At 45.3% G+C, this 69,745-nt stretch overlaps 4 protein-coding genes and 1 long non-coding RNA gene across 7 annotated transcripts; 3 read left to right on the top strand and 2 right to left on the bottom strand.

Moving 5' to 3' along the window:
- Positions 1 to 3,025: 3,025 nt before the first annotated feature.
- NUDT9 (nudix hydrolase 9) lies at positions 3,026 to 11,950 on the bottom strand. The gene is made up of 8 exons (XM_069855365.1): positions 11,810 to 11,950; positions 9,976 to 10,215; positions 8,434 to 8,529; positions 7,537 to 7,623; positions 6,116 to 6,227; positions 5,561 to 5,707; positions 5,217 to 5,301; positions 3,026 to 3,661 (listed from the first exon to the last, which is right to left on the bottom strand). Exons 1-8 carry the CDS (start codon positions 11,923 to 11,925, stop codon positions 3,486 to 3,488), a joined length of 1,059 nt encoding a protein of 352 aa, XP_069711466.1. The 5' UTR covers positions 11,926 to 11,950; the 3' UTR covers positions 3,026 to 3,485.
- Positions 11,951 to 12,182: 232 nt separating this feature from the next.
- On the top strand, positions 12,183 to 21,885 carry LOC138719853 (estradiol 17-beta-dehydrogenase 11-like). Its single transcript, XM_069855364.1, has 7 exons — positions 12,183 to 12,440; positions 15,849 to 15,956; positions 16,563 to 16,694; positions 17,794 to 17,900; positions 18,770 to 18,907; positions 19,165 to 19,281; positions 21,487 to 21,885. Exons 1-7 carry the CDS (start codon positions 12,231 to 12,233, stop codon positions 21,572 to 21,574), a joined length of 900 nt encoding a protein of 299 aa, XP_069711465.1. The 5' UTR covers positions 12,183 to 12,230; the 3' UTR covers positions 21,575 to 21,885.
- A 4,995-nt stretch (positions 21,886 to 26,880) lies between these two features.
- LOC138719852 (estradiol 17-beta-dehydrogenase 11-like) lies at positions 26,881 to 34,369 on the top strand. Its single transcript, XM_069855363.1, has 7 exons — positions 26,881 to 27,151; positions 28,348 to 28,455; positions 29,955 to 30,086; positions 31,167 to 31,273; positions 32,138 to 32,275; positions 32,533 to 32,649; positions 33,720 to 34,369. Exons 1-7 carry the CDS (start codon positions 26,942 to 26,944, stop codon positions 33,805 to 33,807), a joined length of 900 nt encoding a protein of 299 aa, XP_069711464.1. The 5' UTR covers positions 26,881 to 26,941; the 3' UTR covers positions 33,808 to 34,369.
- A 9,001-nt stretch (positions 34,370 to 43,370) lies between these two features.
- KLHL8 (kelch like family member 8) lies at positions 43,371 to 64,127 on the top strand. Of its 2 annotated transcripts, XM_069855388.1 has the most exons (11): positions 43,371 to 43,402; positions 46,458 to 46,490; positions 50,220 to 50,466; positions 53,104 to 53,652; positions 56,178 to 56,364; positions 57,034 to 57,177; positions 58,297 to 58,408; positions 60,426 to 60,594; positions 61,157 to 61,316; positions 62,257 to 62,458; positions 62,885 to 64,127. In XM_069855388.1, exons 3-11 carry the CDS (start codon positions 50,260 to 50,262, stop codon positions 63,006 to 63,008), a joined length of 1,854 nt encoding a protein of 617 aa, XP_069711489.1. In that variant the 5' UTR covers positions 43,371 to 43,402; positions 46,458 to 46,490; positions 50,220 to 50,259; the 3' UTR covers positions 63,009 to 64,127. The 2 variants fall into 2 exon arrangements, with proteins under 2 accessions (XP_069711489.1, XP_069711491.1); XM_069855390.1 differs by lacking the exon at positions 46,458 to 46,490 and having other exon boundaries at positions 43,381 to 43,402.
- Positions 53,636 to 67,355, bottom strand: LOC138719870 (uncharacterized). Of its 2 annotated transcripts, none has more exons than XR_011337325.1 (3): positions 67,281 to 67,355; positions 64,085 to 64,419; positions 53,636 to 53,846 (listed from the first exon to the last, which is right to left on the bottom strand). It is a non-coding gene; the product is annotated as an uncharacterized lncRNA (long non-coding RNA). The 2 variants fall into 2 exon arrangements; XR_011337326.1 differs by lacking the exon at positions 67,281 to 67,355 and adding an exon at positions 64,834 to 64,872.
- Between the last annotated feature and the right edge of the window lie 2,390 nt (positions 67,356 to 69,745).

The raw sequence follows: 69,745 nt of genomic DNA, 5'->3' as shown, positions 1-69,745 counted from the left end.
TTTCCAAGTAGCCGATAAATAACTGCACAAACATGCCAACACAGAAAATCCTATTAAAAAAAAAGCATATTTTCTTCTTTCTGCTCTTTCTTCCCAGGGCTTTCTAACCAGTATCTACTCTATTGCCTCCACAGCAGGCAAATAGGATACTTTTTAACAAAGCTACAGTTAGCTTTTGCCAGAAAAGCAATCAGTCACTGAAAGTAATAAGGATTTATCTAGCACTCCAACAAACAAAAAAAGAGCACAAGTTCGGGTGTTATTCGGGAATACTACTACACAAATGCCTTAAGAATTCTAAGTTTTGTGAATGATCACACAATTATTAAACTATAAGGTGAGGGATCTCAGTCCAGGGGAATTTAGCTTGACCAAGGGGAGGGTCCCTACTGCACTGCAGGCCCACAGGTCTTGAGGAAGGGCCCGCTCAAATCAGACGTCCAGTGGTTCTCTGTTTTATACCTAGTTGAGTGGGATTCATGATCATTCAGAACTGCACCTTCAGGCACTCTGTGTCTGACAAGGGTTCTCTGCCTCCTTGCTCCCCGAGGCACAGGGGCACATATGGGACATGGAGGTTTCAGTCTGAAAGCCCCTGTCTGCATCTTTGACCAGCTTGGCACTTGTCAGGTCCTTAGTTGGCCGTAATTTTTATTGTGTCCTTGTCAGGGTGGTCATACTTGCTCCAGCCTCTCAACCTTATTAAGCTGCAATCCAGTAAGTATGTACTATGCATCATGCCCTCAGACCTGTGCCCAGAAAAGACCACAGAGAGATACTGGTGGTTTTGAACAGATCCACCATAAAGGCAACAACTTCAAAAATCACATCCTATTGGATTTTTTTCCCAGATACATCTATTACCTTAAACTTATTTAATGGTTCAGGATTTTCTATTAAAACAAACCGAACAGAAAGACCAATCAAGCACCATAATTGAAAAATTATTTAGAGGCTTGATCTTTCAATAGCTTTTTGCTTAACCTGAATGTGGTCAGATGTCAGAAAGCACAGCTCTCAAACTGCAAGTATGCTGCTGGTATACATCTGGGCTCAAAAGGCAGCAGGGACTTTGATTTGCAAGTTCACATTTCTTGAGGAAAATGGAGGTGATTTTTGAATTTGTAAAACTCCTGCTCAGTTAGCAGCTTCAGTACTCTAGGCATTGTCAAAGGAGTACCACCCAGCTTTGCTGAAGTACGGAACCCTACAGTCAGAATGTTGAATAAATAGAGAACAAATGTTTCTCCAATAACACACACAAGCTTCCATTACCAAACCCATCAAACCTTCAAGGATTAGTAGGGGTCATAAAAAAAAACTTGGCTGCTTTATCAGTGGAAAAGTAAACTAAACATCCCAAATGTCTTGGGAAGGTATGATTCATGATGTCTTGTGGTTTTCCAATGTAACTATGGATGTCTCCTACAGAACACTGGTCTTTCAACTTCTTACAGCTCTTTCCCATCTATTGTCTCACCAGTGCACTGGAAACTGAGGTTATAAAGCAACCAAGTCCTGCTTTACACACCCACCTCTGAAGCCAGCATGGGTGAATGTGCAGCTCTCTCAAACCTTGTTTTATTACTTACTAAGCTTGAATAAGTGCTGAGCATCAAACTTCTTAGTTGACTTCATCTTTTCTTAAGAAAAAATATACCAAATTCATTTCAGTGATCCTGTTTCCAAAGACCAGGATGAGAGAGGGAAATGAACTCCTGAAGCGGGCTATGCCTTTTGTTTCTCAGGCTCTTTCAGGTCGTGATTTGGCCCTACCAGATATTACCCAGTCTCCATTCTACACTGAGGAGAGATTAATCAAAAAAGTTTCTGCATATGCAACCACCACAGTTTACCTACAATTATGAAGATTTTTGCATAAATCAAGTCTGTGCAAGCTTCTACAACAAAACAAAGCATTTATGCTGTTTTAGTAAGACCACAGAAGATATTGAACATACAGGAAGAGGTGAGAAAGGATTGAAAGTATAATTAGTAACTCTTAGCATTACTTTTCCCTTTGAAAGGAATACACTAGTAACTCCACAAGATTTGCAAGGTTCCCCATGTAAATGGATGTGACTCCTGTAGATTTGATTAGCTAAATGAGAAAGAGGGTTTGTATTGAAAAGCCCTAAAACCACTCATTAGTTAAGCAGGATGTGGCCAAGAGTCTTAACAATGCACAAGCATGTCACAGTACTGTTAAACAAAGCAATTCCAGACCATGACATTTATCACCACCCTGCATCAATATACAACTCAAAATTCATTCAGATCCCCTTCCCAGGTCTCAAACACAACTTTTAGCTTTTCACTGTCATCAATCCAACACTAGCACACAGTTGACAACAACTACCCCTTAAAAATATAGGGAGAAATGTCAGGAACTTGTGCAGCTCTTGTTAATCAGCATAAACACCATAGAAGGCCCATGTTGGCCTCTTGACTGCAAGTTACTTACATTACCTAAACTGTAAAACACACCACATTTACAAGACCATGTAATTCTGTAAAGCTGCTCTTTCCAATGACCCTGTTTACGGCAGTCTCCCTAACAGCTGGACTGCCATAAGCAGTGGGAAAGAGGAACCTCAAAATCCAGCTCTTCCAAAATCACAGAATCATAGAATGATTCAGGTTGGAAGGGACTTTCACAATCATCCAGTTCCAATCCCCTTGCCATGGGCAGGGACACCTCCCACTGGATCAGGTTACTCAAATTCCCATCCAACCTGGCCTTGAACACCCCCAGGGATGGGGCAGCCACAACCTTCCTGGGCAACCTGTGTCAGTGCCTCACCACCCTCTTTGTGAAGAATTACTTCCTAATGTCTATCTTAATTCTTCCCTCCTCCAATTTAAAGCCATTGCTCCTCGTATTATCACTATCATATCACATGTCCCAAATCGGTCATCAAGTTCCATCAGACACTCAGATGTGAATACCATCCATACTATAAGAAATTTAATGTGAAACCTAATCTATCTACCAAAATAGAAAAAAAAAAAAATCACTGAAATGTTAGGTAAAACCACTCAGGAAGAAAACTTCACTTTATTATGTAGCATTTAAGTCACTATTCAGATTATCACTCTACAAGTCTTGTATCCCTTAAGGATTCACACTGCTGACAAGAAATCAGTGCATAAAAACTGAGCCAAAGTGAACAGCTTCTGAACTACAGGCAGTCAGAATCCCAATGTTGACATGTAAATCTGCAGATAGTATGAAATGGCTAAAAGAAATGATGACAAGAAAGCAAAACAACAGCTCCACATTCATGTCATTTCACATTAGCTAAGAAAGCAAAAGAAGCAATCTGAAGCCTCTGAAAAAGTCTCCATTTATCACTTCCAGGTGTTTTTGCCAGCTGAATTCCACACAATTTTCACTAAATTTCCACTGAAGAGGACAATGTCATCTCCATCTCAAAGCTGGAAAACTTATTTTCCCATTGGTGTGTGTCCATGTCTCGTTTACATCACTCATGGCACTCAAGACCGGGATCCTCACTCCAATGGGCTCCCCATTTCTCTGTCACAAGCTTAATGAAGTAGCTGTGACTTGCATACAGGTTGAGCTCCTTACTGATGTCCATCCACTTCACTACTCCAGCATCATCGCCTGCTTCCAGAGGGAGATTATCCATTGTCTCACCTGTTCACAAAACAAGAGTTAGGACATGCTATATCGCATCTTCTTTCCTGCTTTTTCTTCTCACATCTGATCAGTTTAACCCTTCCACGTGGCTCCTTCACAGGCAGCAACTATTAACTGCTTCTCAGAGAGAAACAAATAAAGTTGCTCTGTGATTCAGCATCAGAAACTATTTCACACTTGCACTATTTTAAGTCAAATCTGAGTGGCAGCGGTGTAACCCCTTGTCACCACTCCTAGGCTACCATGAGCAGCACGACAAGTTACTAGAAATCATTCTGACAACATGTAGTCACTGCCACAAATTTAGCCAATTCTTCTACTTCTATTTTTGTTTGGCTAACATTTGACTGCTTCCTTTCTCACACGTTATCTTACAGGATATTATCTGAATTCTGAAACATACAAGCTATGGAAAACCAGAATAATTGAAATTTTACTAAAGGCCCCAAAATCAAAAATAGTACTTGAGGGATGCAGAAAGGTTTCTGAATTGCTCTCTGAAGTTTCTTACTTTGTTTCCAAAAAGAGTCCCAGGACTTCATAGACAACAACCAAATAAATGCTTTCAAAAGTATTACAGAATATGTAATAGAAACACAGATCGAAGTACCTTTCCTGTTTCTGAGGCCTGATAAATCAAGGACTAGTGACATGTGAAACTTCACCACCAGTATCTAGTAACTACCCAAAACACTGGAAATGTCACTACATGAAGTCTCTGGAACGAGTCAGACATACTTGACTAGACTGAATTATCTCAAAAGGAGAGTGAAGAGAATCCAAGATAATAGATCAACCTAAGAACTAGCAATGTATGCCCATTCATAATGATTTATAGAAATAAATTAGGGTCCAACAATTACCCTGGCATAGTAATCAAGATAAAGGGTCTCTCAGAGCAATTACACCAAAGCAATAAATGCAGTGAAAGTCTGCCAATGGCCAGAGTGTGCTCCTGAAGCGCTACAGAAAGAAAAATAGCAGAAGAAACAGAGTAACCTTCCACACCAGACTCATTAAAAAAGAAAATTAAACCAACTTGAGATAAATACAGACACAAGAAGGAACCCTTGTCCAATGTTCAGTCTCCATAAGAAGGCACATGATCCATTGCTTAGAACTAGCTAACCAGTGCCCCAGCCCTGGAAACATTCGTCGTGCTGGAAAGAGCTCAGCAACCTGATCAGCAACCTGGACTAGTTAAAGATGTCTCTGCTCATTGCAGGGGTGTTGAACTAGCTGACTTTTAAAGGCCTCTTCCACTCAAACCACCCCTCCACAACCACCACCCCTTCACCACTAAACAATTTCAGGTGAAGTCCACATGTTCCTTATTTCAAGACTGACAGAAACCAAAGAAGAACAACTACTTGTCTCCTAAGATATTCAGCCATGACAGGAGACACACATGCCCATTTTTTTCAGTCCAATATTTTACACTTGACTTGCATGCTCCCCCAGTTTCATTGCAAATCTCAGCCCAGCATGCATTCCAATTTCAAACCAATATATACAGTAAAAGGCAACTAGAAGTCCACATGATGACACCCACCAGTTTCATCATGATAGTTCACAACCTCTGTCTCCATCCAAGCATTATCAGTGTTACGAGGGTCATCCACATATCCTCGGTACACCTACAGGCCCAAATGAACAAAAAAAAGCTCAGAATCACAACTGGAAACAAACAAGGTAGAATGAACACAAAGATTTTATTTTTCTTTCCCTGTAGTACATTGACCCTTATAGAGCTTTCAATAGTCCCTTCCATTTCATACATCGCAACAACCTGAGCATTACAGCTTTTCTTCATTTCAGCTACACTTCTTCAATTTCCATACAGCTGCAAGTTACACACACAGCTCAAGAGATTACCCCAAGAGAGACAGAGCTCACCACAAAGTGCTCCTGGCTGAACAACTTGTGTAGTTGCTTCTCCAACTCTGCTTTCTCCTCTGGTGTTTTCTGCAAGGAGTTCAAGGCCTCCTCCCCAAATTCTCGCTTCAGGGTGGCACTGATCTTCTCCCCTGGGTCCACCATTCCCTTAGAGGGGGGGAAAAAAAGCCATTATCCATCAGACTCCACTTATCAGTCCCTTTTGACTGGCCTTAAGTGTATTACATCCATCTGCATCACACTCAGGACATGGGAGGAGCTTAGTTATAAAGAGGAAACATAAACATCCTTCAAAACCTGCAACAGATTAAATAGTACCTGCATTAAGCAAAATGCATGGTCCGGATTAAATGCAAATGCCACCTTGCAAGGCAGAAACAGTAGAAGGCATGTCAGTTGATGCTTGTGAAAAGCCAGTTTACAGAGCATTTCTCCTCACCTCTGCAACACGATGCCATTCATTAAAAAGCACACTTTTATCACACATAGACCAGGTAGTGCCTGGGGACTTTACCAGCAGGGCAATGTCTACCATCTCCGGAGCTCTGCTCTTACCCCTGGAAGGGCCCATTCCCCACAGTCTCTCCTCTTGATAGCTACAAACTGCAAGATGCTTTTGCCGGTAGTTGGATGAGCAATTTTGTTGCCACTTCCATCTCTTTTCCACCTACAGCAAACAACAAACAAGAATATTCTTTGTTGAAAAGACGTGAAAGAGGAACAGCAAGGTGCAGGGTAAATGAAGTGGAAAAAGAACCATCACAGGGGAGGACCAACAGATACCATCCAGCAAGATCACAGCCAAAGGCGAAACACTGAGCTTTTCATACACCTACGCCTCCACCAACCACCTCTTCTTCAGCCAAAGGGCAGAAAACAAAAGCCATGTTTCTGCAGCCACACTGGCAGCAGCAGCTCCTTTGACAGATGTGCTCAGCACATCCTGTCAGCTGCAACACTCACGGAGCTGCACTTGTGCCTCTCTATAATGAGAGGGTCAGCGTGCCTTCTGCTAGATCAGAATGGACATGCACGCTACAACACCTCCAAACTGCTCACCCAGCTCCAGCATAAAGCCACAAATACCCACCATTGCCTTCAGTGAAGAACTGCAAAGAACTACCAGTAGTTAAAGCAAAAACCTAGCTAAACGAAGACAAAATAAAACCAGCATTTCTTTTACTTTAAAGGAAACAACAGCGGCATTGGTAGCCTCCTGAAAAGGGGAACGTGCATTAGGATGATTTTGACAATGGTTCTATCTTCAGCACGGCACTTACTAGCCTGCACTTCTGTTTACTATAAAATCTTCTCTGAATACTTCTTTTGTGTAAAAAAAAGGTTAACGTGTACCACAGATCCTCAGGCAAAAGCATCACTGAAACAGAGCACACATTGACAAAAAAAAGGAGCCAATCCCCATCTCCTCCTTTGATACAGCAGGCCAAGTTAGTATTTCCCACAGAGTGAAAGCAAGTATGCTGCTTCTTTTGTGGTTGAATCATTATGATGCAAAAACCTATCCCTGCAATTTAACATGCTGCATCCAAGGTCTTTTGGCATATCATGCATACAGTATCAAAATACCGTGTAATCCTTTCAGTTTTCACATCAGTTACTGAAGAGTATTTGTATCATGCTTTTCTATTGACTTAAATCATGCTTTTCTATTGACTTAAACTTTGTGGGTTTTTTTTAAAATATGCCTCCTCAGCATTTCAGAAGCAATTGCTTGACAAAGAGCAAGTCTCTACTCTTTTCCAGAGACAAAGACTGAAAAAAAATATGAAATTTTAGTTCTGCATGTCTACACATGTCTCCATTCAGATACCAAATACCTGAATGGGCTTCCTCATAGAGGAATACAAACAAAAGGCCCACAGGAAGCAACAGCCTGTCCAGAGATGCACAGAAAAAGAAAAATGTGGGTTTTTTTTTCTCTACTGCACAGCACTTTTCAGTCCTCTGTCCCTTACCTAGTTACAAGAGGATCAGCAGCATGGTTTGGTCCCCAGCGCCCCAACAATCCTCTGCCTGTGATGCCAGTCCTTCCCACCGGATTTCTGAAATGAGTGCCACAGTACATTAAACATATTTACTTGCCCATATACAAAATAGGCTCCAAGTATTCTAAAAAAGCAGCTTTAAAGAGGCTTTAAATAACGAGAGGTTGTTAAATAACAACAAAGGAAATATACATCCTTGTTGACCTGTTCAACAACCTCTGTTTCCATCCAAGCACTATCTGATGCCACTACATGCTTTAAAGAGCAAGAGAACAAAGCATGGTTTACTCCATCACCCTCTTTTTGTGTGTGATAGTACAGGGAAAGGAAATGTACAAAATGTCTTTGTCATCCTAGATCTCATGTCCTGAGATACTCCTGATCAAGCATTGTGGACACAACCTCATCCAAGAATGGAATCTATTCTCCAGAACTACAGACATGTACAAATGGCAGAAAACCGAGACATTTTTAGGTGAGGTTACCCATCTGTGCTATGCCAGGATTTGCCAGCAGGAGGAAATTCTGCTCTGCCAGGGCATGAGTGCTGCAAAAGCTTCCGAGCACATCACGAGGTCAAACTGCAGAAACAATTCATTTGACTATTAACAGTGTTAGTCTTTCTCCAACTTCAATGTCAACACAACCCTTTGCTATGGTAGTAAAGTCTAACCTTTTAGTGCCTCTCTGCCACAGCAGTCTTCCAGAAAGAACTCTGGTACTGAGGTATCATTTTTCTTGTCTCTAGGGGAGACTATCTTGATTTTGTTCTAGAAGGTTCTATGTATCAAAACTGACAGGCCTCCAAAGAGCTCTGAAACTACATCACTGAAATGAACGCGCAAATAAAACAAAACCCGCACTCACCGGGGCCTCCCGTTTTCAATCACATACAAGCCACTCAGACTCTTCCTCTCCACTTCTCCATCTCTCTCATTGAATTTGGGAGAAAAGCTTTCATCACTGTGTGGAAAAGAATAATTTAATAAAGAAAAGTTATGAAACACAAAGCATCACTCTGCCCCACAAAAGCATGAAGGCCAACCACCAGATCCACAATACTCGTTTGAACAATGAGCAGTTCTTACCATAATTGAAGTTGCAGGTCCTCCCTTTTCTATAGGGGACTACAAGGTCTCAACCTGTACCGCTGACAGTCTGTCTGTACACCATACTGTAGACATAAGTGTGCCCCTCTACAGTACTTAACATTGTATCTTTCTAGATTTTCATGTTTCAAAGGTGTTCTTGTTAAGGTTAGAGAAAGTAAAAGGACTTTATTCACTGATAAAACTAAAAAAGATTTTGCAATTTTTAAAAATTGAGTAGAATTTTTTATTAGGTATCATATATCAGAGTTGCAAGCAAAGAATCCATTCACTAATTTTAAAAACTAGCTTAATGCCAACCTCCTATATGCACCTCTGAAAACTGGTAGAGAAGCAGCTATCTGTCTACAGAACTGTATATCTCCCCCCAAGACCGATTCCTCTCAAATCATCAGAGGTTTCAAACTACTGATTACCCTCTTCCACACATAATTTGTTTGTGAAGTTACACTAATATCTTAAAAAAAGAGAGACTATTTTCAAGCATTACTTACACTTATTAACAGATTACCTGATACTTTCCTAACTCCACCTCAGCAGAACATTAGCAGTTCTACAGAGTCTGAAGACTTGCGCGCCTTGCAGTCAGCAGAATATTAAACCAATTAACAGCAAATAGAAGCACATGTTCACACAGCAATGGAAAAGGAGGAAGGTAAGGCTGAAACATCAAAAGCCATTATCTTCTGATCTTTCTACACAGCTGTGTATTCGCAGGAATTACCACTTCACATTACCAGAGGTTACCACTAGATGCATGCATCTAACTTTCTAGCCAAGAAGCGTACCGTATTCCTTGAACGGAGAATGTATTCACAGAATCAATACAAACGAATACACACATTTACAGAAAAGAACTACGGCCATGCATGAAAACTGTCACACTTCCTCAGAGTGCTCAATTAAAAAACTACAATTCTGCTTTAATTCTTTTCTCATCCTGTTTCAGTCTATGAACGAACAGGTACATTATTACAGTTTTCTCCCAAAACCTTACAGAGAATTAGAAGCTTTTTACTCAGTTCAAAACACAGAGAAGCACTACACGGGATAAACAGCTATCCATTATTCCAGTCAACACTATTTTTACCTTAATCACCAGCTCAGTGAAATCATGTGTCAAAGAGCTTCACAGCTAAACAAAACCACTCAGTTCTCTAACCACCATTTTCCTATGTCTTGACTTTCACACATCCCTGTACAATCACTTGTCACCTAAGCCGATGATCTTATTAACTCAGCCCAGTACTACTTCTTTCTTTCATGTTCACAGGAGAAAAGAGCAACAATTTCCACTCACTTGATTTGGGGATCTGCCCAATCGGGTCCAGCCAAAACAGACCTTGCAGTGTACTCCACAGGATTATAATCTTTCCACTCAATCAGCCAGCCCACTTTATCTTCAGGAACTTGGCTACGCTCAACGCATGATCCAGGATATGGGGATGTGAGAGCTTTGCTGTGGTAGAACTGCTTAACATTGTAACTATTGAACATGTTAATAGGATGAAGATGGGACCAACAGCTTACAGATGAGTTACTGAAATAAAAAAAAAGAAAAAAAGAAAAAAATCACCTAATTCATTAGGTTTTAATGCTGTTATTTAATTCTAGATCAGCACAGTACATTATAGCAAGCAGAACAGACTAGGCGTATATTATTGCTTCTTTTAGGCACTGTGCAAACGCATGCCTGGGACCAACAAATTCTGAATTTCACATTCAGCTTCTTGAAGCAGAATAGCTCTCTCCTAGACACACATGAAGATATCATTGCATGAGCGAGAAGCTGAGAACTAGAACTGCCATTCTGAGCTGTGGAACACTGAGCAGCTGCAGAACAGAATCATGGAATCATTTAGGTTGTAAAAGATCCTTAAGATCATCAAGACCAACCATAAGACTTGATCATATACAAGGAACAGTTCAAAGATATTTACCATAAATGCAGCAAAGAGACCTGCGTTTCAACAGTTCCTTCTTTTATTGAGGACGTTGGCAAATAAAAACTAGCAAATAAACTCTGTAAGACTCATTCTGAAGTTTTAGAAAGCAAATATGTGTAGTCAACATCACATCAACAAACAAAAGCAGCGTAACAAGAGTCCTGCTCTCACATCCAGTGATGCACCAGGTAAGAGGAAGAATCAAATAGCCAAAAGCCTGAGCAACACAGCTCTACAAGTTGCTGCAACAGCCAAAATATCATTTTGTGCAATAGCAACCAGGATATATACCTTGGGTTGTTTTGGTTTCTTGGGTTTTTTATGTTGGGTTGTTTTTTTTTTTCAAATTCCAAGAAAGCTAGAACTATCATAGAATCACAGAATGATTTGGGTTGGAAGGGATCTTTACAGTTCATCTAGCCCAACCCGCCTGCAATGAGCAGGGACATCTATAATGAGATCAGGTTGCTCAGAGCCCCATCCAGCCTGACCCTGGATGTCTCCAGGGTTGGGGCCTCCACTACCTCCCTGGGCAACCTGTGCCAGGGTTTCACCACCCTCATTGTAAAAAACGTCTTCCTTATATCCAGTCTAAATCTACATTCCTTTAATTTAAAAACATTACTCCATGTCCTGTCACAACAGGCCTTGCTAAAAAGTCTGTTCCTACCCTGGCCTGCAGGACCAGGGTAGTGATTCTCCCTCTGTACTCCGCATCGGTGAGGCCACACCTTGAATCCTGTCATCAGTTTTGGGCCCCTCACTACGAGGAGAGTGAGGTCCTGGAGCGAGTACAGAGAAGGGAATAAAGCTGGTAAAGGGATTGGAGAACAAGGGTTATGAGGAGCGGCTGAGGGAAATTGGGGGTTGGGGGGGGGGTCGGCCTGGAGAGGAGGAGGCTGAAAGGAGACCTTATCGCTGCCTACAACTGCCTGAAGGGAGGGTGTAAGAGAGGTGGGGGCTGGTCTCTTCTCCCAAGCGACAGGATGAGAGGGAACGTGCCAGGGGAGGCTCAGACTGGACATTAGGAAAAACGCCTTCACCAAAAGGTTTCTCAGGCAGCGGCAGAGGCTGCCCGAGGCGTCCCCACCCCGGAGGCGTTTAACACATTCGACGACCTGGAAGCCGCTCCCCTCCCCGGCGGTTCCCGCGCAGGGCGGGGCGGGCCGGACAGCGGCCCCGCGGTACCTGGGCTCCCGGCGGCCCCGGGCGGGCCGGGCGCACAGCGCGGCCGTCACGGAGAGCACGGCGACCGCCCGAGCGACAGCGGGCGCCGCTCCCAGGGCGCCGCCGGGGGGCAGCATGGGCCGCGGGCACCGCCGGGGGCCTGGCGCCCGTCTCCGCGCCTCCTCGCGAGCGCGGCCTTCATTGGGCGGGGCCGGGCCGGGCCCTCCCCGCGCCCCACGGACCCCGGGGGCGGGACTGGGGAGCCTGAGGGCTGGGATCAGAGAGCCGGGGGCGGGGCTCGGGAGCCCGGGGGCGGGGCTCGGGGCCTGCAGCAACAGCGCAGCGGCGGCGGCGAGCGAGCGCGCCCCCTGGCGGCGGCCGAGGGAGACGCTCCCCGCGCAGCACCCGCGACGCCGCGCAGCCTGCCCGGCGCGGAGCAGCGATGCGGGCGCTGCTGGACCTGCTGCTGGTGCTGGCCACGCTCCTCTACTCGTACCTGGAGGCGCTGGCCAAGCTGTTCGTCCCCGCGCGGAGGAAGCCCGTGAGCGGGGAGCTCGTGCTCATCACGGGAGCCGCGCACGGCGTGGGGAGGGCGACCGCGCTCGAGTTCGCCCGGCGCCGCAGCCGCCTGGTGCTGTGGGACATCAACCAGGTACCGGCCCCGCCGAGGGGGTTGCAGCCCAGCCCAAACCCAAACCGCCAGATCCCAACCCCAACCCGTCCCGCCCCGCCTCAACCCCATCCCACCGCGTCCCACCCCATCCCACCACAACCCATCCTATCCCCACCCACAACAACCCCATCCCACCACAACCCATCCTATCCCCACCCACACCAACCCCATCCCACCGCAACCCATCCTATCCCCACCCACACCAACCCCATCCCACCGCAACCCATCCTATCCCCACCCACACCAACCCCATCCCACCGCAACCCTCCTATCCCCGCCCACACCAACCCCATCCCACCACAACCCATCTTATCCCATCCATTCCACCCCACCCCAACCTACACCAGCCCAAACTATTCCACCCCACCCTCTCCCACCCCACCTCATCCCACCCAACCCACCCCAGCCCACCCTATCCCATCCCAGCCCATCCCAAGCAGTTGCTGCAGGGCCCAAGACCACATGAACCTCGTGAGCTCCAGGTAAGGCATGTGCAAGGTGCTGTCCCTGCACCTGGGCGACCCACTGTGTCCATATGGGCTGAGGGTGATGCTGACGACGACAATAATGGAATCATAGAAGGGTTTGAGTTGGAAGGGACCTTAAAGATCATCCAGTTCCAACCCCTCTGCCATGGGCAGAGACACCTCCCACCAGACCGGGCTGCTCAGGTCCCCATCCAACCCAACCTTGAACACCTCCAGATCAAGCCCACGATCATCTTCAGGGGCTCCTCTGGACACGTTCCAATGGTTCCTTCTTTTATTGAGGATGCTGTGTTTAGCTTCATTCCAACGCGTGTTTAGCTCCATTCCAACACTAAGGAATGAGGAGCAAGAGGTCAAAAAGAAGTACTTGATCAATACCTGGCTCCAAGCCTGGTGTGAGGAGAGGGGCTTTGGGTTCTTTGGTCATGGGGTGGCCCATGCAACCCCAGGCTTTCATACTAGGGATGGGGCACACTTGTCTCCTAGGGGGACTAAAGTCCATACTAAAAATCTAGCTAGGCTCATAAATAGAGCTTTAAACTAGATGTCAAGGGGGAGGGGGACGAGACCAGGCTAGTCAGGAGTGAGCCTGGAAATGGAACTCCAGTGCCTGAGAGATGGTGAGCTGGCAAGGACCATCAGTATGACACCACAGAGCAAGTAGAGGCGAGCACATCTGGTGACGGTTAAGGATGAAACTGGCACTGAGGCATTAGTTATTCCAAGGACCAGTCAATTGAGAGTGAACTCTATTCCCTTTATGAGGGCTGAAGGTTCTCCAGCCCAGCTGAAGTGCATTTACACCAATGCACACAGCATGGGCAACAAGCAGGAGGAGCTTGAAGCTGTTGTAGGGCAAGGAGACTAGGATGTCATTGCCATCATGGAAACGTGATGGGATGACTCATATCACTGGAGTGCAGCTATGGTGGGGCATAAACTCTTCAGGCGGGACAGGATCACCTTCTATGACAAAGTGACTCACCTGCTGGATGAGGGAGAGGCTGTGGATGTGGTCTTCCTGGACTTCAGTAAAGCCTTTGACACAGTTTCTCACAGCGCACACTCTCCTGGGTGGAAAACTGGTTGGATGGCCGGGCCCAGAGAGTGGTGGTAAATGGTGTTAAATCCAGCTGGAAGCCAGTTACAAGTGGTGTTGCCCAGGGTTCAGTGCTGGGTCCAGCCCTGTTCAATGTCTTTATCAATGACCTCGATGAAGGCATTGAGTGCACCCTTAGCAAGTTTGCAGATGACACTAAGCTGGGTGAAAGTGTCGATCTGCTGGAGGGTAGGGAGGCTCTGCAAAGGGATCTGAACAGGCTGGATCGCTGGGCTGAGTCCAGTGGGATGAGGTTTAACAAAGCCAAGTGCCAGGTCCTGCACTTGGGGCACAACAACCCTATGCAGTGCTACAGACTAGGAGAAGTCTGGCTGGAGAGCTGCCTGGAGAAGAGGGACCTGGGGGTGTTGGTTGACAGCGACTGAACATGAGCCAGCAGTGTGCCCAGGTGGCCACGAAGGCCAATGGCATCTTGGCTTGTATCAGAAACGGTGTGGCAACTAAAAAGCTCCCAAGCCAAGCCTTCCGTAAGAGGATCTGTAAACATTGAGGATATTGTGTAATATTTTCGGTGTCTGTTCATGCTCCCTATGGCTAAGATCAGGCTTTGTGTGTGCTTGTGTTCAAGTACCAGTTCCGTGTTCTTCAAAAAGGTGTGACTTGGGGCAGGGACAAGGAGATGGCAGACCATGTCACAAGTCTCCCACGGCTGCCAATAGAGCATTGTCCATGTTGGATGGAGTGGAGGAAGAAGGCAGACACTGAACTTGGTAGCAAAATTATCTCTGCTGCTGCAAAATATATTCTAACAGTGGAGATAAGCAGACAGTGAAGTATGTTGCCGAGGGCGGTAGTGGATCCTGAAGGTTGTAAGAACAACTTAGATGACGACAGAAAGTCAGAAACAACATGACCCTCTTGGTCCTGCTTGGAGGCAGAAAGATGGGCTTATTCTTTCTTTCACTGTAATATAAAAGATGGACATCACCAGATGCTCTTCACACTTCTAATCACAGCCAAAACTACCTCCAAAATGTTTAGACAAATGAGAAAAATGCCTAGACCACACTAAAGGAGAAAAGTATGGATCGATGAAAATAGCATCTTCATATTTTGACAGTCTTCTGTCACTGGAACAGATCTTCAGACCCAAGATGTGAACAGTTCACACATGGTTGTTCCTGAGTGGGGGGAAAAAACCCCACAAACAAACAAACAAAAAAAAAAACCCTGACTTTTCTTCCAGGGAGCAATGTTTGGGGTCTGGCATTCATCTGGGAATCAGTTTCAGTCTTTCACAGAGACGGGCTGTGTCCACAAATGAACTTCACGGAGCATCTCTTCCATATGTGTCAAAGCTGTTCTTGTAAGAAATTTCTCTCTACACTATGTACTTCGGAGCACACCTCTCTTTTCACATGCAGTCTGTGAATACTGAAATGCACAGGGCCACTTTTCATACCTTGGGGTGTCAGCTGGGCCGGTGTTTTAAGAGCTCTGCTTACAATCACGGGCCTGCCTGCTGTGCTGTGGAAGTCACACAGTGCCCCCTTTCTGCTGCCTAGCTATGTGTGCTTTTCCAAGGCAAACTCACCCTTGTGTCATATTCCCTTTCTGGCAGTCACTCTACAAAGTTCTAAAATTTAAGGTGGAAATACTAGTCCTCCCACAGAACCCAGCTACAGCTCTTTCACTGGGTAGGCATGAGCTGCTCAGCAGTTTAGCAGCGGTTATGCAAGCAGAACAAATCTTCAGCCTGCAACAGGCAGTGCCCGAGCAGCAACACATGAGCAGTGAGTACTGTTGTTCATGCCTATCTCTCTTTTCTGCCTCTTACAGCATGGCGTTGAGGACACGGCAGCAGAATGCAAACAGCTGGGAGCCACCGTTCACACCTTTGTGGTGGATTGCAGCAAAAGGGAGGAAATCTACAGCACTGCAGACAAGGTAGGGGAGCAGGGGTTTGCCAAATGCTTGCCCAAATATGCTTGATTTTCAGAAAAGTCGGTGAACCAAGAGGTTGTTGTATCCAAATCATACAGGCTCTTGGAATCTCCCCACTTCTTGCAGCTTTCTGTGCAGAGAGTGAAGTAGCACTTCTGAGATCAAAGCCAGCTTCAGCCTCTTTTGTGTGGCTTTGGCATATCGCACCGCGTTGCCAAGTTTGCTGTGTAGGCTTCCAGGCCCCAAAAGAACTTCTGTCTTTTAGTTTCCTGAACAGCAACACAAACAATACTGGGGACATAAGAAACATTTTATTGTAAACGATATGGTCTGGCTTGCTCAAAACAGTCTGTACACAGAGTGTGTTGTGTCCGTTGACAATGTGTGGAAGACTAAAACCTGGCAGTAATTAGGAGAAAAGCATCAGATCTAAACTGCATTTCATGGTACTACTGCACAGTTCCTACCACATCTGGAAAAGTGGCACAATCTTCCTCTCCCTAAAAGAAACATTAAGAATTAAATTAATCATTGCTTATCTTACTCAGCCTTGTATTTTTTGTTTGTAATGAGTGACATGTACCTTTCTGGGGTTTTCCTGTCCAAAAGGTGAAAAAAGACGTTGGGGATGTCTCCATCCTGGTGAATAATGCTGGTGTGATTACAGCTGCTGATCTTCTCTCAACTCAAGACCACCAGATTGAAAAAATGTTTGAGGTCAACATTCTTGCTCACATGTGGGTAAGGGACACAGACATCTTTAAACCTATGTGTTTTGGGGAGTGTTGCTGAGGAGGCGTGTTGAGACTAATGATTATCTTCAGCTACCAGCAAATTACAAAAAAGCGTCTTTTGGATGTGTATAGCACAGGGGCACCCAGCTTGACTGACTGTGAGGAAACTTGATTACCATCTTCCTGACCTGAGCCTGGCCCATTTTTTTCACTCCCTCTTTTCGTTCTCTGTTTTCTCTGCATGAGCAGAGAAACAGCCTCATCTGTGCATGGGTTGCACAAAAGACATCCACCACATGGCCTGAGTGGCCAGGCAGGTCAGGCAGAGCAGGAGAGGGCCGGCCCTGCAGCTCCCAGCACAGAGCAGCCACAGGGCACAGCGAAGCCTGGCCACTCCATGACTGCACCCACCAGCCTGGCCAATCTCCCTGGGAGCTCTTCCCTTTGCAGCAGCATCTTGCTGTGTCACCACCTTCCCTCCTTGTTCCATGAGCTACTCCCGAGCCCGTCTCACATCAATCCAGAGTTCCCTTATGATTTGTACCACTCCCATCTCTCTGTGGACTCTCTCCTAGCTTTCTTCCAGCAGTCGGGGTCAATGTGACACAACCGGGCCCTGTCCAAGCTTATCCTTGAGTCTTTGGCACCCTGCACTGATGCCTGCGCCAGGGAAGCTGCCAACAGGTCTCATGGAGTGGGAGGGTTTCTGCTGTTGTGGACTTGTTGTTTGTGGGGGAAGAAAAGAGATGGTACAGATAGATGAGCGCTTTATCTTACGTGCTGGTCTGAGTCACTGGCAGCGCTGACACCAACACCTGAAACCAAAAAAGCAGCACAGGAAAGATGAGAGAATCAGCTCTTGTTTATAGCCGACTTCTTGAAATGTTCCTGTTTGGAAGAAAAGGTTGCCAATTGTGCCAGCTGAACAGAGAATGAGTATCTCTGTGGCTCTCAGAACCTGAGATGCTGTGGTGCACATCGCATTAGTGCCAGCGCTAGTCACTTGGTTAATGATAGTCAGGGTCAGTGCCGAATATGCCTAAGAAAACTGTACTTTTCCTCCTTCTCCCCTCCATTATTGCTTCTTGGCTTAAATGACTTTCAAGACCACAAGAGCTTTTCTGCCAACCATGATGAACAACAACCACGGTCACATTGTTACAGTGGCTTCAGCAGCAGGTCATTTGGTGACTTCTTACATGGTGGCTTATTGGTAAGTGTTTTTAAAATCGGCTTCCTTCATATCTCTGACTTATAATTGCATCTTCTCCATCAGCAAGTAGAGAGTAACCAAAATAATCCTCCCACTGAATATAGCATGTCCAGAGCACAGTGCTAAGGAGGAAAAAAGCACAACAGTCAGCACTTAAGTTTGCCTAGAGGTTCACAGCAATTTGCATATTAGCTCTGACTGAATCAGGAGCAGTGCTTGTATGAAGGAAGAGTCGTGTGACACATGAGCTATTGAAAGCTTCTTTTTTCTCTCCCTCACCAATTCAGATGTTTGCTTAGGAAAAAGAAGGTATCCTCCTCCCATTGACTTCTGAGAAAGTAGAGCTGCTGAGAGTTGTTGTAGTGTTGTCAAGTAAACCACAAATGAGTAGCCTTTGATCCTCCCACCCTTGTGGCAGCAACTGTAGTGTATAGAAATACTTCTGCCATCATGAAGTAAAAGTGCTTTTCAACAATTACCTTTCAGAAGGTAAAAACACGGTGATACTTACTGTGTGGTTAGCGACCTAGCTGATGCAACTGAGAGGTCAGTGTTCACTGACTGATGCACACTAGTTAGCATTTTCTAAGCATTATGGACATTCATCTCTCTGTTCACCTCTAAGACAACTTTCTTTTAAAAGACACCCATGCTGCATTCCACAATTGCTCTCCCAGGCAGTGACATCTAATCCAGCACTGCAGATTGGCTAAGGGAAAGTTAGCATTAGTCTCTGCCCTCTCTCTCAGTTGGATCGCAATTTATTTGCCTTCTATTTAGTGCTGCCTGATCTTTTAGGCCGCTTTGCTTTGTAGAAGGCTACAAGTAGTATTTCTGCCTTCTCATCTATGCTTTTTCCCCTCCTGCAGTTCAAGCAAGTTTGCTGCAGTTGGATTTCATAAAGCTCTGACAGAGGAGCTGTCTACCCTGGGAATGGATGGAATAAAAACTACGTGTCTGTGTCCAGTTTTTATAAACACTGGATTTGTCAAAAACCCCAGTACAAGGTAACTATCAAAACTCTGCTTTCCTGTCCTTCCTTGTTTGCATCAAGGCACTACTTATTAACCCCAGCTTTAGGTCTTCTGTTCCAACCGAGTGTAGAATACCAAAGAGTGATTAAAGAGATTCTGCAGTTATGTTTAATGCACGTAATGATTGTATTTGAATTACCTGAGTCTGTGCATATGTGGAGTGCCCTCCATCAGCCGATACCATCCCTGTTTTACCACTCTGCCTCTTACTTGTATGCTTTCCTATGTAGGCTTGGAAAGATTTTGGAGGTGGAAGAGGTTGTAGAGGCCTTGATGGAAGGCATACTGACCAACCGGAAAATGGTTTTTGTTCCACCACATCTAAGCATTGCTTTACTTTCTGAAATGTAAGTAAGAAAAGAAAGGTGAGGTGGGTGAGGAACGTATCATTACAAATTGTCGGTGTATGCAAGCATCAAACTTGTAACATATGATAGAAGATGAGGTTTTATTTCATGAAGAACTGCATTTTGCACCAATGGTAGTAAAAATAAGGCTTGGCAGCATAGAGAATCCCAGGAATGGCAACTGGACCGCAGAAGTTCACATTCGTGCCTATTCCATTCTGTATCATCCTCAGTGTTTGACATCGCTGTACTCAGTTATTTATCATTCGAGATGTGACATCAACATACCTATAGTAGCTATGTCACTATCTGCAGGAGAAAATATTATTTTTAAACTACCACCCATCTGAAATATTTTTGTATGAGAAGTACACAGAAAGTAATGAAATAGCAGTGGTTCTTTCTAGTGATAACAGTAGACTTCATACACAAAGATTTTTTTTGAGCCTTCTCATAGGTCATCATAATCCACTTTCTGCAGCTAAATGTTCTCAGAGGAGCACTCAAACACTTTACAGGCTGATAGGGAGGGAGGGAGGGGAGAACAAGAGAATCCTTTAATCATGGATCACCATTTCACTTGGGCTTGCAAACAACACTCACTGAAACAGTAGACTCAGAGAAGTTCCAGGCAGAGCTGAGGACCTGCTGCTTATTAGTATTCGTCTCTTCATGACAACACCAAAGACTGAGGTCATAGAGGCTGGGAAAATTGCTTCAAAAGGGCTGTGTTACTTCTGTCTGCTACATAAATGAGGAGCATTGGCTGCCGCTTTGGTTCAGAGTGCTACAGACTAGGAGAAGTCTGTCTAGAAAGCTGCCTGGAGGAGAAGGACCTGGGGGTGTTGGTTGACAGCGACTGAACATGAGCCAGCAGTGTGCCCAGGTGGCCAAGAAGGCCAATGGCATCTTGGCTTGTATCAGGAATGGTGTGACCAGCAGGTCCAGGGAGGTTATTCTCCCTCTGTACTCGGCACTGGTGAGACCACTCCTCGAATACTGTGTTCGCTTCTAGGTCTGTCACCACAAGAAGGATGTTGAGGCTCTGGAGTGAGTCCAGAGAAGAGCGACAAAGCTGGTGAAGGGTCTGGAGAACAGGCCTTATGAGGAACGGCTGAGAGAGCTGGGGTTGTTTAGCCTGGAGAAGAGGAGGCTGAGGGGAGACCTCATTGCTCTCTATAACTACCTGAAAGGAGGTTGTAGAGAGGAGGGTGCTGGCCTCTTCTCCCAAGTGACAGGGGACAGGACAAGAGGGAATGGCCTCAAGCTCCGCCAGGGGAGATTTAGGCTGGACATTAGGAAAAAATTTTTCACAGAAAGGGTCATTGGGCACTGGAACAGGCTGCCCAGTGAGGTGGTTGATTCACCTTCCCTGGAGGTGTTTAAGACATGGGTGGACGATGTGCTAAGGGGCATGGTTTAGTGGTTGATAGGAATGGTTGGACTCGATGATCTGGTGGGTCTTTTCCAACCTGGTGATTCTATGATTCTATAAACCAAGATATGTCCTCTCACAGGCCTTTAATATCCAGTGTAGGTGCTCTGCTGTGGAGGCATACTTACAGAGCTCAGGTTCCAAACCTAGAACATTCTTGAGGCACTTGATAATTCCTTGTTTGGAAAAGCAAGACATTAGACAGTGGGAAAAAGGTTTTAAGTCTTTTTGCATCTAGGAGCTGCATTCCAACAGTGCAAATCTGCAGAAGCATAGACAAGTCAACCTAATGCTGTTAAAACCCTTGGAATAACTTCGCTTTTTTGTCTTAATTTGGGGCAGGGGACACAAAAAGACATAATTGATGAAAGAATAGCTCCTAGGAATGGAAACTGCACCTCAACATTTATATCTCATCTTTCCATAGGCTTGCTGTTTTCCAGAGCATAGAACACTCAATATGCATCTACCTCTGTTCAGTGTTGAACCTTCTTGGATCCTGCAACAATATTGCAAGCCAAATATTGCCCAGTAGATACCTGGCCTAGGAAATGCCTTAAAAGAACATGTGTAGGACTGAAACTAGACAGAGAGGTTGATGAGGGCTATGTATTCTTTGGAAATAACACCCCATTTAAGCCTTGGTCTCAGTCCATGCATCTTCATGCTTCTGCTCCAGACCAGTGCCTTCCCTTACCTGTAATGCTGGGGTTTTGCCATAATATAAGTTTCTTATCTCACACTTAATGTCATGTTATTATCTCTTTCAGGTTGTTTCCAGAACGTGCCTTGACTGTTTTGAAAAAGTTGACTAATGCCAAGTTTGATGCAGTCATTGGGCAGAGAAGCACTCAGTGAAAAGCAAAAATTGATTCTCATTTCCTAGTGGCAAAAGTGAAAACAGAACTCGTGCTGAGTGTAGTTCAGCCGGATTGATTCAGAACAGAACAAAGATAGATCTTCCAGGCCACCATTTCCAAGCATACCTAAGGGTTTACCCCACATTTTCAGCAGGGACAATCCTGCATAGCATGGGATGTTAACAAAGCAGAGGTGCACCTCTAGAAGTTTAAAGGGCTGCATTGCCTGTATGTTGCATTGCCTCTATCTTCTAGCACTAAGGCAGATGGGAATTCCCTCAAACCCTGTCAGCACGGCTGAGAATGTATTAATCTGGACCCATCCCTGAGTAAAAATATCTTTCAAGAAGCATTTTATAGAGGAGGTGGGTGGCCTGTTTCACCTCAATTTATCTTTTTAAATTTTAAAGAATTTTGTGTGCTTTTGTAGTGAGTACCTGAAATAATACAGGCTTATGTGTAATCTAATACCTTATTGCATCAATTATTAATTTTGCATTAGCACCGTCAACACACCTTTTTCCAAATAAATAAAAGTTCTCTAACCCAAAGTTGTCTCTCAGTACTGAAAGTAGTAACCAGGTCTGAGTAAGGATGGTGGACCAGGTGCCGCAGCGGTGAAAGGGTCAACTAGCATCTGCTGACCACTAGACCAGGCTGCAGGGATGAGGCAGGTCACTGGTCACACTAGGAAGCCACATCAGGATCAGCAGTGCATGATACACTGGAAGTGCAGACCATGCAAGGCCAAGGCCAGGGCTTAAATGTGGGTGCCAGGCAGGGGGTGCATGGAGGAAGGCTCCAGATGAGCCTTTTCACAGCTCTTCATCACCAGCTGACAGCCTGCTCTGACGAGACCCAACATGACCAGGAGGTTAAACCCCCAAAGGTCTTTGGCCTAAGGTACAAGAGAGCAGCACTTGATGACACAGGTATCAGAGACATCTTCAGAGCATGGGTTATTTTTCCATGCACTTGTGCAACTCCTGACTGGCACCTGCTGGCTCACAGCCATCTGAGGGAACCCTGAATACACCGCTGTCCTTGGCACAGCTAGAAACAGGTGGCTTCCGGAAGAATCTGTCCCACTCATCAGAGCATTTCATGTTGTTCTGTAAACTGAGGTTCTTCAGTAAGGAGAGAGCCCTCATAGAATCATAGAATCACTAGGTTGGAAAAGACCCACCGGATCATCGAGTCCAACCATTACTATCAAATATCAAACCATGCCCCTTAGCACCTCGTCCACACATGCCTTAAACACCTCCAGGGAAGGTGACTCAACCACCTCCCTGGGCAGCCTGTTCCAGTGCCCAATGACCCTTTCCATGAAAAATTTTTTCCTAATGTCCAGCCTAAATCTCCCCTGGCGGAGCTTGAGGCCATTCCCTCTTGTCCTGTCCCCTGTCACTTGCAAGGAGAGGCCAGCTCCCTCCTCTCTACAACCTCCTTTCAGGTAGTTATAGAGAGCAATGAGGTCTCCCCTCAGCCTCCTCTTCTCCAGGCTAAACAACCCCAGCTCTCTCAGCCGTTCCTCATAAGGCCTGTTCTTCAGACCCTTCACCAGCTTCGTTGCTCTTCTCTGGACTCACTCCAGAGCCTCAACATCCTTCTTGTGGTGAGGGGCCCAGACCTGAACACAGTGTTCATGGAGTGGTCTCACCAGTGCCGAGTACAGAGGGAGAATAACCTCCCTGGACCTGCTGGTCACGCCGTTTCTGATACAAGTCAAGATGCCATTGGCCTTCTTGGCCACCTGGGCACACTGCTGGCTCATGTTCAGTCGCTGTCAACCAACACCCCCAGGTCCCTCTCCTCCAGGCAGCTTTCTAGGCAGACTTCTCCTAGTCTGTAGCACTGCACAGGGTTGTTGTGCCCCAAGTGTAGGACATTTGGCCTTGTTAAACCTCATGCCATTGGACTCAGCCCAGCGGTCCAGCCTGTCCAGATCCCTTTGCAGAGCCTCCCTACTCTCCAGCAGATCCACGCTTCTACCCACCTTAGTATCATCTGCAAACTTGCTAAGGGTGCACTCGATGCCTTCATCCAGGTCATTGATAAAGACATTGAACAGGGCTGGACCCAGCACTGAGCCCTGGGGAACCTCACTAGTCACTGGCCTCCAGCTGGATTTCACACCATTTCCCACCACTCTCTGGGCCCGGCCATCCAACCAGTTTTCCACCCAGGAGAGTGTGCGCCTGTCCAGCCCAGAGGCTGACAGTTTCTGAAGCAGAATGCTGTGAGAAACTGTGTCAAAGGCTTTACTGAAGTCCAGGAAGACCACATCCACAGCCTTTCCCTCATCCAGCAGCCGAGTCACTTTGTCATAGAAGGCGATCAGGTTAGTTTGGCAAGACCTGCCTTTTGTGAACCCGTGTTGACTGGGCCTGATCACCCGGTTCTCTTGCATGTGCTTCATGATAGCACTCAAGATCACCTATTCCATGCATGTTGCCCCCTTGCTAGGATGACAGTCTTGTCACATTGATGAGACACTTGAAGCCACAGCACATCTGTTAGACTTTTTTATTGTGCTTAATTCCACCTATTCTTACCTCGTGAGGAGTCAAAGGATATAAGAATACAGATGCTTCAAAATCCCTGTCAGAGGAAGCAGCACGCTGACCAAAATGTTTGTCCTCAACACTGAAACATAAAGGCTAAATTTGACAACCATCTCTTGTATTGCTGTCAAGCATTCTTAACTTTCCACCCAGCTTAGCTTCTCCTGGGACATAACTTTCATGTTTCTAGGACCTGATGGCTTGAAGCCTTGTTCAAAGGAAGCATACAGTACAGTTCAATGACTCCAAAGAAAAATGTTCAAAACCATGCCTAGATAGAAAAGTCAACATGCTGATGAGCAGCCCCTCTTCTCAGACAGGGTAAGGACCAGCTCCAGTAGGAAACATCAGACAACATTTGGCCTTTCCTGGCCCATTGTTCCGAGTAGCTGTGAGCATCATTCAGTCCTAATCGCAGTATCAAACTGGAAAACAAAATCCATCTAAGGAATGATTCTGCAGAGTCTGTTCCTCAGCACACTTGCAGTCTCTCAGACCCCAGAGTTACCAAGCAACACAACATCTGCACTACTTCATATGTGGGTATGGTTCCTCTCTGTCTATACTACGGCTGCAAGCCTGCTCCTTGGCATAAAGAGACAGGTGCAAAAGGAAGGGTTTAAACCATCATCTCCTGAACAGCAGTGACAGAGTTGAAGCAGCAGGCCGCCCAGGCTCCTCAGCTCCCTTCCTGGCCTCAGCAGACAGCTGAAGCTTATCCCAGAGTCCAGTTGTTACAGATGCCCAGCAGGACTCTATGGGAGCAAGCTTCATACAGCCACCTACAGCTCAGCTAAGTCCCAAATTTGAAGAGCAGCACCTCACGTCCTGCCTTTGGGCTCCTTATGAGTCCGGTTAGTGACTCTGGCCTGGGGCTCTGCCTCCCTCTGAGGTGTCTCTTGGAGTTGGTGCCTCCCTGCCTTTCCTGTCTCCTCGGCCTCAGCCACAGCACTGACGGGAGCCCCTGCCAGGAAAATGACAGCCCCACTGAGCCGTGCAATTAGGGTCTGGCCCAAATGCCAATGTGTTAATTAAGAAAAGAATCAAGTTCCAAGAGGCAAGTAGGAAGCTCTGAATCTCTCTGCTGGAGCTGACCCGGTTTCCCACAGAGAAGATGTACAACGGTGCAGCCAAAACACCAGGACAAGATAAAGTCCTTTTCAACAACACTAACATTAACTGGTGACCGATTTTGGTCGGAGGACAAACATTTGTGCAACATTCACTCTTTTCCAACAGGCTCAAAAATATTCTTAACCATTTAAACAAGACCTGGGTCCATCTAGTTTTCTAACTGAAAAGCAAAGGCACGAGGTCAGCAATCCTTTTCAAAGAAGACCATGCAATTACATTGTTAGAGGCAGACAAATCACCTAAAACTCATTTTCTCCTGTTTCCTCTAAGCTTTCCTGTTCTGGCTAAGATTCTAGAGCCATTTTCCAAAGGACTGGAGGAAACCAAGCAGCATAAGATTAAGGTCCAGCTGTGGGTAACTGATTAACTAAAAGCCAGAATAAGAGCCAACAGCCAGCCCAGTGTCCCACGAGTTGCAAGGTCTCGTGCCATTCAGCTTTTGTTGCCTGACCTGGAGGAGGAAGGTAGGGGACAAAGTCTGCTGACAACACACAGGAATGCAAAGCAAGGACGGAGTTGGACTCACTGAATGACTGGGCAGTCACAGAGCAGGACTTGAAATGGAATAACAGTACAGAGTTGGAGGGATCCTCCAGATGATTTTGCAATAACTGGATGAGTGAATTTATTGCCGCTTCCATCCCTCTTCCACTTGCAGCAGAGAAACAAGGACATTCTTTGCTGTTTCTTGGCACACGGGCCTCGAAGAGGAACTGCAAGATGCAGGGCAAACACAGAGGAGGAAGAGCCATCGCGGCAGGACACACCGATGGGTCGTGTCTTACAGGATCGCAGCCAAAGGCAAAACCCTGAGCTTTGCACACACCTCCACCAACTGCCTTTTCCTCAGCCAAAGGGACAGTAAAACAAAAGCCACATTTCCGCTGCCACACTGGCACCTGCAGCTCCTTTGAAAGCTGCGGGCAGCACATCCCGTCAGGTGCAAACCTCCCCGAGCTGCCCTTGTGCCTCTCCATAAGGAGAGGGTCACCGCTCCTCCTGCTGGAGCCGAGCAGCCCCGCCGGCGCCGCCCGCACCCACCCCGCCCCCACCGAGCCCGCCCGGGGCACCAAGCCCCGCCCACAGGGTGGGGGCGTGGCCTCACGCGTAGACGCGCCCCAAGCCATCGCGCTCTGATTGGTTGGGGCGGGGCTTCGAGGGGCGGGGCCTGCGGTGGGCGGGGCTAAAACCAGTGTACTCGTCGGGGGCGGGGCCTGGGGGCGGGAGCTACGGGGAGGGGGCTTGGCGGGGCGGGGCGGGAGTTGTGAGGGACGGGCCCTCCGACATGGACACGCCCCCTCCCCGTTGCCTCCCCCCGATTAATTGGGGTGCGGCCGGGAGGGCCGGGGCTCCGATTTGGGCGGGGCTGACGGGGCGGGTCTCCCCTTATGCCACGCCCCCTCCCCGTTACCCCCCTCTGATTGGCTGAGGCGGGTAACTGAGGGGCGGGGGCTGTGTGGGCGGGGCTTTCGGTGCAGTTACGCCGCGCCCCCTTCCAAATACCGCTGTCTGATTGGCTGGGGCGGGGGTGGGGCCTGCAGGGGGCGGGGCGGGAGACGCACGCGGGCCGCGGGCCTGGGCGGGTCAGGGTGCGTCTGCTCGACGGGTGCCCGTGACTCGACACCCCCCCGCGTCCCCAGGAGAGAACTCGGCGCGGAGCAGCGATGCGGGCGCTGCTGGACCTGCTGCTGGTGCTGGCCACGCTCCTCTACTCGTACCTGGAGGCGCTGGCCAAGCTGTTCGTCCCCGCGCGGAGGAAGCCCGTGAGCGGGGAGCTCGTGCTCATCACGGGAGCCGCGCACGGCGTGGGGAGGGCGACCGCGCTCGAGTTCGCCCGGCGCCGCAGCCGCCTGGTGCTGTGGGACATCAACCAGGTACCGGCCCCGCCGAGGGGGTTGCAGCCCAGCCCAGCTGCGGGCTGATGGTGAAGGGGATTCGAGGAATGGAGCGTGAGGACAGGCTGAGAGAGCTGGGGCTGTTCAGCCTGGGGAAGGGATGCTCCAAGAAGACCTTATAGCGACCTTCCAGTACCTGAAGGGGCTGCAGCAAAGCCGAGGAGGGGCTATTTAAAAGGGCATGTAGGGACAGGACAAGGGAGAATGGTTTGAAATTGGAGGGAGGAAGATGTAGGTTAGGCATTAGGAAGAAATTTTTCACTCTGAGTGCAGCGAGGCACTGGCACAGGCTGCCCAGCGAAGCTGTGGCTGCCCCATTCCTGGAGGTGGTTGGATGGGGACTTGAAGAGCCCGGTCTGGTGAGGCGTGTCCCTGCCCGTGGCAGGCATGTTGGAACTGGATGATCTTTAAGATCCCTTCCTTCCCAAACCCTGCTATGACTCTGTGAAACCTGTCCAGCAGAGGAGCAGGTTGACCTACTCGCTCTCTCTGGCCTTGGGTACATTGTGTGCATTGCTGGTAGGTGGGTCTCTGCACTGATACATCAACAGGCGTCACTGAGCAAGGTACAGACGAGGCGAGAGGCTGGGCAGCCACACACAGGAAAGGTTTCTGACACAGAGGATCAGAAACTGCAGAGGAGCTCACCGTGTCATTCTGAAGCTGCCACAAAATCCAACCCACTAGAAACTAAAAAGCTCCCAAGACAAGCCTTGCACAAGAGGATCTGTAAACAGTGAGGATATTGTGTAGTATTTTTAATGTCTGTTCATGCTCCCTATGGCTAAGATCAGACTTTGTTTGTGCTTGTGTTCAAGTACCAGTTCCGTGTTCTTCAAAAAACGTGTGACTCGGGGCAGGGCAGAGGAGAGGGCAGATCATGTTGCAAGTCTCTCACTGCTGCTGCCAAATAAAGCATTGTCCATGTTGAATGGAGTGTAGGAAGAAGGAAAAAAATAGTTTTGATAACAAGGGAGTGGCCTCTGCTGCTGCAAAATATATTCCAACGGTGAAGATAAGCAGGCAATGAGTACAATGCCCAAAGTTACAGAGCGGGAGTTACAGAAGTAGGACAAATCTTCAGCCTCTAACAGGTCTGTGACGGTACCCGAGCAGCAACACATGAACAAGGGGTACAGTTGTTCATGCCCATCTCTCTTTTCTGCCTCTTACAGCATGGCATTGAGGACACAGCAGCAGAATGCAAACGGCTGGGAGCCACCGTTCACACCTTTGTGGTGGATTGCAGCAAAAGGGAGGAAATCTACAGCACTGCAGACAAGGTAGGGGAGCAGGGGTTTGCCAAATGCTTGCCCAAATATGTTTGATTTTCAGAAAAGTCAGGGAAACAAGAGGACAGTTGTTGTACCAAAATCATACGGGCTCTCAGAATCCCCATACTTCTGTGCAGGGTGATGTAGCAGTTCCAAGATCATAGCAAGCTTCAACCTCTTTTGCATGGCTCTGGCATATCACGCCACATTGCCAGATTTGCTCTTTAGGCTTCCAGACCCCAGAGGAACTTCGGTCTTTTAGTTTCCTGAACAGCACACAGTCAACACTGAGGACATAAAAAACATTGTGTTGGGAAAACCAGCAGATATAATCTATCTGGACTTCTGTAAAGACTTTGACATGGTCCCCCACAACACCCTTCTTTCCAAATTGAAAAGATGTGGATTTAATGGTTGAACTGTTCAGTGGATAAGAAATTGGCTGGAAGTTCATATTCAGAGAGTAGTGGTCAATGGCTGGTCAATGTCCAAATGGAGATTCGTGACAAGTGGTGTCCCTCAGCGGTCTGTACTGGGACCAGTGCTGTTTAATACCTTCATCAATGATATAGACAGCGAGATTGAGTGCACCCTTAACAAGTTTCCAGACAACATGAAGCTGAGTAGTGCAATTGCCACACTGGAAGGATGGGATGTCATCCAGAGGGTCCTGGGCAACCTGGTGTATTGTGTCCATTTCTGGAATCCTCAACATAAGAGGGCCCAAGGGAGGTCTACAACGATGATCAGAAGGCTGGAGCATCTCCCATATGGGGACAGGCTAACAGAGTTGGGGTTGTTCAGTCTGGAGAAGAGAAGACTCCGAGGAGACCTTATTGTGACATTCCAGTACCTGAAGGGAGTCTACAAGAAAGCCGGAGAGGGACTTTTTAAAAAGGCATGTTGTGATAGGACTAGGGGGAATGGCTTTATATTGGAGAGGGGAAGATTTGCATTAGACATAAGGAGGAAATTCTTCATAATGAGGGTCGTGAGGCACTGAAACGGGTTGCCCAAAGAAGTTGTGGATGCCCCATGAATGGAGATGTTCAAGGCCAGACTGGATAAGGCTTGAGCAGCCTGGTCTTGTGGGATGTATCCCATCCCATTGCATGAAAGGGATGGAATTAGGTGATCTTTAAGGTCCCTTCCAACTCAAACCATTCTTTGATTTTATGATTCTATGATTGTGAGGGATATGGTCTGGCTTGCTCAAAAAAGTCTGTATGACCATAGCCCCAAATATGACTACACAGAGCATGCTGTGCCTGTGGGCAATGTGTGGGAAACTATAAAAACTGGCAGTAACTAGGAGAAAAGCATCAGATCTAAACCACATTTCATGGTACTACTGCACAGTTCCTACCACATCTGGAAAAGTGGCACAATCTTCCTCTCCCTGAAAGAAACATTAACAATTAAATTAATCATTGGTTATCTTACTCAGCCTTGTATTTTTTATTTGTAATGAGTGACATGTACCTTTCTGGGGTTTTCCTGTCCAAAAGGTGAAAAAAGATGTTGGGGATGTCTCCATCCTGGTGAATAATGCTGGTGTGATTACACCTGCCGATCTTCTCTCAACTCAAGACCACCAGATTGAAAAAATGTTTGAGGTCAACATTCTTGCTCACATGTGGGTAAGGGACACAGACATTGTTAAACCTATGTGTTTTGGGGACTGTTATTGAGGATTATCTTCAGCTACCAGCAAATTACAAAAAAGCGTCTTTTGGATGTGTATAGCACAGGGGCACCCAGCTTGACTGACTGTGAGGAAACTTGATTACCATCTTCCTGACCTGAGCCTGGCCCATTTTTTTCACTCCCTCTTTTCGTTCTCTGTTTTCTCTGCATGAGCAGAGAAACAGCCTCATCTGTGCATGGGTTGCACAAAAGACATCCAGCACATGGCCTGAGTGGCCAGGCAGGTCAGGCAGAGCAGGAGAGGGCCGGCCCTGCAGCTCCCAGCACAGAGCAGCCACAGGGCACAGCGAAGCCTGGCCACTCCATGACTGCACCCACCAGCCTGGCCAATCTCCCTGGGAGCTCTTCCCTTTGCAGCAGCATCTTGCTGTGTCACCACCTTCCCTCCTTGTTCCATGAGCTACTCCCGAGCCCGTCTCACATCAATCCAGAGTTCCCTTACGGTTTGTACCACTCCCATCTCTCTGTGGACTCTCTCCTAGCTTTCTTCCAGCAGTCGGGGTCCGTGTGACACAACCGGGCCCTGTCCAAGCTTATCCTTGAGTCTTTGGCACCCTGCACTGATGCCTGCGCCAGGGAAGCTGCCAACAGGTCTCATGGAGTGGGAGAGTTTCTGCTGTTATGGACTTGTTGTTTGTGGGGGAAGGAAAGAGATGGTACAGATAGATGAGCGCTTTATCGTACGTGCTGGTCTGAGTCACTGGCAGCGCTGACACCAACACCTGAAACCAAAAAAGCAGCACAGGAAAGATGAGAGAATCAGCTCTTGTTTATAGCCGACTTCTTGAAATGTTCCTGTTTGGAAGAAAAGGTTGCCAATTGTGCCAGCTGAACAGAGAATGAGTATCTCTGTGGCTCTCAGAACCTGAGATGCTGTGATGCACATCGCATTAGTGCCAGCGTTAGTCACTTGGTTAATGATAGTCAGGGTCAGTGCCGAATATGCCTAAGAAAACTGTACTTTTCCTCCTTCTCCCCTCCATTATTGCTTCTTGGCTTAAATGACTTTGAAGACCACAAGAGCTTTACTGCCAACCATGATGAACAACAACCACGGTCACATTGTTACGGTGGCTTCGTCAGCAGGTCATTTTGTGGTTTCTTACATGGTGGCTTATTGGTAAGTGTTTTTAAAATCGGCTTCCTTCATATCTCTGACTTATAATTGCATCTTCTCCATCAGCAAGTAGAGAGTAACCAAAATAATCTTCCCACTGAATATAGCATGTCCAGAGGACAGCGCTAAGGAGGAAAAAAGCACAACAGGCAGCACTTAAGTTTGCCTGGAGGTTCACAGCGATTTGCATATTAGCTCTGACTGAATCAGGAGCAGTGCTTGTATGAAGGAAGAGTCGTGTGACACATGAGCTATTGAAAGCTTCTTTTTTCTCTCCCTCACCAATTCAGATGTTTGCTTAGGAAAAAGAAGGTATCCTCCTCCCATTGACTTCTGAGAAAGTAGAGCTTCTGAGAGTTGTTGTAGTGTTGTCAAGTAAACCACAAATGAGTAGCCTTTGATCCTCCCACCCTTGTGGCGCAACTGTAGTGTATAGAAATACTTCTGCCATCATGAAGTAAAAGTGCTTTTCAACAATTACCTTTCAGAAGGTAAAAACACAGTAATACTTACTGTGTGGTTAGCGACCTAGCGGATGCAACTGAGAGGTCAGTGTTCACTGACTGATGCACACTAGTTAGCATTTGCTAAGAATTCTGGACATTCATCTCTTAGTTCACCACTAAGACAACTTTTGAAAGACACCCATGCTGCATTCCACAATTGCTCTCCCAGGCAGTGACATCTAATCCAGCACTGCAGATTGGCTAAGGGAAAGTTAGCATTAGTCTCTGCCCTCTCTCTCAGTTGGATTGCAATTTATTTGCCTTCTGTTTAGTGCTGCCTGATCTTTTAGGCCGCTTTGCCTTGTAGAAGGCTACAAGTAGTATTTCTGCCTTCTCATTTATGCTTTTTCCCCTCCTGCAGTTCAAGCAAGTTTGCTGCAGTTGGATTTCATAAAGCTCTGACAGAGGAGCTGTCTACCCTGGGAATGGATGGAATAAAAACTACATGTGTGTGTCCAGTTTTTATAAACACTGGATTTGTCAAAAACCCCAGTACAAGGTAACTATCAAAACTCTGCCTTCCTGTCCTTCCTTCTTTGCATCAAGGCACTACTTATTAACCCCAGCTTTAGTTCTTCTGTTCCAACCAAGTGTAGAATACCAAAGAGTGATTAAAGAGATTCTGCAGTTATGTTTAACGCACATAATGATTGTATTTGAATTACCTGAGTTAGTGCATATGTGGAGTGCCCTCCATCAGCCGGTACCATCCCTGTTTTACCACTCTGCCTCTTACTTGTATGCTTTCCTATGTAGGCTTGGAAAGATTTTGGAGCCTGAAGAAGTTGCAGAGGCCCTGATGGAAGGTGTACTGACCAACCAGAAAATGGTTTTTGTTCCATCAAGTCAACGCGTTGCTTTGCTTATTGAAAGGTAAGTCAGAAAATAGCAAACCAGACTAAAACAAAACAAACAAACCCCACATGTATAAAATACAGCTTGCTGAATCTACAACCTTCAAGCTTGTAACATCTTATTGAAGGCTACTTTTTATTTTAGGACACCTCAAAAATTAACCAAATAGTGCAGGGATTCTTTCTAATGACAGTAGTAAAACTCATCCACAGAATATTTTGTTGAATCCTCTCACAGGTCCACTTTCTGCAGCTAAATGTTTTCAGTGGAGAAGTCAGCCGCTCTGCAGGCTGATAGGCAAGGAGGGGAGAACAAGAGAAGACTCTTTCTTCATTGAGCACTATTTCCCTTTTGCCTGCAAACATTTTCTCTGAAACAGCAGACTCAGAGAAGTTCCAGGCAGATCTGTTGCATATTAGTATTTGTTTCTTTGCATCAAGACTGAAGACTTAGGCCACAGAGGCTGGAAAAATCGCTTCAAAAGGGCTCTATTGCTTCACTGTGCCATGTAAAGCAAAATTTGTGCTCTCACACATCTTTAATATCCAGTGCAGCTGTTCTGAGGAGGTGTTTTCAGCAGAGCTCAGGTTCCAAACCAGAACTGACATCAGAACAACTGAGGAAACTCAGTATCTGAGGAAACATTTGGTTAATTGTTTGTGAAAGCCAGCAAACTTTTTTTATGAAAAAGTGTCAAGATGTTTAGGATTTTTTTTCATCCTGCAAGAATTCCCAAAATTAACCAGGTAAGGTTTTAAAAGCAAAGAGAAAGCAAATGCACGTGTCTGTGTTCAGTATTAAAACTTCTTGGACCCTGGAAGCAATATTCCAAGCTAAATTGTGTCCATTACGTATCTGCTCTGTAATTGTCATAAAAGGAGATGGGTGGGATTGGAGTTAAAATTAGTCAGAGACTGATGAGGGCTATGTATTCTTTGGAAATAACATCCAGTTTAAGCCTTGGTCTCAGTTCATGTGTGTGCATGCATTCTGCTCCAGACCAACTCTTCCCTCACCTGCAGTGCCATTTTTTCCCATAATTTAACTTTCTTATCCTACATTTAATGTCATGTTATTATCTCTTTCAGGTTGTTTCCAGAACGTGCCTTGGCTCTTCTGAAGAAGATGACTGATGTCAAGTTTGATGCAGTCATTGGGCAGAGAAGCACTCGGTGAAAAGTGAAAATTGATTCTCATTTCCCAGTGGCAAAAGTGAAAACAGAACTCGTGCTGAGTGTAATTCAGCCGGATTGATTCAGAGCAGAACAAAGATAGATCTTCCAGGCCACCGTTTCCAAGCATACCTAAGGGTTTACCCCACCTTTCAGCAGGGACAATCCTGCATAACATGGGATGTTAACAAAGCAGAGGTGCACCTCTAGAAGTCTAAAGGGCTGCATTGGCTGTACGTCACATTGCCTCTGTCTCCAAGTGCCGAAACAGATGGGAATTCCCTCAAACCCTGTCTTTGGAACAGCATGGCTATCTACATGAGTACAGAGAGCGTGCCTGAGAATGTATTAATCTGGACTCCCTTGAGCAAAAATATCTTTCAAGAAGCACTTTATAGAGGAGGTGGGTGGCCTGTTTCACCTCAATTTATCTTTTTAAATTTAAAAACGTGCTTAACAAGCACTGAATTTCATGTGCTTTTGTAGTAAGTACCTGAAATAATACAGGCTTATATGTAATGTAATACCTAGAATTGCATCAATTAATAATTTTGCATTAGAATCAACATGCCTTATTCTGAATGAATACATTTCTTTAACGTAAAAGTGACTGTCAGCAGTGAAGGTTATAACCAGGTCTTAGAGATGCATTTAAGGTGTGGTGTAAAGTAATACAGCCTTACCCCATATAATTCTCACACTGCTCATCTGCAATTCCCAGACACATTTAAAACACCTTCCTGTGAACAGTGCAGTATTTCTCTGCAAATCACTGCGTGCCCTCCTGCATTTCATGCATGTTGGAGAATGAATTTTATTCCATGAAGATGCAGAGTAAGTTGGACTTCTATTGTTCTTACGATCCAGCCTAATGATAATTCTGCAGTCTGCATCAATATTCATGTCAGACTTGTGTATTCAGGAAAAGAGCAAAGCCATGAAGGCCTTAATTCATGTGCAGTGAGTGAGTTTATGTTGAAGTCCACAAGGCTTCTGCACCTGTTTATAATGCAAATGAAGGTCTGAATTCCTGCAAACTGCTGAACACATCTTCATTTTGACTAATTAATACATTCATCACAGCACAGTTACATCCATACAAACAGTGGATAACATGTACCTCTGCATACCTATTTTCTTTCCGTCTCTTCGAACACCTGTGCACCAGACTAAGGTTTATATATTACATTCCTCTGAAATGCTGCCACACTGACTGGAGAAGGTGCCGCAGCAACAACATCCCTGTGCGATCCTACGCTTCGCCTTCCCAACCCTGTTCTTCTCCCTTCCATGTGCAGGGGAACTGTGGAGCAGGGATTCCTGGCAGGTGGAGGCAGACCAGGTGCCATCGGTGGGGGCGAGGCAGGCATTGCAGATGCTGCAGTGGTGAAAGGGTCAACCAGCATCTGCTGACCACCAGGCTGCAGGGACAAGACAGGTGCCTGGTCACACTGAGAAGCCATATCAGGACGCACAAAGTACGGGGCCAAGCATGGCACACCAACAGCACAGCCCATGCAGGGGCCAGATGCCAGCTAGGGGGTGCATGGAGGAAGGCTCCAGATGAGCCAACTTGACCAGGAGGTTATACCCCCAAAGGTCTTTGGCCTGAGGTACAAGAGAGCAGCACCTGATGACACAGGGGTCAGAGACCTCTTCAGAGCACGGGTTATCTTTTCACACACTCCTGACTGGCACTTGCTGGCTCACAGCCATCTGAGGGAGCCCTGAACACACTGCTGCCCTTGGCACAGCTAGAAATGGGTGGCTTCCAGAAGAATCTGTCCCACTCACCTGAGCATTTCATGTTGTTCTGTAAACTGAGGTTCTTCAGTAAAGGGAGCACCTCATCATCCGGTTCCTCCTGCTCTTTGGTGGCAACAGGTAACAGTTGTGCTGCCAACAGCCTAAATGACACAAAAATGGTTTCCTTTTCCTCCTGCAGCATTCATGTAAAAGGACATTCAGGGTGTACCAAAGCACAGGTTCCCAGCTCGGGAACTTTTGCTTCACAGTGCAAGGTTCCTGTACCCAAGAAAGGAAAAAAAAGAGGGGGTTTACAAATTTCAGGGAATGAAAAAAAAAAACCCCAGACAAATTAAAAGCCAATTAAGAATTATTAGACATGGGTTGTATTTAAAACCAAGACCCTTCAACCCCTCAAATATTTAAGAGAAGCATGGTTTGATTCCTGAAGGATAAAGGACACCAATTGGGATGCATGTTCAGTGAGTTATTTTGTAGGTCTGTTTTCTGTGTTACAGAGGCATCCCCCAGATCTGAGAACCTTGATCTCTTTGGTGCACACTGAAAGAAGTACTTTGTTTTGTGCTGATTCTGTTTTTATTAGAAATACATATTAAGCTCTTGCTAAGAGGGCAGGCCTGTCAGAACTGAGAGCCACTTGTTCTTCTTTATGTTGTTAGACTCCAGCCTTCTGCTTGACATAAAGAGACAGCTGCAAAAGGAAGGGTTTAAACCATCATCTCCTGAACAGCAGTGACAGAGTTGAAGCAGCAGGCTGCCCAGGCTCCTCAGCTCCCTTCCTGGCCTCAGCAGAGAGCTGAAGCTTATCCCAGAGTCCAGTCGTTACAGGTGCCCAGCAGGACTCTATGGGAGCAAGCTTCATACAGCCACCTACAGCTCAGCTAAGTCCCAAATTTGAAGAGCAGCACCTCACGTCCTGCCTTTGGGCTCCTTATGAGTCCGGTTAGTGACTCTGGCCTCGGGCTCTGCCTCCCTCTGAGGTGTCTCTTGGAGTTGGTGCCTCCCTGCCTTTCCTGCCTCCTCAGCCTCAGCCACAGCACTGACGGGAGCCCCTGCCAGGAAAATGACAGCCCCACTGAGCCGTGCAATTAGGGTCTGGCCCAAATGCCAATGTGTTAATTAAGAACAGAATCAAGTTCCAAGAGGCAAGTAGGAAGCTCTGAATCTCTCTGCTGGAGCTGACCCGGTTTCCCACAGAGAAGATGTACAACGGTGCAGCCAAAACACCAGGACAAGATAAAGTCCTTTTCAACAACAGTAACATTGACCGGCAACCGATTTTGGTCGGAGGACAAACATTCATGCAACATTCACTCTTTTCCAACAGGCTCAAAAATATTCTTAACCATTTAAACAAGACCTGGGTCCATCTATTTTTCTAACTGAAAAGCAAAGACACAAGGTCAGCAATCCTTTTCTAAGATGACCGTGCAATTACATTGTTAAGGCAGACAAATCACCTAAAACTCATTTTCTCCTGTTTCCTCTAAGCTTTCCTGTTCTGGCTAAGATTCTAGAGCCATTTTCCAAAGGACTGGAGGAAACTAAGCAGCATAAGATTAAGGTCCAGCTGTGGGTAACTGATTAACTAAAAGCCAGAATAAGAGCCAACAGCCAGCCCAGTGTCCCACGAGTTGCAAGGTCTCGTGCCATTCAGCTTTTGTTGCCTGACCTGGAGGAGGAAGGTAGGGGACAAAGTCTGCTGACAACACACAGGAATGCAAAGCAAGGACAGAGTTGGACTCACTGAATGACTGGGCAGTCACAGAGCAGGACTTGAAATGGAATAACAGTACAGAGTTGGAGGGATCCTCCAGATGATTTTGCAATAACTGGATGAGTGAATTTATTGCCGCTTCCATCCCTCTTCCACTTGCAGCAGAGAAACAAGGACATTCTTTGCTGTTTCTTGGCACACGGGCCTCGAAGAGGAACTGCAAGATGCAGGGCAAACACAGAGGAGGAAGAGCCATCGCGGCAGGACACACTGATGGATCGTGTCTTACAAGATCGCAGCCAAAGGCAAAACCCTGAGCTTTGCACACACCTCCACCAACTGCCTTTTCCTCAGCCAAAGGGGTAGGAAAGACACACACAAAGACCTGGAAGAGGAACAGCAAGGTGCCCATGCTGTCACCTGTGTGGGGCAAACAAAGAAGAGGAAGGCATGGTGATCCAGTCATCCACAGACAAGATGAGTGACAGCGCAGCTAAAGCACCAGGACATTGGCTAGAGGCCTGTTGAGCTCCTTCCCCAGGTCTTAGAGCTGTTCCAATTTTAGCAAGCACAATAGTGTGAGGACCCCACTGGGATTTTATACACTACGTACACTACGTATTCCCTGAGCTGCTGCCTCCTGCATGCACATGCCACTGCTGTGATTGCCCTGCTAGATGATAGAGGCTCTGTTCCCCAGTGTTTGAGGTGTGAAAGAGAACTATTCATATCACAAACACTGTAACAGTGTTTGCAAGCTGCATGGCCAGGCACCATGCTCATGCACTGGTTTGCAGTCAACCATACCGTTGTTTGGTTTTCTTTTTTTTTTTGGTAGCACATGCTCTGGCATAGTGTGGGGGCAGCATGTCCTCGGTTACAGGGCTGTCGGGCAGGCAGTGTGGGTGAGACCATCCACTTTACAAAAGAAGTGGGAGTTTATGGACACAGAAACCTTTGATCAACAATGAACAAAACAAAGGAGCAGCTATGATAGTTTCCCTTTGTCCACTATACATGCAGACCTGACTGACCTGAAATTTGAGAGGCTCATTATTAGAGGAAAGAACAATTCTTAACAACAATATTTAATGACAATATTTAACATTCATAATTGCTGCCTTCATCATGATAGGTAACAGGCTTCAGCTCATCTTAGTCAGATCAAGTGTTATTAATTTCTAATAGCATGGATTAAAGCTCCCCACAGCGCTGCAGCCTGATCTGTCTCTTTAGCAAAGTGTAAGAGTACTTCTTCAGACACTGGCTTCGCTGCATTTTTCCGAAGTCCTTGAATCCTACTCAGAATGTTAGAAGAATTAGTCCATACTGTGTTTCTTGCCACAAACCTAAGCCACTTACAAGTGAAAATGATGGCTGTACACTTTATTGCCACCATCTGCTAGCACTGAGGCTCCAACCTCATGACTGGGTGAACATTAAGTATAATGCTGCTGCTTTATTATTGAAGAGTTGACCTGGAATATAGTACGAGAAGTTCTTCAAGCCTTATAGCACTGACACTTGCACTCTAACAGAGGTGAAAAATTGAAGATCATGTAGTAACTGTTTTTAATATTATGCAGAGGCAGTGGTCTGCGTTTACTATGATCTAGTGATTTCTGTGTCGTAATACTGAAATTATACTGCCAGAGACAAGATTCGAGTCTCTCTGGTGTGAAAAACAGTGAGGAGGGGGGCAAGTGTTTATCTGGAGCTCAGTTCTCAAAGCCTGTGGTGAGTCCATGGGCAGCTTACACCAGTTCTGGCAGCACAGCCTAACCATCAGTGTTATCTTCCCAGCTAAACACTTTGTTCATGTGTCATATTTCTGCTTCCATCCTCCTCTCTCTCTCTGACATAAAATGGTATCAAGAGCCCTTTTAAGCACAAGCACAGTTTCAAGTGGATTTTAATGAGCTTGTCTGGGAGGAGGCTACACCAGGATTTATAGCAGGCAAAGTAATATGAGACAAAAAAAGATAAAACATTTTAGATGAATTGGCTATTTCCTTAGAAGAACCCATTAGGTCATTCAGAGCTACATGTCAGTTCCTATTAATTCAATGAATATTTTCAGCCAAAAGAAAGTGTAAAACATTTTAAGGAAAATAAATTGGTAGAGGAAGATAAATTGATTGAGGAAGATAAATTGAACTAAGTAATGTAGTTCATTGAACTAAGCTCAATTATACAGTGGAAAATCAAACACAGACAGGTTGTTGGGGTTTTGGGGTTTTTTTTTTGTTTGTTTGTTTTTTTAATTATATCACCAAGACAAAATATGTGATTTCCAGGATTCTGATATGGAAAATAAAACCTTTTTTCATGATCAAACTATTACTGAAGTCAACAGGAGCCTTTCTGGTGGATTCCAGGGACATTGGATGAGAGCCACAATGCATTACAAGCAGTATCGCTAACACTCAAAACTAAATATAGGAACACAAAGGTGTTAGTTTCTCATTTAGAATAGCAGTCTACTCACTGATTCCTCCTACCCTTTTACAGAACATATTGATGAGCTTGCTCCAGTTCCCAGCACTCGTCTCAGGAAGCTGGGAGGTAAGATTTCCTACAACTGCTTAAGTGTCCAGCTTTCATCTTGAAGAGAACCAGTCTGGGAAAGTAAAGCAGCAGCCAGGCTGGACATAAAATGTAGAAAATATTCACTAAAGAATAAAAGCATGCACAACAATAGAAAGCAAAGAGAAGGCTGCAAAACACAAAGCTCTGACAAAATTCTTCCCATCAGACCATAGGCTGTGTGCCTGTGGTTCCCGAAGACCTGCTGGGAAGTCCCTTTCTTAACCCTCTGACCAAAGGGTCTGTATGGGTCAGTTTGTCCAATTACAGCCTTCTGGGAACTGCTCATGGCCAGCAGCATCTCTGTCACATACACACACACACTAGTACCTTCCAAACACATGGATGGATTTGGGGAGGATTTCTTGCTGGTTTTGTACTTGGAAAATTAGCCACAAAGGTATGGCTGAAGTGGAGTTTTCTAAGATGTATTCATGCAAAACCTAAAATGTTTTGGGTTGATTAATATAGTGCTTTGGGAAATTCAGCATATCATGTAATCACTTCAGCTGTTTGCTATTACATTTTCATTTACATTTGGGAAGAGAATAACAATCCAAACCTATTAAATAGTTACATTTTTTTATGATAATAATTATCCTCATTTTCCCATGGATAGTGTTCTGGTTCTTTTTTCAAACAGGCCAGCTCAAATAGCAGTGTTACTTATTTGGACACTTTTGCTTTTAAAACTCCAAAATAAACGTGCATTTCCTCCTAAACGTAGTGTATATGCATTCTGTGTGGAACTGTAAACCTCCAGCCACTCATTCTTAGTTAAGCATGGATTTATAAAAAAACCTTCCTGCTTTTCAGCAGAATTGTGTTGTATTCAGGAAAAAAAAAAGAAATCCTAGCATTATTATGCATATTCATAGAGGTGAACTTGGCATGCAGTATAGAAGTCCAGCTTTCAACTCTGCAGTATCTAACTGGAAGAACTATTGAGCTCTTTAGCCATGGGTCTGGAGGCAGAAGGCATTTTCTGTTGGCTACCTGTGCTTGCTTTTGTGCAAGGCAGCTATTTAAGAAGACTCTGTACTTCCCAGGGCGCGTATTTTAATAAAGTCTTTCCTCAATTCTTTACAGCCTGTAAAACATTCTTAGCCAACTCTTTTCAAACTCTCAAGTGAAGATTTAAGGGTAGTGTAACCAAGACTTATCCGTATTTCTCCACAAGCAGAGAAAGGAACTATAAAAGGAGGGACTGAAACGATCCTGGGGGAAAGTAAGTAATGAGTAAATGTATTCCTTCACTGTGCGAGAAACGTATATATCCTGTACAGTCAGAGCTGGTGGACAGGTGGGGAGAAAGGAACTGGTACACGCTGTTCTTCTCTCACCTAGATCCTTCTTTCTCCACGTGAGCTGCCAATGTGTGCTCACAGCCCAGAAGGGCAACCGTGTTCTGGGCTGCATCAAAAGAAGCGCGGCCAGCAGGTCGAGGGAGGGGATTCTGCCTCTCTGTTACTCTCTCGTGAGACCTCATCTGGAATATTGTGTCCAGTTCTGGAATCCTCAACATAAAAAGGATATGGAAATGTTGGAACAGGTCCAGAGGAGGGCTACAAGGATGATCAGAGAGATGGAGCACCTTCCATACAAGGACAGGCTTAGAGAGTTGGGGTTGTTCAGCCTGGAGAAGATAAGGCTCTAAGGAGATCTCTTGGATCATCTTTGAGCCCTCCTCTGGACTTGCCTTAACAGATCCATGCCCTTTCTGTGCTGAGGACTCCAGAACTGAATGCAGGACCCCAAGTGAGGTCTCATGAAAGCTGAGTAGAGGCCAGAATTGCCTCCCTCAACCTGCTGGCCACGCTTCTTTTGATGCAGCCCAGGCTATGGTTGGCTTTCTGAGCTGCAAGCATACATTGCTGGCTCATGCTGAGTTCCTCATCCACCAGCATCCCCACGTTCCTCTCCTCAGGGCTGCTCTCAATCCGTTCTCTGCCCAGCCTGGGTCTCTGCTTGGGATTGCCCTTGCACTTGGCCTTGTTGAACTTCATGAGGTTTGCACAGGCCCACCTCTGAAGGTCCCTCTGGATGGCATCCCTTCCCTCCAGTGTGTCAGCCTGGCCACAGCAGGGTGGTGCTGGGTGCAGGGGCGTGCAGAGCGGCAGAGTGGGGTGCAGGGTGGGGTGCAGGGGTGCAGGCAAGTGCCGAGGGGTGCAGCGAGGTGCAGGGGAGTGCAGGAGAGCAGGGTGATGTGCAAGGGGGTGCAGAGCAGTGGTGCGGGGTGGAATGTAGGGCGGCAGCGTGGGGGTGAGGGGTGCAGGGGTGCAGGGGTCAGGGTGGGGTGCAGAGGGGTGGACTGGGGTGCAGAGGGCAGGGTGGGGGCAGAGGGGTGCGGGGCAGCAGGATGGGGTGCAGAGAGGTGCAAGGAGGGCAGGGTGGGGGGCAGAGGGGTGCAGGGAGCAGGGGAGTGCAGTGGGGTGCAGGGGAGTGCAGGAGAGGAGGATAGGGTGCAGGGGGCAGGGTGGGGGCAGAGGGGTGCAGGGGAGCAGGATAGGGTGCAGAGGGGTGCAGAGGGGTGCAGGGGAGCAGAGGGGTGCAGAGGGGTACAGGGGAGTGCAGGAGAGCAGGATGGGGTGCAGAGGGCAGGATGGGGTGCAGAGAGGTGCAAGGGGGGCAGGGTGGGGGGCAGGGGGTGCAGGGAGCAGGGGGTGCAGGGGGGTGCAGGGGGGTGCAGGGGAGCAGGATGGGGTGCAGAGGGCAGGGTGGGGGCAGAGGGGTGCAGGGGAGCAGGGGAGTGCAGGGGGGTGCAGGGGAGCAGGATAGGGTGCAGAGGGGTGCAGAGGGGTGCAGGAGAGCAGGATAGGGTGCAGAGGGCAGGATGAGGTGCAGAGGGGTGCGGGGGAGCAGGATGGGGTGCAGAGAGGTGCAAGTGGGGCAGGGTGGGGGGCAGAGGGGTGCAGGGAGCAGGGGAGTGCAGAGGGGTGCAGGGGAGTGCAGGAGAGCAGGATGGGGTGCAAAGGGGTGCAGGGGGCAGGGTGGGGGCAGAGGGGTGCAGGGGAGCAGGATAGGGTGCAGAGGGGTGCAGAGAGGTGCAGGGGGGCGGGGGGCAGAGGGGTGCAGGGGAGCAGGGGAGTGCAGAGGGGTGCGGCGGAGCAGGATAGGGTGCAAGGGGTGCACAGGGGCAGAGTGGAGTGCAGAAGGTTGCAGGAGAGCAAAGGCGTGCAGGGGAGTGCAGAGCGAGGTGCAGAGGGGTGGAGCGGGGTGCACGGGGTGCAGAGGGGCACGGGGGGGGTGCAAGGGGGTGCTGAAGGGTGCGGGGTCCACAGGGTACAGGGTGGGGTGCAGGGGGCAAGGCGGGGGCAGGAGGTGCAGGGGGCAGGGTGGGGTTGCAAGGGGGTGTAGAGAGGGGCAGGGGGTGCAGAGGGGGGCAGGGGGGCACTCGGCGCTCTTGCCCGGGGTGGGGGGGGGGAGGAGTCCCCGCCTCACGCACCCGCCCCGCCCCGCGCATGCGCCCCGCGCGCCACCGCCCCGCGCGGGCGCGAGCTCCGCTCGGTTCCGTTCCGGTGCCGCGCAGGTGAGCGCTGAGGGGACCCCGCGTGTCCCATCCCCCCTCCCCACCCCGGTGCCTCCGCGCGGTCGGTCCGGGCGGGTTCCGAGCCACGGGGCGGGGGGGCGAGGGGAGGAGGAGGAGGAGGGGGAAGACGAGGAGGAGGAGGAGGGAAGGATCTCTTCTCTCTAGTGGCCAGCGATACAGCCGAGGGAACGGCAGGAAGGTGGGCCAGGGGAGGTTTAGGCTGGACATTAGGAATAAATTCTTCACAGAAAGGGTCATTGGGCACTGGAACAGGCTGCCCAGGGAGGTGGTTGAGTCACCTTCCCTGGAGGTGTTTAAGGCACGGGTGGACGAGGTGCTAAGGGGAATGGTTTAGTGTTTGATAGGAACGGTTGGACTCGATGATCCGGTGGGTCTCTTCCAACCCGGTGATTCTATGGTTCCCCCAGAAGCGCTGCACCAGCTCCCCAGGGAAGCACCCGCGGCTCCGCGCCTGACAATAATCAATAAGGATTTGGACGAGGCCCTCGGACACGGTGTGAATGCTGGGGTTGTCCTGGGCAGGGGCAGGAGCGGGACTCGATGATCCCTGTGGATTTAATTGATAAGGTTCGCTGCAGCTGGTTCATATGTTAACTATCTGTCTTGTGTCAAGAGATAATATGCAGACAATCTCCAGACATGGATAAATAACCTGAAAGAATAAACACTCTCTTACAGTTGCAAGAATTTATTGAGATGCTTAGTTGGCTTGTAAGCTGTAGCTGGTTTAGGTCAGGAGATAGCCTGAAGGAAGTCTCCAGACATGGTTGGATAACCTAAAAAATAAATGTTGTTTGAGGACTCACACGGTCTAGAACTAGTATATATACCTACTGCTTTTGTAAGATGGGATGCATTTTTAGAAAGGCATCCAATTCAATGCTGAATTGTAAAATAAAAATATTACTGTCTTTGCTTCAAAGACTTTGTCCTTTTCAATATTTTACCAGTGAGTAAGTGTTTCTCACAGTCCTTTCCAACCTGGGGCGTTGTATTGTTTCATAAATTAACGCAGAATCAGTGCAGATGACCTAGGCCTGGGTTACACCCCTTGCAGGAGCGCGCACGGGTGGCACACTCCCTGGGCTACCCTCTGATCAGCGTCAGAGGGCTGGTATTCTGTGAGCCTCCAGTGGAATCCTCCTCCCACAGAGCTGTCGGTTACCATACAATTCAAGCACGGAGACAGAACCACTCAGACATGTTTCAAGATGCTGCGTGTAATTCAGTGCTGTGGAGATGGCAGCCCAACAGACTAGTACCCTGGTCAGCTTACTGTTGGCTTCTTGTAATAAGGTATAATAAGTAAAAATATAATATAAATATAAAATATATACATAATAAGTAAAGTTGCTTCAGTTATCATAGAACGGTGTGGGTTGGAAGAGACCTGACAGCTCATCCAGTTGCAAGCCTGCTTCCACCAGGTTAGGCAGCTCAAAGCCCCATCCAACCTGGCCTTGAAAACCTCCAGGGATGGGGCATCCACAACTTCTCTGAGCAACCTGTTCCAGTGCTTCACCACCCTCACAGGAAAAAAAATCTTCTTAATATCTAATCTAAATTGTCTCTCTTTCAGTTTAAAGCTGCTCCCCCTCATTCTATCCCTGCACTCCCTGATAAAGAGCCCCTCTCCAACTTTCCTGTAGCCTCCTTTCAGTACTAGAAGGCTGCTATAAGGTCTCCCCACAGCCGCCTTTACTCCAGGATGAATAAGCCCAACTGTCTTAGCCCATCCTTATATGGGAGGTGCTCCACCCCCGATCATCTTCATTCGGCCAAACCAAATTATTTCTTGTGTTAAAAAACATCAAGAAATTGCCTGTTCCAGTGGGGGAGAGCCTCAGGAGTTAGTAGCTTCGCCTTCCTTCCCAAATAAATGCGAATTTCAGATGCCACAATTCCACCAGTTCTTTATGTTGCCTGCTTGATTTTCTGTCCTGCTTTGATGGGCTCCAGCTTATCATCTCCACTCAAGCCAGTTGCTTCCTGGCTGCTGGGAACTATCAGTTAATCAAGCTTTCACCTATACGGGGTGTGGAGGTATTTCACAAATTGAATGGGGCCTCCTAGTTCATAGATCTGTGTTTCCTCAGACATACCTGGATTTCTGTGCCTGTCACAAAGGCTTCTGGAAGTATAGTTGAGAAACAATTCACATATGTGACTACAGAAAAAGACTACAGCAGGTAAAATAGGTCATCAAGTGTTAACCAGCTAAAACCACACCATGTGTCACACAGGGCTCTGATTGCTGGTAATGGAGGTTCAGCTGCCGCCTTTAAGCAATTGGGTCTGAGGTTTGACAGATTCCCCTGTAACGTTTGTGTGAAATTTTGTGCTATGTAAAAAGTGTGTCCATGCTGTAATATGCCAAGATTGTACCTGTTATTTTTATGCAGTATAGCGTGACCTGGTTTATTTTAGAAATTGTTAGTGAGATAGCAGTAGTCTGGCATTCAATTTTCTAGTTGGTGGTTTACTTGTAAAAGCAAGTTTGATCAGTGTCATCAGAATCATTACACAATCATTGTGCAATTACTGCCAGTATTTTGATGCAAGGCAGCATAGTACCATGTCAGCAGGCATCTTAGTTCTTCCTCAGCAGGCTTCATCAAATGAATTTTGTAATAATAGTTTCCTGCATCAATATTTGTAGCTTGTATTACCACTGCCCCCTCCTGATTTCAAACTGGTTTTGAAGGAGCCCTCACAGCTCTGGACAAAAGGAAGATGGTATTGCTTCATGGCTTGACCCGTTTGACTTGTGAGCATAATGTGACGCTGCAGCCTCAGTGACTCTACTCTAGACAAGAGAGCTCTGAGAGGCTGAGGCTGGTAGGCGTATGGGAAACAATGTTTGGCTGCAGCTCTAGGATGCTCTGGTAGGTGCCATGCCTTGATTTACACATCCAGGATAAAGGGTGGCTGGAAACCGACGTAGGAATGATTTTGCTCTCTGTTAACTCTTCCCAGGAAGGGCTGGACTAAACACTGCTGTGGAGACCATTAAAGTATTGTTATTTTTAATCAGGTCCATCTGAGAAGACAACAGTGCCTCTCCTTGGTAAGGGCCTGTTCTGTGTTCTTACAAATGTAAAGTACTAACTGTAATTTCTATTATGTATCTATCAACACTTCACTATGCTCCCAAGAACTGCACTGATTTGCAGTGTTTTTTCTTTTGTGTTCTCCTTTTTGGATATTACCAACGTTACCTAGCATAAATAACAAACTTCTTAAGTACACCTATATCTGCAAAGCAGAGTCCTCCTCTGATCAGGGGCTTCTGATGGGTTTTGTGGTTGTTCTGAAGCAAATGTAAATCATGGCATATTAGGTTACTTGTTTGGTTTTGATGATGCAAAATTGAACAAAATTGACAACCTTTCATTGTGTAAAGCCCAGAAGACAGTTGGCCTTTCTGGTGTTTAATGGAAACTGGAATTAAAGTTCTCAGAACTGGGATTAAAGTTTTCAGAAGAATTTTGTTCAGCATATTCAAATATTGCATCAAAGGAAGCAGGAAAGAAGCTGTCTCAAAATAGGATTAAGGGATGGACAACAAGAGCTATTTCCAAAATGAGATTTTATCTGACTGTGCTTTTGCTCAACAAAACACCTTTTCTGTTATTTTTCTGCTGCATTTTTCCAAGAAAAAGCAGCCCTCATTCACTGTTTGTGTGTCTACTGTACTAAGCGGTTTTGGTTATAGAAGTAGATGATAGATGGTGCCAACTGTTTCACTGTTTTCTGAACTGCATGTGACAAGTAACACAAACCAATAATACATGTCAATTTTTGCTACAATAAGCCTTTGAAATACTGAAAGGATTTTGTATTAGTGTTGTTTAAAGAAGTACTTTACGAATTTCTGCAAAAGGAACCCTGGTGGTTTTAAACATGCTAAACTGGTTAGACTTGTGGTTTCTGATTATTTTTCCCCATTAAATTAACTTTCTGCTGAAAAGTACAGTAGGCTTAAGCTTGCAATAGTGTGTAACTTGAACTTTCCCACGTTTTCCAACCTTATCTGATTTGACCAAATTAGCATGGGCATCAAAGCAGTTTTGCATGAGGTTTCCATAACTCCTTTGATGGAATTGGTGAATGGAGGAGGGGAGAGCACTGAGGTTTTTCTATGCAATTTTGTCTATTATTTTTTTCCCTCCCATGTTCCTTCTTGGTGATGCAGCTGTCATGAGACTGAACAGCAAACAGCAGCTTGTGCAGTCCCTGCCAAAGCTGCTACTGCAGCTGCCTCCTGCCCTTCCCACTTTTCTCCCTCTATCTCTTCCTTTGCGCTGCCAGCTGCCCCCTTTTCAAATATTCAGATTTTCTTAGTACAACACAGGACAACGGGTAGACAGCTTCTGTTAGATGGATTAAGCTGGAGAAGATCTTGTCACTACATGTTTAGCTAGCCTTGTGGTCAGCAGCAACCAGCATGTTTTACCTGCAGAGACTCATCAGGCTCTGTATTAGACAGTTTAGTTTTACACAGCCACATGTACAAACTTGTCTATATTTATATGCATGCAATCTGTTTGTACTTGAGTCTCTTCTAACCCCCCCCCCGCTCACAGGGCTACAATCCTTGCATTTACAGAAGGCAAATTCAATTCCTTCAATTCAAAAGCCTTTTTGTTTTCAGAGTGAGGCTAACTGCCCTTCTTTGCACACATCATCATGTGATTTTTCAGGTAACCGAAATTACATACAGGATAGTTGGTGAAACTTCACCTGTATCTTGATTTCTCCTGGACGTCTGACTTTTTCCAGTTTCAGTACCACTGCTGATAAAGGGCATTGGATTTATGGGTAACATAATGCCTCCTTATCTGAACACTGTGTGATTCTGGTTGTAGGGAGAGTCTTGGATTTGCTTCTGTTCTGTATCACTGAAATGTCTTCTGACCTTGTGTCAGTGGAAGAACAAGGACGTTCCCCTCTTTCTGGGGTGCTGTCTCCCAGGGTACCTGACAGGGGGAGGAGGCCATGGACTCCAACATATAGCTTGGCTTGTCAGCCAGGATTCCTGATGTTTATTTTTGTGACAGGAAAACAGAGAGATGTTCATTCATGTCCTGTCACTGTCTAATCTCTTCCATTTCTTTTTGCTTCGAAATTATTTGAGGTATTTTACTTCTGCTAAACATAAGTATTCTGTATGACTTGAGTAATTTTACACTTAATTCAGTTTCAGATTTAGCTAGAATGTCTAAATCAATATCGCTTCACTTGAGGATGTTACTGTTCCCTGAACTACAGCAGATCTAAGATAACATGCTTGTGCTCTGACCTCCCATCCCTGTTTGATTTTCTAAGTTTGATAGCAAGGAACAGCTAGGAGGGGTTCCTCGGTCCATCACCTGAGGACCTCAACACTAACTCTAGGATCTGGAACAGCAGACGTCAATATTTCTAAATATTTAACTTGAACAAGAAAATTGCTGAGCTGCTCTTAGCAAATAATGTGCACTATAAACTGTGTGGTTTGTTTTTTTATTCGGACAGTTACCCCTTCTTGGAAAGTGTAAAGCAGCTGTCTATAAGGAATAAGAGATGATGTTATGAACGAGGCACTTCCTTTAGTCAGTCAGTCAGTCACTTTCTGTGATGGTCATTTACACTCTCAGTGTAGTCAAAATACCAGACTGTACCCAGGCTGGAAGACTTAATTGCCAAGATGAAAAGGGAGCACATTTTATTGAGGTTTTGAATGGACGTGGCAGTGTTTTGATCTGGAGAGGAAAGACTGTGTGTGCAAGTCTGCAGCGTTCACCCAAGTACTAAACTAACCTCAAGTAGCAGGATGCTATTGTTGCATTACTGTTCATTTGGGAAGCAAATCTGTAAATGGCTCTTCTTGCTCAGTTTGTGGATATTAGTACATAATTAACAAAGTGTCATGCATGCTAAGCTAAATGCTGATTAATCTTTCTAGCTAGTGATTCTCAAACTAGTGAACTTATACATAAGAAAAGATGTAAACATACAACTGCAGCTCTTTGCTCTTTTCATATGCTGCTCCTTTTAAGGCTGTGCTCACCTTTCCACTTCAAGTTGGAAGGAGGAGTATGTTTGGAGTTGAAATATACTGACCTTCATGACTTCTGTGTGACCTTCAGATTTCCAGAGTTATCTTGATCAAATGCACTACTAAAACTCATTTCTGTTTTGTTTAAAATCTGAGAACAGTAAAGGCCTAGAGCTAAGCATTCAGAACAGCCCGAATTTCAGCAAATGGAACATGTTCTGTCCTTTCTGGGTCATGATATCACATGCTTCAGTACATTATCTTAATATTGTGTTACATCTGTAATATTACTTGTGTTTAACTCTGATAGTGCACCCTGTTGATAAGACTGGCTTTTTACAGAAGTATGGTAGTGGCTCTTGGCTTACTTTAAACTTCCAGTTGTGAAAATCCCTTGATTTTTGACATAGATGATATGATGCATAACAGTACTATTTCTCAAGCCAGTTACTGTTAACAGCCAACTGAATCTATACGGCGACTTGGCCCTCTGTCTAAGTTAGTGTTACAGCTGTCTTATGGCTACCGCTGGCACATTTATAGTAGATGGTGATTTGTTTGAAGACTCCCACCTTCCCAAAGTAAGATTATAGGCAGTATTTATAATATGTAATCAGTGGTAGTTACCAGAAGTACCTAATGGCTTATCTGCTTTTTTTGTGTATGGTTGGTTTGTTTTTAAAAAACAGGAAGATGAACAGAACTTAACTGCATTTGAGGACTTGACTCATGGTGGGCTGGATTTTGTCTTGGCAGGATTTTTTGAAGATTCCCACAGTAGAAGAAGAAACAGCCAATGGCTTCAGAATCCATGGTCCCAGAGCAGGCAAAACAACATCTGATAAAGGGTAAAAGGCGGCAGCAGCAGCAGCAGACTAAGTCTTCCAACAGTGACGGTGAAGATGACATCTTTGTATTTGAAGCAAATGAGGCTTGGAAGGATTTTCACAGCTCTCTTCTTCACTTCTTTGAAGCCGGAGAGCTCTGCGATGTTACACTGAAGGTTATATTGTCACACATCCATTGCATTTAACAGTCTGAAGATTAAGCTACCAATAAGTGTCCTAGAGGTGGCTGTGAATTTGGGCAGGGGCATGGATGCTGTAGAATACCTGTTGGATCTGAGGCATTCTAGATATCCTTGTGGGTTTTTTTTCTTATTTAGAAGGTTTAGGTCTGAAATATAAACACTTAAGATATTGACAGTCCGAGAGAGGAAGTACATGACTTTGGCCTCACCCAGCTTGTCTTCTAAGCAAGTTGCCACAGCTGATCAGTGTATTACTGTGCAATGTCAGTTCCTTGTAGCCTCTTTCTTCTCACATACTTTCATCTCTAATTTTATCTCTTATTTTTGCATTCTGTGTGGCTCTGCTAGATCATTCTGGGAAAACAGCATTTCTGGAACAAGTCTAATTTTAAGAATTGTCAAAGAAAGAAAAAAAACCCCAACAGACGCTTATGTTCTACAGCTGATCAAAGAGTAAAGGAGGAGGAAACCATTTTTATGGTTCTTGCATAGCATATCTTTAATGCAGTCTTTGTAGCTCAGCTGTGCGTTACTTATATCCTGATCACAACGGATTTATACCTAGCAGTTGTAACCATGGTTGCCAGCACCTACAAATATTGTCTTGCTTAGCTAGACACCTTAGTAATGCAAGATAGCTATTGAAAAAAAGAAGATGAAGCATAGCTCCTATACAAAGGACAAGTGACAGATGCCTTTAGGAGAAATTGTTCACCTGCCACCTTTATTATTAGATATGAACAGGGAAAATCCTAGACAGATGTGTGTCCCTGATGCCCTCCCAGTAGATATCTCATCTTTTTAGAGCACTTGGGAGACAATGAAAATATGAGAGAAAGAGGGTTTCTCTCCCTTCCACCCCAGTGGACAACAGAAGTAGACTAAGCAAGAACATTTTTCTGTTCTGCTTTACAGCAGATACTAAATTGCCTGTCACCAGGCACTAAGCAGGCATTAGATGCAGCAGCAAATAGGTGCGCTGGCTCATAACAACTGAGTTAATGCGCATGGAACATTGAATATAGACACCAGAGCTGCTCTGGACAGCATGAGAGCCATGAAACAGAATTTACCTGAGAGCTTATCATCAGGTCTTTTTACATTTGTCATTTTAAAAGGCGTTTTGGGGAAGAAGGTTCATGTCAGAACTCTGTAACAACTCTCCTTTTTCCCTTTCCTGACCTCTTCCTCACCTTTCTCCCTTTCTACCCACCCTTGCAAAAAAAGGCAGAAAGTCTTATTTTATAAACATAGTTAAACGTATACTCCTGCGAGGAAAACTTGGAAAATACACTTTACTGTGGCTGCAGTTTAATTTTCCCTGAGTTAGGGCTTGTATTAATGTTCATTTGTATTATGTGTGTGGAGTTACTTTGGCAATTTAAGAATATTAGGTTGCTAATGACTTGACTACCAGTCCTCAAGCAGTGAATATAATCTAAGGAGACCAGAGCAACCTATGTACACCATACCATAAGGCTTCCTAAATCAGGTATTTTCAAGTAATTGGTAACCATATCTTGAACTAGAATTTTCTGGAGGGCTTGATTTTTTTTTTCTGTGGTGCTCAGGCATAGGCATTTGTCATGTTGTAAGAATAAATACTTCTCTACTTAACTATCTCCTTTTGTGTGTGACCTCTGATAGTGTGCAATTCTGGCATTGCTGTTGTCAGACCAATTATTGATTTAACTGCTGGCTCTTAAAATATGATAGTTAATGGAGGAGAACTCTAATTTCAAAATACCAAGAACGTGCTAGATATTTAAGCAGATTTGGGCAAAATAGTGAAGCTACTTAATCAAAAGAAAGATCTAATGGGAGAGTGGGATGGTGGGCAGAATAAAAGTCTGGAAAGGTGAGAATGGCCTAGGAGCTTTCCCTGATATAGCAGACCAGCTGGTAGTATCTTTTTGTATCAATACTTTAATGAGTTGGAATGTTGACACTGTAACAGCGATAAACCACAGGTGCACACAGGGAGACTTCCTCTGCTCCAAGGAGTTAAAATCTGGAACTGTACTGCTCTTGTCACATCAACAGCTGCCTGCTAGAAGGCAGAGAGCGGCAGGCGCATACTACCTGCTTTTCTCCTGTTGGTTTGTTTTTTGTTCATTTGGTTCGTCTACGAATTGTTCCTTGTGGAGTGATCTAATTATCTCATGCCAAACCATCCATCTTTTCCTCTCTTAACTACGTGCTCTTTCATGTGTGTTTGTTTTCTGTACTTAGCTTACTGTTTCTGTACATAGCTTACTGTTCACCAGGCAGGTTACACTTGTGTTGATAACACTTTTAAAAAGGGTAGAGCAATTCTGTATTGAATCAGAGCTAGAAAAAACTCCACATTAGCATTATAATTTAATATCCTTTTTTAAAAAATTGCAAGACTTAATGCCTTTTGAAGATGAACATGTAATTTGAGTCTTATTAACTTTTAATAATCACTGTAGTACAGGGCAAATGAAGTTAATTTGTGTGGACAAAATACAGTAGCTCAATGCATATGGACTTCAGAATTCATATTTCAGCTTAAGTGTCCATCCTTTCATAGCTGGAACCGACATTCCAGTAAAAAATTGGGGTTTTTTTTTGTTCTTTTCTTTCCAGGTTGGTTCAAAGCTTATCTCCTGCCACAAACTGGCGCTAGCTTGTGTTATACCTTACTTCAGGGCCATGTTTCTCTCGGAAATGGCTGAAGCCAAGCAGACATTGATTGAGATCAGGGACTTTGATGGTGATGCAATAGAAGACCTCGTGAAGTTTGTGTACTCCTCCCGGCTTACTCTGACAGTGGATAATGTCCAGCCTCTCTTGTACGCTGCTTGCATTCTTCAGGTGGAATTGGTAGCAAAGGCGTGCTGTGAATACATGAAACTGCACTTCCACCCCTCTAACTGCCTGGCAGTCAGGGCATTTGCAGAGAGCCACAACCGCATTGACTTGATGGACATGGCTGATCAGTATGCTTGCGACCATTTTACAGAAGTGGTGGAGTGCGAAGATTTTGTGAGTGTGTCACCACAGCACCTCCATAAACTTCTGTCCTCAAGTGACTTGAACGTTGAAAATGAAAAGCAAGTTTACAATGCTGCTATCAAGTGGCTGCTGGCCAATCCACAGCATCATGCTGCCTGGCTGGATGAAATACTTGCGCAGGTAGGGCAGACCAAGCTGATGGGTGCCTGTCTCATCACTCATTTAGTATTATAACCAACTCTTTCATTAGGTAGATCTCAAGATGAAATATGTTCTTAGCAGTTGGTGCCTCATCTGGTGTTCACAGTTGTGAGTTGACAGCAGAAGCAGGTTAGGTCTCTTGGATATCAGGAAGAAGTTGTATTCTCCATTTTCTGTAGAGAGAAGAGTACTCACTTTATGCTCATGACTCGGGGGTGAAGAGGCAACAAAAAACTGCATCTGTGTTATAGCAGAAATTTCTTAGATTTACACATAGTGAAGAACATAAAGCAGTTGTTTCACTCGGTTTGATACTAGTACAGCCTGAAGCACTCGCTTCCCTTGCTGGTAAGAATTGGTACTTAAGAAAGGAGAGCAAAGCTGTTTACATGGCTGGGAAAGTAAAAGTGTAACATAGGTGTGTCAAATCAAATCATGCTACTTCTACAATGTTCCGTCTATTATATAAAGATGAAGTTGTGTTAGCCCTAGGAAACATATGCTAGGCCTTTCAACATTTGCTAGACTAGCACTGCTGGTTACCTGTAGTAACCAAAAGGAGTTTGCAGTTTAATCATCTAGACTTGATTCAAATCCACCACTTCTGAAAAAAATGCACATACAAGTATCAAAAGGTCAATCAACTGACTTTATTAAACACTCATCAGAACTCCTGTCAGAGCATTAGGTACTTTAGTTATTCAGGCTCTGTGTGTGCTGGTTATGGGTGTTTAAAATACGGTATTTGAGACAGGTATAGAGAACCTGTCCTGGGGAGGAGGGTATGTGCCCTACACTCCAAAATGTCCTGTGTATCTTAACAGGTAGTATCAACTGTGCTGTTTCTGTTGTAACCGAACTCCAGCTTGAATAGTTTGCATTTGGCAGAATTGCTAATATTGGTGTTGGTGTGAGTAATGAGAGGTCCACTAATATCCTGCTGTCATTGTCTTTATGCATAATTTTTCACTTTTCCTGGTAAAAGATCACAACTATTTATTAACTGTCTTCCAAAACCCTTCAGCTTCATCTAGACTAGCTTGAGATTTTTAGTACAAAAAAACTTTTGTAGTACACAATAATTAAATTTACAGGCTATATGAGATGTGGAAAAAAACCCCCAATGCATTAGATTTATTACTGAGTTGTGCTAGCAGATGAGATTAACAGCTTTATTCTGTTGGTGGAAACCAGAGTCTGGCACAAAGCAATGAAAAGTAAACCCCTTCCTGTAAATATTGGTTATTTGCCAGAGTATGGAGCCATCAGTTGTTTTTGACGTTATTGCTGGCAGAAAACACAACTGAGCTTCTTGACAGTGATTCTCCACATCATAATGAGCCTTAAGGCCTCCACTGTTCTAATGAGGTTCTGTGTTTGTCAGCCCTGAGTTCTTAGAGCATCACTAACCTTATGGGTCTATTAGCAGGACTATGGTGATGCTTTTAATCAACTTAAAATAAGCCAGGCCAAAGTAAAAGATGAAGTGGGATTGAAAGCAGGTGGGTAAGGAAGAACTGGTGGAGACTTGCTTACTTGAAGACAGGGACACTTGTCGGCCATATGACAGCAGCATCCTGCTACTCTGAGAAGCACAAGGAATACTGGACGTTTTCACCATTTCTGCTGAGCCAAATGGGAGCTGCTTAACAGCGTTGACTCCAAATCTTAGGAAGTCAGATGGTGCTTTACTTCACTTCCCCCTGCTAACACCTGTTCCACCTTTGTGCCTCACTGTACTTCATAAAAAATAAATAAAAGACTGTAGGGAAGAGGACATTTCAAGGCAGTCTTGGAAAGACTGACCTTATTTCAGATCTGCCCAGTCACTGGAGATTGCTCAAGGCAATGACCGCCTGTAGCCTCACTCAGGAAGAGCCTTCCATTCCTCACCCTGGTCATCAGCTCTCTTCTGGGGAACCGTGGGGAGGATTTGAGGAAGGAAACAATTGGCTATTAACCTTTTCCTTTTTTTAAAATCCTGTAGTCTGTCAAGTCCACAGTAAAGAAAGGTGCTACTGCACTAGCAGTACCTCCTAAATAGAGACTTAGTTCACGCTGATCGTGTTCCCTTTTTCACTTGCCACCCAAAGAAAACTAACCATTCCAGCAAAAGCCCTCTTATGCCAGCATAGCAATAAGCTGAAGATTCATACCCTCAGCAGACTGACCTGGTACAGGCTGTCCTGGTAAAGACACAGATGCCACCTGCATCGTGCCAGGCAAGAACAGGCAGTGGCACTTTTTCCTCTACTCAGTCTGGGCCAAGGGACAGCTCTCCACTGCTGCTTAAATGCAAATAGTTGTAGCAAATGTATGTTACTAAAAGGAACTGTTCATATTGCTGTTATTTTGGAAAAAAGAAATACGAAAGCTGCTCTTTTTAGTGAAGAGCGTGGGCTGGTGGCTGGCTTAGAACCTGCCATCTGTTATGTGTGCGTCACTGTACGTGGTGAGACTCAGTCAATTCAGCCAGTTACTCCAACTGTGTTCGTTTCTGTCAGGTACGGCTGCCTCTCTTGCCTGTTTGTTTCCTTATGGGTGTTGTGGCAAAGGAAGAGATTGTCAAGCAGAATCTAAAATGTAGGGATTTGCTGGATGAAGCAAGAAACTACCACCTTCACCTGAGCAGCAGAGCAGTGCCAGACTTTGAGTACTCCATTCGCACAACACCAAGGAAGCAGACTGCTGGTAATTAAACGTGTGTCTGATTATCTAGTAGGGAGTGGTGTGGAGAAAAGGTGGTGCCTCTGCGCAGGGTTAAATAGCTTGGAATAAATGGTTGTTAATGTCTTAATGCAAAATTAGGAAAGCCATTGTGTGCCCCTCTGGTAATTAGGTTATGATGTGCTGTGTTTTTCCAGAACTTTAGCAGTCATTTTTTTTCTCTCTAAAGCAGTGTTTTTTTAATCCTGATTGGCTCTATCTGTATTGAAGCTAGAACTGTTAAGTGTGTTATGACCAGGCAGTTATGCTATACCAAAAACAGTCGACACGTCTTTTGGTGCAAGAAGGTTGAGCTAAATTTTAAACTCTTTGGCTAACCTATACCAAAAGCGAGTGATGAATATTGGACTGCAAATCCTAATTCTTACGTTGTTGTATATAATAATCCGTGTATCTCCCCAAGCAAAACCACAAAAAGCATATTTAAGATCATACATTGCTTTTGCAAGAGCCTAGATAGTTAATTGCCATAGCAACATGCCAAAAAAGGCCAAAATCCAGCATCTGGTTATGCAGGGCCCTGAAGTAAAATACGACTTCTCCTGAACTACGTAATTTTCAGTTCATTCTGCTATACAACTTTATCCCCCAACTTCCAGCCAGTTTTCTGGAAACCTGTTTTGTCTTCTTCAGGTGTGCTGTTCTGCGTTGGTGGTAGAGGTGGATCGGGTGACCCATTTCGCAGCATTGAATGTTACTCTATCAGTAAGAACAACTGGTTTTTCGGCCCTGAAATGAACAGCAGGAGAAGGCACGTGGGTGTGATCTCTGTGGGAGGTCAGTAACCCTTATTCAAGCAACTGTATTCAAAAGGCACTTTGTTTGCTCCTTTTGCTGGAATTGGTGCTTTTACTAAATAAATGTCTTACAATGGCTTAACTTGTTGGATATTCTTCAATTTAGAATTCCCACTGAAGGCATTTTTGATTCTGAAACAATCTGAGAGCATGCTTACTGAAGAGACATTACTGTTGAGGCTTTTCAGCCTGGAGAAGACCTTATTGCTGCTTTTCAATAACTAAAGAGGGCTTAGAAAGATCTGGACAAACTTCTTAGCAGGGCAATAGGACAAGGGGTAATGGTTTTAAACTACAAGAGGATACATTTAGACTAGAAGCGAGGAAGGAATTGTTTTAAGATGAGTGTGGTGAAACACTGGAATGAGTTGCCCAGAGAGGTGGTAGAAGCCCCTTCATCCCTGGAAACGTTCTGGATCAGGTTGGATGGGGCTCTGAGCAACTGGACTAAGTTGAAGATGTCACTGCTTATTGCAGGGTAGGGGTTGGACTAGATGGCCTTTAACTTCCAACCCAAACTATTCTATGAACTGTATAAAGTCTCTGGCCTTAATAGGTGACTTAATCTTTCTTAATCCATTTGTAAAGAAATAGCCTTACACAGCGGAGTCACCCAGAATTTCCTAGCACTTCTACTAGCTCCTTTTGTACTTGAATCTGTCCAGGCACATCACTAAGACCATAACTCTTCTAAGAGAAGATCTCTGTCTTCTGAAACCAGGTCCCTGCAGTCCAGGACCGCTTAGCACCCATAATGCAACTTTTCCTTGTACACAGTAGCCCCTGTGTTGCTGCAGCAGAACCTGGAGAGACCAATGTAAGTGTCCAAAACTGATCTAACCTGTAGTACTCAAGTTATGGGAAGATTTTTTTTTTTGTCTACCTAGCTAAAGCTTTGCATCCAAGTCCACATCAGAACAGATATCTGGTTGAGTAGAGCATATAAAGTCTGTACTTAATAAAATCCTGATATTGAAAATACTTGAAAATGTTAACATTTATTTCAGCTTTTTGCTCCACACCAGCAGGAGTAGTATGTAAATGAAAACTGAAATGTTGCCAAGCAGTCTCTGTATTGAAAGATGGGTATGTGTTTCAGGTAAAGTCTATGCAGTAGGTGGACATGACGGAAATGAACACTTAGGAAGCATGGAAGTATTTGATCCTCTCACAAACAAGTGGATGATGAAGGCATCAATGAACACAAAAAGGTAAGTGTCCTGTGATCAAAAATATAAGTCCTACTCTATGATATGTCATTTCTTGCTGTCTGTCTTGCCTTCATTTGGGTTTCCAAACTGTGCTATTACCAGGATTGCTTTTCCCGGTTTGGGGCTTTATTCTATCAAACACCTCTATTTGCTAGCTGTAAGGCCAACATAAATCTGCATCGCATACCTGCATACATCAGATCTTTGCACTAACACAAAGCTGTGTGTAACATACTCTTAAGCATTTCAGTGCGAAACTACATAGGTAGAGAGACCCTTGGTATTAACATAGGTTATGTTTACACTTTGGCTTTCTTCTTATTGCTCCTTATTATCCTTTTCTTTTTTTATTTTTTGGGGGGTGGAGGGGGTGGACACGACACCTGTCTTCTGGAGCAGAGAGGTCTTTACTTCAGCCATGATTACATTCTGACATCTAGGGCCTTTCTGCTATGCTGCATTAAAAAAAAACCTTGAAACTGATTAACTGTGGGGTTTTTTTTTCTCTTTTTAAGAGTGAGCAAGGTGAACTGCCAGCAGAACATGCACAGTGAAATACTTCATGCCCAGGAAAACAATGCCTGCCTATGTTTTTGCCACAAAAAGCCGGAAACACTAAAACAGTGAAAATCAGATTGAGGATTTTGTCTTGCCTTTTGACATTTTAAGGTTCTTTTAAGGAGCTACTGGACTTACAGATCTGTATTTTTTTTGTCTCTGCTGCCGTTTAAATCAGTTTCCTTAATTCTAGATTCCATTTTGTTATTTGTTGTTTCTGAAAGCATCATGCACAAGTACGAGTAAAATACTGAGCATGGCTAAGTCCTAAAGCTATTTGTAGCTGTGACCTAATCAAAGTAGAAGACCCAGACCCCTAGAAGTGGCTTCTTGCTTTCCTTCCTCTCTTCTGCCAACCAGCCCAGGGCACGTTCTCTGCAAGCAGATCTCTGTGACATTTCTTACTCTGTGCCTTGGCTGTGCTCCATGCTTCCTGTTCATGGAGGTGGTGTCTGGGTACTTATTTGGGAAAAAAATGCCACTACTGATGGTACCTATGTTATCTACTGAGGCAGTTTAAGATAAGCCCAGGATATTGCCACAAAGTTTGTTCCATAGGAAGGTTGTGCCTCTGCCCTCTTTGTAATGAGACAAGAATGTTCTTGATGAAATGGTAAATCACCTGTCTTGGTAATTAAAGATGAAACTTAATGCTTACATTCAAGGCCATACTTTTCATTTTGTAGTACCGCTTGTACTGTCATATTGGTAGTTTAGTAGAAAAAACATCTGACAACTATTTTACCACAGACTTAATAGAAAATAACAGAATGGAAGAAATTACAGTTAAACCCTTCTAGAGTTCAGTCAGAGGTTTGCCTTTTTTAATATGTATTAGTATTACTTCCAAAAACAAATTCCCAAATTGTAGCGGTAGCTACAAAACTAAAACCATTTTTTTCCCCATCACATTAAATAAAACAAGATAGGCGGTGTAAAATTCATTACCAAGACAGAGAAATCAAATTACTAAGACCATCTCATGTATCCAAGCATGTAAGTAGAGGACTTTGGCCTTAGATGCCATTCGGTTGAAACAGTATTCCATGCCCCCTGCTTTTTTTTTTTTATTAATTATTTTTTAGATGGGAGCTTTTATCTTTTTGCAGTCTAAAAATATTCTTAGCTGCAACATTCCTGTTCATTGGTTACACAATAACATACAGGTGTCTGGGAAAGCTGAGGTGAAGTTCAGGTAAAACTGTAGAGCCCCTCTAACAGGAGGCTGCAGACATACAAAAGACTTTCAGGATAAAGCTACAAGACTGACACCAGTGTGCAGAAGGCCACCCCCCGTTGCCAGTCATTATTTGTTGTAAACTTCACCTTTTAAATTTGCATTACTTTTTTCCTGTAGTTTGAAGCAGGTGCCAGTCACATAACATTGCAATTGATGCGTCTTTCCCGTTCCTCTTCCTTAAGGATTTGCTCTGAGGTATTGATCCTGTGGTTTTCTTAGGAGAGGAATTGCTCTTGCCTCCCTTGGTGGCCCCATTTATGCGATAGGAGGTTTAGATGACAACACTTGCTTCAGCGACGTGGAAAGATACGACATCGATTCTGATCGATGGAGTGCAGTCGCCCCAATGAACACTCCTCGGGGAGGAGTTGGCTCTGTAGCCCTTGTGGTAAGTGACTGTTTCCTCCCAAGTCGGGGCCAGCTGAGGCACTGACCTACTTTTTAAATCTGCTTTTAAAAAGTAGAACACAAGATTTAAACAAAATGCAGCTGGTGGGTCTGAGCACCTCCAATCATCAAAAATCCTATGGAACTGTACAAAAGGTGAGGATATTTAGGATAATACTCATACCAAATTGAACGGTGCTCCCTGTTTCTATAGTATTGGAGGCACTGGGAGTGTACCAGGACTCTTCTAGCAACACTGAGCTAATACTTCATGTCTCATTCAAAAGACTCTGGTTTGTCATGGTTACTATGTTTAAAGGTACTAAATGCATCTGCATTTTATTCCCTATCACAGTGTGTACTCTGCAAAATACCTGCCATGCTATGCAAGTTTTAATTCCTTTGTTTGGAAGATAGCATTAACAAGTTGTTAGATAATTAAGTCTGTTAACTGGGACTATATGGATATACCATGTTCTCCTACAATTTTAATACTGCTTATGAAAAGCCGAGTAAATACATATAAATTACAAGTAATCTTTCTTTATACAACTGTTTTGCAGAACCATGTTTATGCTGTGGGTGGCAATGATGGTGTAGCGTCGCTTTCCACTGTGGAGAAATATGATCCCCATTTGGATAAGTGGATAGAAGTGAAAGAGATGGGTCAGCGAAGAGCTGGCAACGGGGTCAGCGAGCTCCATGGCTGCTTGTACGTTGTCGGTGAGTAGGGATCTGGCAGTTTGCAGTGCTATTTCTGCCGAGTACTGGCATTTAGAGTGGGCCGTGGTGCTAGAGGAACTGGGGGTCAGATAGACCTGACCTGTTTTGCATTCTTGGGAAGGAAAAGTAAGCAAGCACAACCAGGGCACGCTTAAAGGAAGGTAATGTTAGCAAGGAAATAAAAAGCAGCTCCTAATCCATGTTTCAGGAGAGCTGTACTGTGCAGGACTATGATTCTTAAGTTCACGCATTTTTAAAGCACTGTAGTTGTTTTTCGAGTGTAGACAACAGTAGCTTTTTTGCACAGTGATTACACTTATCCCACACCTTGTTGTCCTAGGCCTCTCCTGTTTTGCTTTGCCTTGCATTTATCTGCTTTCCTGAGGGAGAAGGATGCCAGGTAGGTTTGCCTTAGTGATAGCTGCAAAGCTCTGCATTGAGTATTATAAGTGATTAAAAAAGTTTTGAGTAAAATGCTTCTCTGACAGCAAGGGGAATGCATCACTGAAGTCTTTCTTGAGGATTTTTTTCCTACTGAAGTATTCAGCAATGCTGTAATTTGAGAACACCACAAGAGTGTGGTTTCCTCAAGCCAAAACAAGGTCAGGATCATCCTTTTACTGGTCTTAGTTTTTTTTCTATTCCCAGTTATAATGAAACAGCTTCTAATTATGTGCAAGATTAATTCAAGGAGAAAAATAATGGAAATGCCTCTCCTTGCAACTTGAGTAGAAGAAAACTGTCACTCTTGGTGGATGCTTGCACAGAGATAGGACGGGGGACCATTAGATTCATTTCAAGGAGCTTGCAAAATAAATGTAAAGAAATAAAGAGCTGAACTGTAGCCCACTGGATGCTGAGTATAACCTGATAATACCAGTCTTGGCTATCACCAGCACTAGAAGTGACTAAAAACTGATAATGCGATGGTTCTTTGCAGGCGGCTTTGATGACAACTCCCCGCTGAGCTCAGTGGAGCGGTTTGACCCGCGCAGTAACAAATGGGAATACGTAGCAGAGCTTACAACTCCGAGAGGCGGCGTTGGCATAGCGACACTGATGGGTAAAATTTTTGCCGTTGGAGGTCATAATGGCAACGCGTACCTGAATACAGTGGAAGCATTTGATCCCATAGTGAATAGGTAATCTAAAAAATTTTAATTGGCATAATGAGGAAATGAAATCTTCCTAGATGATAACATGATATAATGGAAATAGTGTGCAGCAAGGGTCTATTTGTTGTTTCCTGGTAATAATTGAGTAGTAGCCATGACTAGTGGTGCAAAAGTGCTGCTTATGCCACTAGAGGTTCTTATAACTATTTAAGCACCACCACCTCTTCCTCCTCCTCTCCTCCCCTTGTCTTCTTCCGTTCATTCAGTACAAACCTACATTCTTTTTATAGTTTCAATCTGATTTTGCACTACATTTACCAGGGAAATAGAATAAGCTAGTGGGGTGTATTTTCCTGCAAACGCCTAGACTGTATAAGAGAATCTGAGACACAGAAAAGAGATGCTTTTAAGTTGCTCAGAAAGGACAGGAACTTAACTTTTCTTTTTCTTTAGGTGGGAGCTTGTCGGCTCTGTGTCACACTGCAGGGCAGGGGCAGGTGTGGCTGTGTGTTCTTGTCTCAGCAGCCAGATCCGGGACGTGGGCCAAGGATCCAGCAATGTTGTTGACTGCATGTGAGCTCTGCTGCCTTGTCCAAATTCCAGAGGAATGATAGTAGGGAGGCATTGCAGATCTTCTAAACACTGTGTTTTGTATGGTAGGTTAAGAAATAAAACCAATGCATTTTCTTTGTGAAAATGTTACCTTCTGCAACTGCAAAGCTTTTGATAGCTTTCTCTCCATAGTGATACAAAAAAGCCTGTAAAAATATGGAGTAAAAGTGGGACTTACAGGACAAAACCTGCCAAGAGCTGCAATTGTCCTATATTTGAGAAGCTGTAATTTCAGAATCTTTTGAGGCAACTGGTGCAGGGGCTCATTATTGAACTGTAAACCACGCATAGGGTGAGGAGAGAGAGCAGCAATTATTGTTGAGCCTTACCCAACAGCCCTGATACATGTTCTCTGGAGGACCTGAGTGAAGTTTAATATAACTTGTTTTCAGGAATGTAGTCTTAAACATTTCCTATTTGTACATGAGCTTTGTAACACAAAGCATCTCAAGTTTTGGAAGGTAACAACATCCCTGTTGCACACCAGGATAACTGGAGCAGGGAAGTTCACTGCCCACCTCCCAAGGGACTGCTGGCAGCAGTGGAAATTGCAGATACTCAGTCTGAAACTTGTCTTTCAAAGTACTTTCTCAAGCTAATGCTCTTGTTGGAAAGCTGTGAAGATTCTTGGCCTGAGTTTAGCCACTGGAATTCTCAAGTCTTCAATAATATTTGTAGTAAGTACTTCCCTGCAAAAGGCAAGTTTCTACTGAAGTCATTCCTGAAGTAACCAGTGTGATTTGTCCTACTTTGGGATGAAACGTGAAAATGTAGGCTTCAGTGGTGTCTGAATCACCATTTTTATATGAAATGGAAACACGTAATAAAAGTTGCAGTATTCTGTAAAGGCCTTTAAATGTCTAGGAGATGACTTGTCTGATTTCAGTATCCAGTAGGAACTCTGTGGTAATTCAAGACGTACTTGCTCTGTTAAGACAGTTAAGCCAGGCAGACCTAGCCTCAATCAGGTAGATGACTTAAAGCTTACATAAACCAAAGAGAATCAGCAACAAAAAGAATTGGAAATAAACAAGTACTTACATCAAAAATTGAAGTAGGAACTTGACAAGTGCAGTGTACTAAGGCGTCTTTGTACACACTCGGAAACCCTGAATTCCAAGGGTAGTCCAGACAAGTGTGGTCCAGCTGGAAAGACTGCAGATTCTTGTTCCTGCATCACCGTGAACAGACCAACAACCGACAATCCTTTGTAACCAAAGTTTCATGTTACCAGGTAGTTGCAAGTGACCAAGGAGAGCAGCATACTTCTTTGCATTCAGTACCAGGGAGGAGGCAGGGCAGTATGAGCATAAGGCACAGTTGAGTTACCATCATTTAGCTTTTCTGTTTCAAATGGCTTGCACTTTGGTAGCACCCTGGGACAAAGTGAACAGTACTGTAAATAATGAAACATTGAAATAAAGCATTTGTACTTCAAAGCACCTTGTTATAGTATGACTGGACCATGCTATTATGGAGGAACATTACAACATTGAGTATTTTTTGGTTTCTCCAGAGTATAAATTTCAATGGGAAGCCTTAGTCAGTGGGGAAAATCCTATACTACAGCCGCAAGCTGTACCACCCTGCTAATGGCTTTGCCCCTGTGCAAGGGTATGGTCATCCTTGTAGCTCTGGGTCTGGCTAGGAGGGGTGGAAAGAAGAGGTGGAGGTTCTTTCTTTGGAGTCAGACAGGCTCTTCTGTGGGTGTCCTGGCTGAAAAGAAAACTTAAAGGGGGGGAAAAAAACCTAAACAAAACAACCCAAGTTTTCCACAAAGTAACACTGACCATGAAACCAGGTAGCCTGGCAGTGCCCTGCCTTGCTGATACTTTTCTCCTCTTGGTGGGAAAGTGCCAAACCCCATAGGTGTAGCCTGCGAGTAACTTGCACACTTCTGGAGCGCTCTGACAGCAATCACCCTCCAGGCACCAATGGGCGATGCGTGTGTTCGGCAGAGAGATAAGATTAGAGCCAACGCTCTCAGATACAGTGTGGGAAGAGCTCTGCTGTCAGCTCTGTAACTGGAAGCCAAACAGTACTAGGTCTGAACATGATTGTTAGATACTTCTGTTGTAGTTAAAGTCACATACACACCCCACACCCTCCCCAACATTTGTGCTCAGATTCCTGGAGGCGTATCGTTAAGGGCTGGCAGGAAAACAGATGGCAAAAAAGGTTTACAAGAAACCACCCTGATGCCAGGAGAGTAGTGTCCTAATTATTAATCTTAGATGGCACCAGAACTACCAATATTTTGTGCAGAACTCTTTTTAGAAATACTAGTGGTAGGAATGTGATACTGATGTCAGTGTCAAAAAAAAAAAAAGTACAGGGTTACTGTGGCAACGCGTAGTAACTCACCTGTGTATAAAGCTGTTGTGTTTTAACATAAAACTCTTGTTTTCTTCTTCCAGTACTGGCAACAGGATAATGATGCCAAAATAGTGCACCCCCCTCCCCCGAGACTGGGGGATCAGAGCAGCCCATGCTGGTTCCCTGCTGAGAGGCAGCAGGCCCCAACTTCCACCACATCTTCTCATTTTAAAACCAAACTTGAGATCTGCAATAGCAGTTTAAACATTCAGGGTCACGAAATCATTGCATCTAAACATGATGCACGTCTGATCCCAAATGTAGAATTGTTACTGCTTCCGTTAGCAATGTTTTTCCTGCATCTACAGGCCTTGACTTTGCCCATAAAAACTGTAAACCCAAAGATGACTGTTAGTACAGCCTTTAAACACAAACAAAAAATAATTTTGGAAGAATCAAGTGTGGTCACAGTTACTCACATCAAAGTTTGCAGCCTGTAGGTTTTAACTGTGTTATGGGCTTCTGGAAGGAGCAACACCAGACTCTGGACCACACTTGACCAGCCCCCTCTGCTGCGTGTCTCCAGTCACACGTGTGCAGCCAATGCTTATGAGTCACTCTGCTGCCCTTCCACCCCACTGCTGCCCCAGCTCCTGGGAGACACCACCACCCCGTCTCGGCTCTCCTGCTGCCCCACAGCAGCCCTCGTGCATGACACTGCTCCTCCCCTCAGGACTTCGTTCGGACTGTGGCTTCCCAGTTACTCCCAAACCCTGCCACTGCCCAGGGCAGGTCACCAGCTGCTGTGCCACCCACAGCCGTGTCTGTTTGCAGGAAATTTTAGTCTGAGCACTCAGGTATGCAGCTCAGTACAAAGACAAAGATTTCCCTTTAAGTTTTCTGATCACTAGCTTAGAATAGTAATTTGTGACTGTATTTTTTTCAGGACATGCCACAGCATTGTGACAACACAAGGATCTTGCAAGCATTAGTGTTTACTTCAACTTTGTAAAATATACCCTTCCAAAATTACCTCAAATACATACCTTATTATTTACTTTCAAAGGGGATTGTGGGAATTTGGTTATATTTTCACAGCTTTCAATACTTTTTAATATTGCTGTTCCCCAAAGGCATCTCCTTCCTAATCAGCCATGCTTGCCGCAAAAGCATTTGGATTAGACATCCTGGTAAAATATTCAGATGTGCACAGAAGACTTGAAGACTTGAGAAGTCGATGCGTGTGCTACTTGCATATTTTAAAATGCAAATACAATCTATGCATGCATAGATCAGAAAGACGACAGACCTTCTTCCTGCCTGAACAGCAGCTGAGGGAAAACTATTTCACTGAAACGTGCGCCTGTAGAGGGGAATGAAGCCCTGAAAATAACCAAGCCTTTGCAAAGACCTCTACACACACTGGGTATTTATGCAACATAACCAACAGGCAATCAACCAACAGCCTCAGGCTGCTGCACAGAAGCAGGAGGTAACAGTGTTCCCAGCCAGGCGCTGGAGGGATCCCATGTCTGCCTCCAGGATCTCCTCTAAGATGCGGTGGGATTTATGTGCAGTTATTCCAGTGTCAGTGCTTTTAACCCTTATAGTATGCATGCATGTAGGGCAGGCCGAACGTGTCAGAAACAATATTCATCAGAACCAACAAACTCCCCTTTCTTGTGATCTGGTAAGATGCTGTTTGTTTGTTTAGAATGGTGGTAAGGTAATCAAATAAAAGCACAGTTGCCACCAGCATGACTGCCAGCAGATTATGAAACCAACATTCAGGCCAAACAGCCTCCTTCTCTGTGCTTGATTTGGCTGCATTCAAGTGCTAGCAAGGGAGCAACAAGGCTTTCACAGCCCCAGGAAATTTTATGAGATTGCTTTGCTGCTCAGAACTTTTGTGTGCACTTACCTAAAACCAAGCTGCCTTCCCACATCCCAACTGCATGACCTCAGTTGCGTCTTACCTCTGCTTGCAATGACACTTGGACTCTGGAATGATTCCATCTCTTACAGGAGTTGGAAACAAGCTGCATGAGAAAATTCAGATCAACAGGCAAAAACATCTACCAACAGCAGACACCGAGACACGGGGGCCAGACCTTGCAGACTCAGGGAAACTCCTGACTAAATAAAGGTTTGCTAAAGATAAAATTAAGTGCTCCGAATGCAATGCTGGTTGCGTGGCTTCCAAACAACTCCAGGCCAACATCACTGCCCTGAACCACAAAGAGAAACAAGCAGTTGCGGCTGCCTCATTTGCGGTGTCTGGTCTGCTGAGACAGCTCCAGGATGCTCAGCGTGCTCTTGTGTGATGGCACCATGGCTCCAGCACCAAATGACACAGATTCATTTTACAAACAAGTTGTCATCAGGCAACAAAAATTCAGCCAATTAACCTGCTCAAGCTTAATGAGAACAAATGCCCGCCAGAGTCCATAACTCCAGATTAGTCCCACAGTTAAATGAGGATTTCCATCTTTATTTAGGCTGAAACAGCTTTTAAAAATATTTCAACATTGCTGCAGTACAGCTTTGCAAACGTGAGTACTTTATTCCAGATGCTCCACTTAACTTTTTGCTGGCTGCTTTTACCACATCTGTATTTGTTTTCTAAACTTTTGCACGTTCTCTCAAATGGAACTGGCAGCAAATAAAGGACTCCTAGCCAGGAGATGAAACTTCTATTTGTCATTTTTTTCCTGGCTCTCTCAGCAAGGTTGGTGTCACTGCCGCTTCATAGCACTTTAATGCAATTCCTTGATTTCAGACAGTTTCATTTTAAAGCTTTTCCAGTACAAAAATAAAAAATATCAACCATCAGCTGTGTAATTTCTGCTATCTGACGTGTTTCGTCAGCAGGGGTTGTCATGTTCCATCATTTCGAGCAAAATGCCTGTGCAAATACTTAACTGCCGTAAGCTTTCCACTGAAATGGTGACTTGATCTTTCAGTGAGTGCACACAACGTGCATAAGGTGGTGCGATGGCCAGCGTCCCGAGACACTAAGTGTACTGGACTGTGATGGAGAAAATGCATGCATGGCTATGGCTGCCTGCCTGGCTTCTGAAGTGCCCCTGCTACCTGGCAGCATCCCACAGGAGAATTTCCCTGATGCTTATTAAATTAGTGGTCCTGAAAATTAATACTCTAAGCAGGCAACTATGCAGCTATAGCTGTTTTTGGAGTGACACAGAGGCCTGGCTCTGGTTACACAGCCAACGAGAAACATTTTTGTGTCTTCATTTGGTTGACGGGTCAGATTCAACTCAGGCCAAGAATCACAAGCAAATTAGCTTCCTCTACACACATTTTCCAAGAAAGAAAAAAATAGGACAGTGCAAGTCAGTGCACTTAACTCAGCATGGGCTGCTGGGAGAAAGTGATTGCAAATCCATGCCCTCTTCTGACACAGTCTGAACCAGATCTCCAGCTGAATAGCCACTGGATGAAACAAACAGCACAGTACAGCTGCCAATATGATCGCATTTAGATGTCAAGTAGACATTGCACATTACACCACGTGGCAACTTTCTCCTGCTTCTCACTTTTCTTCTGTACAAGTACCTGCCAGCTCCCCAGACAAAGTCTTGGTTGACGCAGGATAGAAAGGAGAGGAATGGAAGAGCAGAGCCAAACAGCTCCTTTCTTCCCATCCTCAGTAGACATCCTAGCTGCTCTTGCTACTGTCATTAGGTTCGCAAGGTCTTCCTTTCACCTCCTGAGACACTGCCATGCCTCTCCCTCTCATCTCTTCCTTTCGAAGCCCTTCACACCTGCTACCCCCCACCTGGTTTCTTGGCTTACCACCAAAGATCTACAACTCTATGCTCCCCCGGAGGGCCAGTCCCTCACTCCACACCCTACCTTTTCCTGCTTACAGTGCCTGCACACACACGTAGTTTGACTTTCAAAGCCTGTTTCACCTTGGCACCAACACTGCTATAAAGTGTAACACCCCTCCCTCCAGGGAGCCTATCAGAGGGGAACAAAGGAAAGCTGATGTTGGCCATAGACTTGCTCTGCTCTGTAAATCCCACAGCCACAGAAACAAATGGTATAGCCTTGCTGGAGTCGTTAGCCAGCTGATATCCATCCCTCTGCATGTGTGTGGTGCCAATGCACACCCACCGACGACTATTTTATAACACAAAAGGTTAGTTACCATCCCTAAAGCCTTTCTCCCTGAAAGAAGGTCAAAGCTGTCACATAAATCAAACATGTAAAATGCAAGACTAATTCTACCTTCATTTCATGTCATCAACCAAAAGACAGAGGCAGTGTTGGAATACTACGCATGCAGCCATTAGGAAAGAGGAAAAAAAAAGGAAATATATACTCACTAGGTATCCAGACCTCCCAGCCAAATAGGCCACA

This window comes from Phaenicophaeus curvirostris, chromosome 4, assembly GCF_032191515.1.
Source record: "Phaenicophaeus curvirostris isolate KB17595 chromosome 4, BPBGC_Pcur_1.0, whole genome shotgun sequence".
Lineage (NCBI taxonomy): Eukaryota > Metazoa > Chordata > Aves > Cuculiformes > Cuculidae > Phaenicophaeus > Phaenicophaeus curvirostris.
This window is presented reverse-complemented; position numbering and strand designations above follow the sequence as displayed.

Coding starts and splice junctions, on each gene's coding strand:
- NUDT9 (XM_069855365.1), bottom strand. CDS start 11,925: ATGCTGCCCCCCGGCGGCGCCCTGGGAGCGGCGCCCGCTGTCGCTCGG. Junction 7,624..8,433: donor ATTGAAAACGGGAGGCCCCG/GTGAGTGCGGGT, acceptor CACTCATTTCAG/AAATCCGGTGGGAAGGACTG. Junction 5,708..6,115: donor GGGAATGGGCCCTTCCAGGG/GTAAGAGCAGAG, acceptor CCCCCCTCTAAG/GGAATGGTGGACCCAGGGGA.
- LOC138719853 (XM_069855364.1), top strand. CDS start 12,231: ATGCGGGCGCTGCTGGACCTGCTGCTGGTGCTGGCCACGCTCCTCTAC. Junction 16,695..17,793: donor ACATTCTTGCTCACATGTGG/GTAAGGGACACA, acceptor ATGACTTTCAAG/ACCACAAGAGCTTTTCTGCC. Junction 19,282..21,486: donor ATTGCTTTACTTTCTGAAAT/GTAAGTAAGAAA, acceptor TATCTCTTTCAG/GTTGTTTCCAGAACGTGCCT.
- LOC138719852 (XM_069855363.1), top strand. CDS start 26,942: ATGCGGGCGCTGCTGGACCTGCTGCTGGTGCTGGCCACGCTCCTCTAC. Junction 27,152..28,347: donor TGCTGTGGGACATCAACCAG/GTACCGGCCCCG, acceptor TGCCTCTTACAG/CATGGCATTGAGGACACAGC. Junction 28,456..29,954: donor TCTACAGCACTGCAGACAAG/GTAGGGGAGCAG, acceptor CCTGTCCAAAAG/GTGAAAAAAGATGTTGGGGA.
- KLHL8 (XM_069855388.1), top strand. CDS start 50,260: ATGGCTTCAGAATCCATGGTCCCAGAGCAGGCAAAACAACATCTGATA. Junction 57,178..58,296: donor GGGTGTGATCTCTGTGGGAG/GTCAGTAACCCT, acceptor TATGTGTTTCAG/GTAAAGTCTATGCAGTAGGT. Junction 58,409..60,425: donor GCATCAATGAACACAAAAAG/GTAAGTGTCCTG, acceptor TGGTTTTCTTAG/GAGAGGAATTGCTCTTGCCT.